The 72089-nt window shown below is 39.5% G+C and overlaps 3 protein-coding genes and 1 long non-coding RNA gene across 6 annotated transcripts; 2 read left to right on the forward strand and 2 right to left on the reverse strand.

Annotated features, from left to right (window-relative positions):
• The first annotated feature begins 9622 nt into the window (after positions 1-9622).
• On the forward strand, positions 9623-19967 carry LOC132123120 (myeloid leukemia factor 1-like). Of its 2 annotated transcripts, XM_059533658.1 has the most exons (7): positions 9624-9776; positions 10864-11010; positions 16879-16956; positions 17246-17374; positions 17457-17616; positions 19030-19167; positions 19883-19967. In XM_059533658.1, the coding sequence occupies exons 2-6, from the start codon at positions 10885-10887 to the stop codon at positions 19122-19124; spliced, it is 588 nt and encodes a 195-aa protein (XP_059389641.1). In that variant the 5' UTR covers positions 9624-9776; positions 10864-10884; the 3' UTR covers positions 19125-19167; positions 19883-19967. The 2 variants fall into 2 exon arrangements, with proteins under 2 accessions (XP_059389642.1, XP_059389641.1); XM_059533659.1 differs by lacking the exon at positions 16879-16956 and having other exon boundaries at positions 9623-9776.
• Positions 19968-21476: 1509 nt separating this feature from the next.
• On the forward strand, positions 21477-39369 carry gfm1 (G elongation factor, mitochondrial 1). Its single transcript, XM_059533661.1, has 18 exons — positions 21477-21617; positions 21754-21903; positions 22035-22167; positions 23139-23343; positions 25279-25395; positions 25503-25653; positions 25900-26054; positions 26580-26664; positions 26739-26876; positions 26948-27049; positions 28926-28982; positions 29061-29198; positions 29278-29360; positions 37029-37191; positions 37928-38072; positions 38150-38310; positions 39025-39078; positions 39231-39369. The coding sequence occupies exons 1-18, from the start codon at positions 21558-21560 to the stop codon at positions 39360-39362; spliced, it is 2229 nt and encodes a 742-aa protein (XP_059389644.1). The 5' UTR covers positions 21477-21557; the 3' UTR covers positions 39363-39369.
• On the reverse strand, positions 33216-46241 carry lxn (latexin). Its single transcript, XM_059533675.1, has 7 exons — positions 45972-46241; positions 36203-36355; positions 36055-36123; positions 33864-34044; positions 33628-33764; positions 33485-33547; positions 33216-33382 (listed from the first exon to the last, which is right to left on the reverse strand). Exons 1-7 carry the CDS (start codon positions 46092-46094, stop codon positions 33272-33274), a joined length of 837 nt encoding a protein of 278 aa, XP_059389658.1. The 5' UTR covers positions 46095-46241; the 3' UTR covers positions 33216-33271.
• On the reverse strand, positions 44152-45476 carry LOC132123448 (uncharacterized). 2 transcript variants are annotated; one of them, XR_009426513.1, is made up of 3 exons: positions 44864-45476; positions 44564-44766; positions 44152-44488 (listed from the first exon to the last, which is right to left on the reverse strand). It is a non-coding gene; the product is annotated as an uncharacterized LOC132123448 (long non-coding RNA). The 2 variants fall into 2 exon arrangements; XR_009426514.1 differs by having other exon boundaries at positions 44152-44520.
• Positions 46242-72089: the final 25848 nt, after the last annotated feature.

The following is a 72089-nucleotide window of genomic DNA, read 5'->3' on the forward strand; positions in this document are numbered from 1 at the left end:
AAAATAAATGCGTTGTTCCCAGAGATCGAGCTTTTACCAGAGCCATCTTGACCCAACAACTGGCTGTATCGCATGACTCAACGAACAAAGATTTCCATGATTGATTCCTTCTCATCGTGAACGAAAAGACAACCGTTACCGACAACAGCTATGTGAAACATACAGGATTACTTGTTGAACACACTGATGAATAAACTCCAGAGATTGCTACAAAATAGTACGGAACACTGTCCAACCCAAAATCAGAGTAAACCGTGCAAGGGTAGTTCGCCAGTAAACTTACTAAACATTGCTTTAGCTTGACTGCAATTCCTCCCCGCTTTCCTCTCCGTTGGCGGCGTTTCCTCCCAAGGAAATCCCATAGCGACTGGCGCAAGCAGGCAGGAATGGACGTTATAAAAGGTGGAGGTGGATAATTAAAATCAGATCCACTAAAAGCAGCGCTTGATGAAACTTCAACTGAGCTCCTTATATTAAGGAGCGTTTGACGGCCGTACACTAACAGTGCATGTACTGTATGAGTCAGAAAGGAACTTAAACACAGGACAAACAAAACATCTTTGTTCCTGTGGTACACCATGGTTACATAATACCTACACATCTAGTTACTATGTAAGTACACAGGTATTAGGGACAATATAAAGTGGGAACCAATTTAATAATGAAATATTTTCTATAATAAATAATATAATAATTTCTTAATTCAAAATAAAATGTATCATTTACATTTACATTTACATTTAATCATTTAGCAGACGCTTTTATCCAAAGCGACTTACAAATGAGAACAACAGAAGCAGTCAGGTCAACAAGAGAACAACAACAGTATACAAGTGCCATGACAAGTCTCAGTTAGTCTAGTATAGAACGCATAGGTAGGTTTTTTTTTTTTTTTTTTAATTAAAAGACAAGAAAAGGAAAAGTGCTAGTGTTAGTTGGTTAAGTGCAGGCGAAAAAGATGAGTCTTTAGCTGTTTCTTGAAAATGAGTAAAGACTCAGCTGTACGAATTGAGATTGGGAGGTCATTCCACCAGCTGGGGACAGTCCAGGAAAAGGTCCTTGAGAGTGATTTTGAACTTCTTTGGGATGGTACCACAAGGCGTCGATCACTTGCAGAGCGCAAACTTCTGGAGGGCACATAAGATTTAACCAATGAGTTTAGGTAAGTTGGTGCCGTGCCAGTGGTCGTCTTGTAGGCTAGCATCAGTACCTTGAATTTGATGCGAGCAGCTACTGGTAGCCAGTGTAACCTGATGAGGAGCGGAGTAACGTGAGCTTTCTTTGGCTCATTGAAGACAACCCTCGCTGCTGCATTCTGGATCAATTGCAGAGGCTTGACAGTACATGCAGGAAGGCCCGCCAGGAGAGCATTACAATAGTCCAGTCTGGAGAGAACAAGAGCTTGGACAAGAAGTTGGGTTGCTTGCTCTGACAGGAAGGGTCTAATCTTCCTAATGTTGTATAAGGCAAACCTGCAGGACCGGGTAGTTGTAGCAATGTGGTCTGTGAAGTTTAAATGATGATCCATCACAACTCCTAGGTTTCTAGCTGTCCTCGAAGGAGTAATGGTTGATGAGCCCAGCTGTATAGAGAAGTTGTGATGAAGCAATGGGTTAGCTGGAATCACCAGGAGTTCTGTCTTCGTAAGGTTAAGCTGAAGGTGATGGTCATTCATCCAGCTAGAGATGTCACTCAGACAGGCTGAAATGCGAGCAGCTACCGTCGGGTCATCTGGTTGGAATGAATACATCTCTGATAATCCCGGGTTGCTATGCTCATGCAGTTTTGTTTACGCATTAAACTTGTGGCCATGAGAAACATATGTGGTTCATTCAACATAAGAAGTCCTGGCCACGAGAAATGGATGTCGTTCCTCAACATGGCGTCTCGAGGCCACGACATAAGGATGTCGTTAACTACACTGTTAAAAATCGCTGTAAAAAAACGACCAAATTTCAACAGTAACATACTTTTTTTCATTAAAACAGTGATTTCTGGGTAATATTCATCATTTTCGAGAAGGTAGCCTGCTGCTATATATCGTAAATTAACAACGTTCAAAGTCGACACTCAGCGGCTGTGTTTCAAATCACACCCTACACCCTCATTCACTATTCCCTACATGAGTTTACTAATATATTCCACCTGACAGAGAGAATGAAAACTAATTAGTGTATTCAGACACTGATGAACAGCTGCTGTTAATGAGCAGAATCACTGAAGAAAAGAGAAACAAGACAAACACAAGAACTACAACTGACTTCAGCCACAGCTTTAGATGAAATCAACTGAAGATTTAAACAATCAACACACAACTTTACCAACTTCACTCATTACTAACCAGACTGACTTTATTTCTATCAGATCAGAGATCAGAGATCAAAAGATCTTACGGAGAATTACAGAGATTTAGATGATAATGTTAGTTATGTTTGACATCACCATTGTGGAGATCAGTGTTTGCTTTAGTTGGGCTCCTGACCCTTGACTTTTCTACATCTGATACAGCAATATTAATTTTGATGGTCAAATGATTATGGATGTTTCTACTAGACTGACTTAATGTGTTGCTATAGTAATCAAATATTAATTTGGTGTTGAAATATGTGATTTCTTCAATTTTATAAGATTGAACAGTAATGTGATAACCAGAAAACATGGTTTTAATGACAGTTTTAGTTTTAAATATTTTGGGCAGTGGTGTCTGCAACACTCAAAGACAGACATCAACAATCAGCATATGAATCTCAACAATGGTGACAATCAAAAGGTTCATGATACAATGCATGCTGGGTACCAGCACAGGATAAAACTCATCCATGACTCCCAGCATGCATTGCGGCATGAATAAATTATGCCCCTGCATTGTCCACTTATTTTCTTGAATTCTTATGTGCTTATAATTTTGCTTTTGTCTTAAGTTTTAGTAGCATGTTTTGTGATGTTCAGAACTTATCTGTTTATTTTTTTTGTGAATTGTCACCATTGTTGTGATTCATACACTGATTCTTGATGTTTCGTTCTAAATCTCAGCAAAAGTAATTTTCATAACAGTCTTTGATAACTTAAGGCTCAGCAGGGTTTCTTATTTTGCTGTAGTATCAATATTCAATAAGAGAAGGGACACAGGATTGGATCAGAAATAATAGAGTGTTTATTCTTGTCAGTCTATAAACAACAATACCAGTATTTTGTCTTCTGTTGACTTTTTTTTTTTTTTGGCTATAACAAGTTCCAAAGATACATTGTTACAGCATGTAAAAAAAAAACCTTAGTTGTTGAAAAGTCACGTTCAAGAGCCCAACTAAAGTAAACACTGATCTCCATCATGGTAGTGAAAAAAACACCTAAACCTATTTAACTCTCAATAAGATCTTCGGTATATATCTAAAAGAAATAAAGTCAGTCTGGTTATTATTGTGAATCTGGTGAAGCTGTTTTAGGAGTTGTTTAATCAGATCTTGAGAGATTTCATGAATTCTTTTATTTCAGTTGATTTCATCTAAGGCTGTGGCTGAAGTCATTTGTAGTTCTTGTGTTTCTCTTTCCTTTAGTGATTCTGTTTGTTAATAGCAGGTGTTCATCACTAATGCTCAATCATCAATTAATGACAGAATTATCTCATTAACTTCACTGATTCAGTGTTACTCTAACACTCTGTAGTGTGCACACATTATACGTGCTCATTTAAAACTGAGGATTTTGTTGTGGGGTTTAACCTGTTAGCCAGCACCCCCCATTATGGGACTCACAGCTGAAAGTGCTCTACCAAACTTATAATTGTAACAGTTTCCTACTTCAGTGTGTTACAAACATAATTTTGGTGTCTTTGGAAAGAAGACACATTGGGCTTTACTTTTTATCAACCAGATTTGATAATGCTCAAAAATATTAAAAGTTATAGACACTGAAGTGCCTTGAAATTTTTCTAGCAATCTAGAAAAGTAATGGGTTGAAAGCCACGTCTCATGAGTTTGTATTTCAAATCTGAATAAGATATCATGAAAAATGAGACTCCTGCAAATATTTTTCTGAGACTATGTCTACACCCCCCACCCCCCAAATATGAGAAAATATATTTCCCAATAGTATTGAAGGCTTCTACAAACTATTTAGTCAGTAAACATACCACTGCATAGTTTTTTCAATTATAAAACACTAGACAGAAACTTAGAAATCAAATAATAAGTGATTTATTTGAGCACTAGAAAAATACAATAAGAATAATTTGAGTAAGAAAAATAAGAATAATAAGAAAAATAAAAAAAGATTTACCTTTGTTTGCCAATTACAGAAAATCCTGAGATTGCTAGAAATGCATCATTTACAATGAATTACGATGCAAATAAGTGCTGATGGCCACTTATACAGATGGTAATAACACAAATGTGCCATATAGTAAATAATCCACTCTCTATTCACATAGACGTGTTCACTTTGATAGCCGTGATCATGCAGTAATAGCGAACTGATTTGAGCTGATTTGCACTCAAACAGATGGTAATCATGCAGATAGATTCACATTCAACATAAAACACACTCTCACATATATACAAACTGTTGAAAAATAAAATAAACAAAGATAAAGGCGATCACTATAAGTTCCGCCTCCATCAGCTGACAGGTGAGTCAGAGCGCGTCATGAGGGAGTCCCAAAATTCAAATAAACAATCTTTCGCCTATCTTTCATTCATTCTTTTTTGATGATTTTTGTGGATCGTCTCATTCTGTTTGTGACACTGTACGCTGCAAAACCATGCCGTTTTTTTACTACCAAGACGCAGTTTCCGACTGTGAGTTATTCCATAATGGACGCAAACAGTTCTGTCGCTGAAGAACTGAAACGTAAACAAAGGAATTATGATCCATATTACAATGTTATTGCTTCGTTGGACCAAACGTGCTTCATGAGATGTCGTTCAGTGGACCCTTATCTTTCTAACTAAACCGGGATTTACAGCTGTGGATGTGTTTATGACTCGTTATTACGACAGATCTGGTATGTATACAGCGTTTCTAATGTCCATGTTTTTTTATGTGTACTGCTTACACAAATGTAGCAAATACAGTCTTTATAAGCTTTCCATTGAAAAACAGTGATCTGTCGTCGATGCTTGAGGCTTAGATCTTTATAATGATACATAGTCTGTCAAGATTAAATTTGTCCCGTTTCATTTAATCTATACATAAACACTGACACGTGCGAGTTTAGGTGTTTTCAGGATGAGGGCGTCGGGGTGCTGGCTAAGAGGTTAAAGGGTTAAAGATTTAAGATGAAGAGAAAACAGCATGAAACATTATTTAACAGTAATAAACTGTAATTAATTTACAGTAAACAAACTGTAGAAAAACAGTTATTTACTGGCACCCCTGCTGCCACCCCTGCTGCCAGTAAATAACTGTTTTTATACAGTTTGTTGCCGTAAATTAATGGTTGCCAGCAAAAAAAGTGTTTTTCTACAGTTTGTTGCCGTTAGGTCAAGAAAAAACAGTAATATACTGTAAAATGTAAATGTCAGATTTACCAAATGAAAAAAAGTTAATTTAACTAACATATTTGTGAACATCCATAGAAAAAAATTTATGCAAAGTCATACACTGATAATCAGTGTAAATACTGAACTCGACTGTATTAATGTGTGTTTGCACAAGAGAGATCTGTTAGTTTAATGTAGTTTTGTTGTTCACCATTGTGCTGGTGAGTAGAGCCTGTGCTTCAGTCAATGATGAGCCACAACCATTGATCTTTTGCTGCTTTATATAAAGACAGTAAATGTGGAGTCACTGATACAGTGGTGATCTCTGTGTTAAGTACTTCAGCACATACATGTGTGCTATAGCTGACAATGAACTGCAGTGATTTGAGTAAAAGTCATGTATTTGGTTTCCCACGAGTTAATATGACGTTCCCACAACAAAACTAAATGAACCGACCATGTCACCTTAGGGACACTGTACAGAACAGTGCACAAATGCCTTCGTTTTGTACAAAAACTAGTCAAACATATTTGTTTCATATTAATATCAAATTTAAAACTAAATTGGAACATTCCTTCGATTAACACTGATGTTTTCCTATAGCTATTACTGATTATTGAGTCAGTACACACATAAAGGAATATCACCACAGTCTTTCACTGTTTTTTTACAGGTATATATGTGGGGAATATATATAGTATATATGTTATATATGTATATATAGTATATATGTTTTACGGTTTTGCATGTACAGTTCTCTCTCCACCTTCAATACCACGACTTAGGTGCCCATGAGCAAGGCATCGAACCCCCAACTGCTCCCCGGGCGCCGCAGCATAAATGGCTGCCCACTGCTCCGGGTGTGTGCTCACAGTGTGTGTGTGTGTGTGTGTGTGTGTGTGTGTGTGTGTGTTCACTGCTCTGTGTGTGTGCATTTCGGATGGGTTAAATGCAGAGCACAAATTCTGAGTATGGGTCACCATACTTGGCTGAATGTCACTTCACTTTCACTTTCATAATTACAGTCTAGATGGCCCCAGATGGCAGTCACTAGATGGCCCCGCTGGTCTGAACACAGTGAACATGCATGTGTTGAAGGTGCTAGAAAGTGCAGTATTTGCTAAAGTATTTGCTATTCTCATGTGTTACTGGGAGCAGAGTCTATCCAGCTCTATAAAGCCTATCTGCAATCACTCTATTAATCAACAGACCTATAAATAGAAAGATCATGCGGTTCACAGCGCTGGCATAGAATTACAGCACACAACATGAATGTGCCTTCAACACACTGAGGTATGCAGATCTGCATGTATGCAATCAAAACTATCAGCAAATCCTTCAGGGACCAGATCCCAGCTTGCTGCCCTTACCTTCAAAAATAACACATGCATGTTCAAACACACACACACATGAATGAAAGCTGCATGTTTAAGTGTAGATGTTTGATGGTGCATTGGCAGAAGTGCTCTGAGGGAGTGTGTGTGACAGATGCCGGGGTATTGGGTCTCTGCTGGATGTTTTTACACACACCTCCATCAGTGGACTGATAGCAGCTCTCCTCATGCACTGGAGAGACGGTATACTGGAGTCTCCACACAGATATAATGGTATAAAGTTACACATAAACTCATGGCCACTTTGTCTAGACGGTTACTTTACAATTCAGTTACAGCAAGTATTGTTACTAATTACTAGTAAGATTTCAGTAATAATAATACCATCCATCGCTCAGTGCATTAATTTTGATGCCTCAACCCCCACTGATTTGAAATCCAACAACTCCTAGATTTATCTTCATAATTTTCATGACTCGCACAGGCACATGAAGTCACAAGTGCATCAGGAAATCTTGGAATATGGAAAAGCGTACGTTCAGAGGAGGGAAATATATATATATATATATTGTTGTGTATAAGAAATAGTAACTAGTTACAGTTACTAGTTACTTCATTCAAAAAGTAACTCAATTACTTTGTTGATTACTTACACCAAAAAGTAATGCATCATTGTTAAAAGTAACTTTTTAGTTAACTTTCTTTAGAACGTTCTTTAATGTTCCCATTAATGCCCTTTTATGCATTATGATATATACAAACACAAAACTGACTTAAACAGAAAGTCATTTTTAAACACTATTTTGATTAAGTCAGACCAGCACAAACTGAATATTGTATATCACAAGGATTTCTGAAATAAATAACAAAACACCTGAATAATATATTCAGAATCAAAAACTAAAGTGGCTTCTGCATCATAAAAGCTGTTGTGCTGAGCCCTTAAAATGTTCCTTTCACAGCTTAAGTATGAAAACTATCAATAATGTACAACATAACACAAAACATTTAGAAATAAATAAATGAAAGCAATCTGAATTATTCAGAATCATTACCTTGGATTTGTAAACTCACGTCTTTGTGGCTCCGCCCCCACCGGCAGATTAATTTCTGTTTATTAAACATTATTTTTTCATAGTATCATATGAGACCATTATCAGCTTTTTAGTGTTATTTTACATTAATCACCAATAGGATAAGACACCGCCGCCTGTGTTTTATAGCCTAAAGTAAAAGCTAAAAAGAAGAAGAAAAATAGGTAAAAAGCAATACAAAACAAATAATGTGGCGGTTATGTTGTCATTTCTTTTCTAACTGAATGTAATGTTATAATAGGCTTAATTATTTAATAATAACATTAACAGTGAAGCATGCATCTAACTCTGTTTGGAGCTTAGAATAATAAAATCAACAAAATAAGTCTTAATGTTAAGAAAGAATAGTACACAAACATTACCAAAACTGTAAAAGGTAAAGAGAATCACTTAAGACACTGTGCTGTAAACTTATTCCACATAATAATATTCATTAAAACTGTATGTTAACACATAGGAGCTTGCTGCATGAATCCGTGAGTACAGTTTATAAATCCGAGGGAACGGATTGCGAAAGCATGCGCATGGATAATGAATTTGCGGGTACAGATTCAAAAACCGAGGGTACGGTTTACAAAATCTGAGCGCACGGGTTGTTAATCCGTGGGCACAATTTGTTAAACCGAGGGAACAGTTTATGAATTCGTGAGTACGGTTTATGAACTGAGAGGACGGATTGCAAAACCGTCGCCACGGAATGATTTTTTTTTCTCCTAAAGGTGACGTGCGGGGCTCCGTACATTCGAACCAGAAAGACACAGCTCACATTTGACTAAAATGTTTTTGTCTTTAAGTTCAACTAAAGTGAAATAGTGAGCATATGTCCACTTTGAGAAACTCGTGTTGCTCTCGCCTTGACTCGCCATGACTGCCGCACATACTTGAATAAACGGAGACACGCCCACAGTGCGTCTTCGTGTTTACAGTGGTTGGCGTCCACCAATCCTACAATGTGTTGCTGCAAACAGGTTAGGCTGCACTTCAGTCAAAATTAATTCATTTTTAAAAAAGTAACGGACAATGCACCATATGGTAACGGTAACGGAGTTAATTTATTTAAAAAGTAATGTGTTACAGTATTAGTTACTGTCAAAAGTAACTGCGTTACAGTAACACGTTACTGCCCAGCACTGGTCATTACACTGATTTTGTCAGCAGAGAAGCTGATCTGAACACAGATGTGTAAGTTGTGGCTTTGCTTAGTTTTTTTGTGCACACCCCTCTGATCCCGATATAAATTAAATTACTCTAAATAAACATGTTATGAACTTATGTGATTTCTTCTGATAAAATATTTCATGAAATATAATCTTACATGGGTAACAGAGGAATTATAGCTCCAGTTAGCTTCAAGTTACACATGACAATTAATGCAACACAATTTCTTAAAAGTCACCATCAATCACCACTGAGTGTTCGTAAAACTCCTGACTGCGACCCAGTGTAGATTTTGGTCAAATGAGGCAGAAATATACTGTTAGAAAGATTTTTGAATAATTTTATGGGGAAGACACTCTTGCAACTTTTGTGAGGCGTGAAGGAAATGTAACAATATTACTGTAATAAATGACATTTTTGTAGTAAGGAGCCCAACACTGTCTCATGATAGCCAAGGCACTACACGATTTGTGCGACTGAAAACAGAATGTGAGATAAATATGGCAGTTTCTAGATAATAAGAAGAGTTCCCACGACATCACTGCACACGGCGTTTGGAGAGGCGTGGCCAACGCGACGCGTCCTCGCGGTGTGGAGCGTCGATAAAGGCGCAGCGCGTCCCTCCGCGGAGCGTCAGTGCGGCGAGATGTTCAACAGCCTCCTGCAACAGCTCGACGACGAGCCCTTCTTCGCGTAAGTCTCACACACTTCTGTATTAGACAGTCGGGAAATATAAAAAACATATCAGTTTATGAGCTATTAGGCTCAGTGCGTCATATTTCAAAATGTTGACATCAAAACATAAGGATTTGTTTTTTTAGTTATTATTTTTAGTGCTAGTTAAGCCTGTTATGGTGTTTTTATTTAGTTATTTATTTATTTATATGTTTTTTTTTTCTGACTGAAATTTTTGAAGATTTTTGTGTGTGTATTATAACTAAAGTGTGTGTATAACTAAATAAAATGGCATATACAAATCTTCACATTAACATATGTAACTATACAAACTTTGCTGTGGTGATTTTATACAGTATATATTATAAACTCATATCTTTATCTACCTAGAGAATGTATGTATGAGTTATAGGTAACATATATGGCTATATTACTATATATAGATATAGAGCAATATATTTTTCTTATATTGCATTTCCGTATGCGATCGTATGCTTTGTTATTAGTGCAGTAAACCTTGATTTATCTTCAGCTGGTGTGTTTGAATCAGCTGGTACTGCACATGTCCATGCGTGTCTCATATAAAGCTGTTTCACACAGAGTGTCAGTCTTACAGTAATTTAGTTGACTCAGAGTCACTGTGTGATGAATGCACTGGACCCATTGTGCTGTCAGTTAGAAGTGTAATGAAGTTTCTTGTCTCTCTTCTTTCTATTGTTAAGTAGCTCGTCAAGGTAGGCTCATCACTTCTGTCCTCAATGCATGCAGAGCAGCGCTCCTCAAATCCACACAGCGACTTCTGTGTATCAGACAAAAGTACAAAGACGTCCTTTAAAGCAAACATTAAAGTCTGTAATATTAGCATGAACTGCATTGGCTCAACAGTCAGTAATTCACTGCACCACACACACAAATCATGTCTATCCTCACTGTGAATCTGTATTCAATGTAGTCCGGGTCATATTTTTTTTTAAATCATGGATATTGAGAATGAGGGCATGTCCACGTCGACATCCGAACTGAACAAGATCTATGATTGTCACACCTGTCCAGTTGAGCAATATTAGCATCACAATGATATTTTTATTAATTGCATACTTGGTCTGGTCTTCTTCAGCGACCAGTTCCAGGTGCATCATGAGCGCATGCGGCAGATGATGAGGGGTTTCCCTGACCCCTTCGGTCAGGGCTTCATGCCCAGCATCACAGACGAGATGGGTCTCAGCGCTGCGGCTCAACCCAACACCAGCCCAGGCGTCCTCAGTGACCGAGTGAGTGCCAGAGTTTGTCTTTCCTAATGCAAACTACTTATTCTTCCTTCAGACTGTGCTGTCTAATCTTTTTATATTTATACACTTTGCACTTCCCATTCATGATTATCACAGTATCAGAAGAATCTGAACAATAGTGTTGGGTTTAGGGTTTTCTGTGCCCGAGTTCCCCAGTTTATCTCCCTGGCTGTCAATCAGCTCCTCACCTGTTTCTGTTCTCCCTAATAATGTTCCTCTGATAATGTTATTTAAGCCCTGTGTTTTCCTCTGTTTCCTTGTCTTGTGTTACTTCGGATAATGTTAGATAACTCCTGTGTTCTCCAGCATTTCTTTGTAGAATCTCTTTTAAATACTTTATTGTTAGATTATACTCCTCTGTCGGGTGCTCAATCCCTACAAACTCGTTACAAATAGTACTAGTAGTGTTTTAATTAGCAAACACCAATAATACTATAAAAATGGCTTATTGATAAAGGGGGGAATTCTAGGAGGGCGAGTAATTTTCTTGTGTGACCCAGTGCAAATTAAGACCAAAAATATATATAAATAATATGAGCCAAAATATATCTTAAATGTATGTTAACAAGGAAACTTTTAAATGTATTTTAAAAAATGGCCAGAAATGTATTGGTAGAAATATATTTCTGTTGAAACATGTTGTGAAACAGGGTAGATGTGTTCAGAAGCGCTGTGCACGAGGTGCTTCTAGAAGCTGTTTGTCTGCTGTATGCTATCATTGGACGGCGTTTCACCGTTACGGAGCGTCACAATGACCAGCTCAGAACACTAAACTTAGTCTGTGACCCCCCCTCTCAGTACACTAATTCCTGGTAATGACTTTCATCTGATTCCAGCCTCTCTTTTTTAACCAGTGGCCTTCCCCGTGTAAACGCCAGGTGAGAGGCTGTAAACTTTCAGGAGTGATGATCATATTAAAACTGACATAGTGATAACCATAAGCAATGATGAGACAGAAAAAAATAATAAAAATAAAATAAATCTTAATGCAGTTAATTCTCAAAATAAAAGTCACATATATTTTCTTTAGTGAAAAAACTAAACAAAAAGGATTTGTGTAAAACGACAAACCTACGGCACACAAGACAGGAAATGAAACAGAGGTCCAAACAGACAGAGTACATGTAACATCTATGTAAACTTTTAAGACAGTCCTGAATCACATTATCTATAAATGTCATGAGACTAATGACTTTTCACTCATTTTCTCTGAAGTGTTATACAATAATTTAAGTGTTTTTGATCAGATTTTCTCATCAGTACTCATCAAAATAATGTAATGTTTGCAACAGGTTTAATTAAATTAATACATCAGAATATTTAACTTGCAACCATGCATTTATTTAAGTTGAAGTAATATTTGCCCTGAATTTCTTTTTGTAGTACCCCTAATATAGCACGACCCCCCGGTTATTGCCCTGTTGCAGGTCAGCAGACATGTTTGCGGGACAGGTGGAAGAGTGAGCTATTATTACACTATATAAACATTGATTTGTGTTAGATGGCCTGTTTGCAGTGACATTGGATGCTTCAAATTGCATTAAATATTGTGACTACTCGGTTCGCCAGGCTCGAGTGATATAACACAGGATCTTCTCAGTCCACATCGGCCCGGTTCCTTTGCTCCGTCCACACAGCCGTCATCAGCAAAAAACACCCTCTGGGTATTGGTTGGTTATTTTTCCCAATCAGGCTAACACAGTATTGATCTTTAAGCCCCGAAAATGACAGTTTAATTTATTGTGATATTGCAATTGTGGAGCTCTGCTTATGACAAAGGTTTCAGAGCTTGAATTTGAAACAGTTGACAATTTATCGTTTGCACAGTTTAAATATTCAAGCGATTTTAAACTATTCAAGTGCAAGAAGACGTGAAAGAGAACTCATAATACTGCCTCTCAGACAGTGTGTGAGTACAGAATTCAGCTCTTTGTTTATGGCTTATTGCGTGTAAATGATCTATGTCAGAATAACTGTCTTGGTGAGTGTTTATGTAAACAAAGTCGAATATGTCTTAAGTGTCCATAAACAGTTGAGAAAGAAACCGCACATGTGAGTATTTTCAGTGCAGGTCCTTCCAAAGTACACAAGTTGTGTAGGGCCCCAACCCACCAGCTCTAAAACATGATTTAATGACTAGGGCTGTGCAATTAATAGAATTTTAGATTTCATTTTTTGATTCCAACGATTATGAAAACAGGGTCCCACATAGCAAATGTCTTCTGGCCCAGATCCGGGCCACACTATGACTTTTCCCTCTACCCAAGAACCGCAAAGAAGAACGGCCCTGAAGTGGCCCAGAACTGGATTAAAGACTCGGGCCACACATGGGCCATAACCGGCCCGAATCTCAGCCAGTTAATCAACCTTAGCTGGCCCTGAACTGGGCCAAAACAGGTTTTATTATTGGGGCCAATTCTCAGCCTTAAGTAAACCAGAATCCCCGAATCTGAGCCACACCTGAGCCTTATATAGCTCAGACCCAACCCAGACAGCAAGCAGTGTCGGCCAACACTATATCGCTGTCTGGGAAATTTTATATTTCATATTATTACCATGTAGTTAACTCATTTTGTGACATGCTTTAATGTACACACAATCTATGCCAATAAAGTACATTAAACTGAATAGCAAATGAGACTTCAAACCCACACATCATGTAACTGTGAAATAAAAAAACACATATTGCATTGGTTTTTCCATTTATTTTTATAAAGAACAAATCAACCAATACAGACTGAGTGTATAAAGTATACCGTCTATAAGAGAAACGTAACAGATAGATACATGTAACTTAATCATAATAATTTATTACAGATGTGACAAAGAGCAGTACCACAGTTATCCAAATGACGATGCATTACAGTTGCAGTCCTCTCTGGCAGAATATAATAGTAGTGTGAGGAGCAGGGCATAATTTAAGTTGTTAATTGCTGAAAATACTATCCCGATCCACTCCGTCAAGGCGCGCATTTCTCATTCAAAAACAACCACCACCGGAAACACGGCATGTCGCAATCTCTGACGAAACCGATGAGAGCCAATGAGCGTTTGAAATCGCTGCCATAAAACTTGTTGTAAAACTTCTTAACAGCACATTTAATAGTTTCTATAGCTACAGAGGAAGGAGATACATATTGCCAATGAATGCGGTTTGAATTTGGATCTGTTCCTCACACCAAGCATCAAAGAGATCAGTGTGTGTCCCATAGTAAACCAAATAAATATCACATGATAACGGTAAAATACTCTCTCTCTTATTTGTAAAAAGAATAATAATATAAAATTTAATAAAATTATAATTAAGTGCAGTTTAATGCACTTGACTGATTTGCTTAATATTTAAATGATAATGTTTCATTCTGTTTTGACTTGCCATTTCAAAGACTACATTTTAACAATACTACACTTCATTAAAATGTCTGTGATCATTTAACCATTACCATGCAATATTGTATTTATCTTGTTTATCATGGGTCACATAATATGCTGCCGGATCTTGTGTCTGACGGAGGCCACACTCCTCCCATCAACAATCGGCCTCATGTTGTTTGTTAAAAAGAGTTAAAAGTGCACTGAGCTGCAAAACAGACACTGTTCCCCAGGTGCTTTCTGTGCACACCATACAAGAGCGAAGCACTGCAAACAAGAATAGCCTAGTTTGGGCTTCGGATGTGCGCTTAAACCACCAGTCAGTGTATTAAATCTTATTGTAAATCAAACAACAAAAGAAAATAAGAAAATCATTCTCCTCTCTTCACTGAAGAATTTCGATAACTTGAATAAGAATTAACCAAATGTATATTTGACCGGCACTGAGTATAATGCATCCATGCATTAGGTCTTAAAGTGACAGCAGCTTAATGCTTCTGTCTCTGTTCTTATTGTTAACTAAAAACCACTGACTGCTTTTGACAGAATAACTTCAGTAACTTTAATTGTAAGGATTTGTCTGTATTTATTTATACAGTAAAGACTATGCAGCGTTATTTTACATTTGATTACTTTATTCCATTTCTGTGCATAATTAGTAATTTTAGACCTGTAAAACTAACTGCTGCTATTCTCGTAATTTTTTATTAGTTTAGTTCTTATTTTATTACTTCATAAATTAAGTTACAGAGCACTGTCTTGAGTCATACGCTTTCATATAAAAGAGAAATCAACACCTACATTGTGAAAACACGAATACATTGGTTGAAGAAGCATTTAGGTCAGATGATTGCACCCTTCATTTTCCTAAACCAAATTCAGGCCCTGGCTTTGAGTTTGAGGACTGTCCTGCAGCTTATCAGAGTCACATGTGCATTTAGTAACTGAGTAACCTGAGAAATGTTTTCAATGTTAAGGCCACATCTGAAGCATCCTGATCATTCCCAGAACCGTCTCGTCTTCTGAGAGCTCTGCTGTGCGGCTCATTGGCTAAATCAAAAGTGTTTTTCCCAGTGGGTCTGTCGAATCATTCTTCTGCCCAGATGAGACCAGCACTGTGAAAGCATGCTGCATAAATGGGTCGTGACCTCAGGCCTGTGTCTTCCACACATAGCACACCTAAAATAGCGTCCGTGACCCGTCCTCAGGCGGGTTAAAAATACACTCCAGTGCAAGCAGATAGCCGAGCCGTGCTCTCCAGGGGCTTTATTAGCTTGAGGAGTGTAGATGGTTTTAAACGGCTCGACCGTAAGAAGCCGCTGAGGCAGTGCTGCTCGAAACCTTCAGAGAAACACGAGCTGCTTCTCCATTATTAGACGCCATGACCAGAGGTGACAGCTACCAGTTTTGGGAGTCCTCCAGAGCTCTCTGAGCTACCCAAGCATTCAAACTCAGACATGCTTTTGTCACAATTATATCCTGTTTAGTTTTCATCTTGTTCCCGTGTTTCTGTTCCTCTGTCTCCATGGTTTGTAATTAATTGCACACGTTCATTATTTAGTTCCCCGTGTTTGCCCTTGTGTATGTAGGCCTGTGTTTTCAGTGAGTGTTTGTCGTTCTCATTATCTGTTGTGTGATTAACTAAGTGTGATTGTCTGGCATGTTTTGTTTTGGTGTTCATTGTTACAGTTTTCACACATGGTTCTTCAGTCCATCCACATCGAATTGTCTTTTCACAGATTGTACCATTATATTCTCCATGTTCATACAGATGAGAATCTCATGAAAACCTTTATGAAATATCTGAATTAAAATACGAAATCAAAAGAAACTGAATTAACCGAGAACATCTGTTTGCAGTTATATTCTGTGACTGCTTAACATGTCACTTCTGCTACTCAGTTTACTGACTCCCACACATCTGGGGTCTGGATACTGTAAGGTCAGTGAACTCTGACCTGCGCTGTGACCTGTGACCTCCAGTGTGTCCTCACAGCTATATACAGTGTCCCTCTCACAGCCGTGTATTACTGATGTGTGCTGCATAGATCAATGCTTTATATAGTGTTTGTGTAGCAGCTGTCGCTCTCTGTTTGGGTTCTTCAGACCCAATCGTGTCATAGCATTGCTCATCAAAATGTCATAACTGTTTCACCTCTTCATCAAAGCTTGTGATGATAGAAACAATCAGAATAGAAGTCACATCAGTTCACAATGGAGAAAATAAAGTTCCTGTTTTGAAATCCATCACATGACAGAATGGGTCAAATGAGTTACAGATGCATTTCATGTCAACTCTGGCCAAAGAGCATCACAGCGTCACACAGTCTGCATTTAAGCTCTAAATATGAGAAAATGGTTTAATAAAAGAGAGTCTGGAGAAGAGTTAAGCTTGAATAACGCCTGTCTGCAGTATATATAGAGAAACCTCATGTCCCGTGAAGGAAGGTCATTAAATGTGTGTGATTCATGTTACAGGAGCTGGATTTCCCACGCAGTCCTTTCTCTATGATGGACAGCATGAGGAACAGGATGGAGGCGATGCATAGAAATTTAGTAAGTCTGACCTCTGACCTCTTTAACCCAGAGTCGGTGACCATCTTTCAAAAACTGACCTCATTCAAGGACGCTAAGACACGCTGTTCTTTTGAAATTGTTCTTTCGTTTTCTTAGTTATCAGCAGGGATGGCTGTTGTAAGCAATTCAGTGATTCTGATTCGTTAACGAAGAAGCCCCTATCACAAATAAACGAAAAGCGTGTCTTTCACCGCCAGTCAGTACAGAATTCAGCGCCCCAGAGAAGCATTCACAGTCTCTGAGATGTTTTTGTGATGGTTTCTTTCAGGAGAACTTGGCGTCAGACCCCAGCAGTCACTCGTACTCCTCTTCCTCCGTCATGACGTACTCGAAGATGGGAGAAGAGCCGCCCAAAGTGTTCCAGGCCTCGTCTCAGAAGCGCTGTGCTCCTGGAGGAGTGAGTCCTGCTCTCAAACACACACACACACACACACACCTCCTGCAGATCAGGGTCGTGATGCTGGCTTCTGTGTGTCCAGATCAAGGAGACCAGGAAGAGTCTGAAGGACTCTGAGAGCGGACTAGAGAAGATGTCCATCAGCCATCACATCCAGGACAGAGGCCACGTCATCGAGAGGAAGGAGAACAAGAAGACCGGGGAGAAGGAGCTCAAGCAGGACTTCCAGAACATGGACGAAAGTGAGGAAACACCTGTTTCTCTGCTGGTGTAAACACTTTGACTGCATGCTCTTTTACGGTTTTCTTTTTCACAAACAAGTATTATTTTTATTAGTTATATTTGCTCAGTAATCACTTCTCCACAAATTAAGGCCTAAAAGGGTCTGAAATCATGAATTCATGCATTAAATGTTGCATGCACTGGAAGAAAAAGTTTCTTTTAAGCTATTTTTGATTTCCAGTATACATATCTAAACATCCTTAAATCAAGATACATTTACCTGAGGTGCAGTTTGAAAATATAATATCTTATTTCCTGAGAAACTGAACAGAATAAAGTGAGTGATCACTTAAAAATATACAAATGTCTGCCAATAAGATCTTATTTTAAGTAATGTTGTAAATGTATCTTGTATTTAAGGATCTTTAGACATTTGCGCTGGAAAACAAGAATACTGAAGTTTTTTTTTTTTGCAGTGAGATCAGAAGTATAGTATTAGAGTTTGAGATCAGAGCTATTTAAGTCTTAAACATTGTTTTTTTTTTTCATTTTAATTAATAAAAAAAAATAATGGTGATTAGTAAGCAATAAAGTGCTTTAAGCAATTAAGTATTTTTACACTTTAAAGCATTCTAATGCAAGACATTTACATTTAGAGACCATATTTTATTACTATATAATACATTTTATAATTATTTTGTTATTATATATAAATATATATTATTTCAAATGTATAAATATTAATATACTTGTATTATTAATTTTATGATACCAATTTATTACCATATTATTACACACACACATATATATATATACTTATTGTTCCATTTAACTTATTCCTTTTTTTTTTTTATAAAAAGGTCTTTTAAAAAAGTCTTAATTTCGCCTTAATAAAACCTGCAGAAGCTATTTCTAATACTTAGCAGTTTGTTCATCAGTTTTGAATCCCTACTCCTATAAAGCCACAATGTGACGTTTTTAAGCAGTCAAACAACGGACAAACACATCCTTGCATTACATTAATGAGGCCAAACGCATGTTTTGATCCAGAAACACATATTAAGTTGCAATAATGGAGAAACAAAAATAATTCAAAACAGAAAAATACTCACCCCCCTCAGACAATCCCAACCAGACCTGAGACTCGAACCCACAACCTTCATCTTACAAGTCTGACTCTCTAACCATTAGGCCACAACCCCCCCTCAAAGGCAGTGAGATCAAAAGTCATAAGTTTCATGCATTTGATGCTGAGGATGTTTTCAAATGTCACTCACCAAGCACTGTGGCCCAAACAAACAAAGTGGATTTGTCAGCTGGAAATGAGTCCTGAGCGCAGACAGTAGATCACAGGGACCTGAGCTGAACTCCTTGATTAGAGACAGTAAGCAGCCGGTCCCAGCACTGCTCAGCTGCTGTGTTTGTGTTCCCAGCGGAGGCCCAGTCCTTCGACGACGAGTGGAAGCGCGAGGTGTCCAGGTTCAGGACGTCTACACCCATGTCCCTCCTGGAAGCACAGAGACACTGAGTGGTCCACGAGCGCCCATCACAGCCCCACAGGACACACGCAGGTCATACACAGAACATTAGCATGATTAGCATGAAAGCTAACATCGCTTTCAAAATATATTCACAGAAATAGTTTTTCTAACAATACATTTTCTTCTGTCCATTTTTATTTTGCATATTTTTCCAAGAACCTTTGAAGAAAAACTTTCTTGTCTATAATATGTGTGAACATCTAACACAGTTTGAATAAAACGAACGAATCCTAAAAGTAGGCTACTATTAGATATTAGAATATATTTATGTATATGAAGCATGAAACAAAATATTTTTTCTATTTCAAAAATATATTTCAACGAGCCCTTACTGTTTGCAACATATATTTAGCAAATATTTAAAATATATTTTGGCTAATTGTTATTGTTGTTGTTATTTATGCATGCATAAATAAATCAATTAATAAATGCTATGCATGCCAATTTGGAAAAACAATTTTTTCTAAATGAAATATTTGACATGGGTCCCATTAGATGTCAGTTTGTCCCTAAAGCTGTGAGAAATCGTGATTCATAGAAAGCTGATGCTACTTTACTTTACTCATGCAGTCGTGTCTTCTTCTTGATATTCTGTTGAGACATCATAAATGTAAAATATCTGCCATCCTGACACAGACAGAATATTTGCAGTCCATTTGAAAGAGCATCTAGATGTGCACTGAAATGAGATTTGTCCTGTTTAATATGATCATGTCTCAGTTTCTTTACGATTGTGTGTTCACAGAGAGGACAGCGAATCAAACCCAGCACAATGAACTCAACTTTAAAGGCTCTGACATGAAGAAGAAGAAGCACTAAAGCTCATTCACCTGTTTGAGGACACACACAAGATATCTGCTGGAGTACAGGACTCAGAAACTGAACGCTGTTCAATAAACCCTCTGCAAACCGTGCTCTGTAAACATTTGTATAATAAAAAATAAAATAAAATAAAATGCATGAAAGTAGACTTATTTTTATATTAATGTTTCTCCATTTGTGTTTGAGACACGACTGAGTGATGTTGTTGTCGAGCCACACTTCACTTTTTCACTTTTCAAGAGGAATATAAGACTTAGTGTCAGAATGAAATAACGTCACCGTGCAAACGTTTAATGTTGGAAATAATAAAGTTGTTGTTGACGTCTGGCCTGATTCAGTTTGATTCAGCTACATGAATGATCTGAAGAGCTCATGATATCAGGCGTGTCCAAACCTGATTTAAACACAGAAAGAGTTTGTCTGGGTCGCACAGAGAAACTGTAAAACACTGCATGTTTAACACAAAACACCATTTTATTGTTTTAGCCCTTAACATGACAGATAATCAACAAGAAATGCTTTAGTTTTTCCCCCAAAAATATGAATGTGACAAAGTGTGGCGGAGTTGAAGACTGAAACAGATCTGAAGGAATACATTGCCTTCGATTTCAATCTTCAGTGTTGTTTCTCTCTCATATTCTCCTCTTTTTTCTGTGTGAACACATCTGTGTCCAGCTCCGTCTGCTGCTGATGATGAGGATGATGTGAGAGCCATTTTTGATCTAGGATGCTTCACATTATATCAAATATTCTATTCATAACTAAAACATTTATACATTTACTGAAACCATGATATATATAAAGCGTAATGTTGTACTTTATATTGTGTTATGTTGTGGTAAACAGAGTAAGAGGCTCTTCTTTGGATGAGGACAGCGCCACCGTGTGCTCGGTGTGTGTCAGTGCTTTCTCGCACTGCTTCACACAGATGGAGTTACACGACATTAAGGTTTCATTATTAATATTTAAAGCAGATCTCAATTAAATGTGCACTGTCAATCTTTATATTATTTCCATGTTCAGGATAATCGAATATATACATAGGCTATTATATACTTTTGCCCTATAATGTTTTTATTTTGTGGAAAGCTTTATATTCATAAATTAAAGTGCCGTAAAACAAAGACTCTCTCTCTGCAAAAAAAAAAAAACCAACCGGTCCATTTCGAGTTATGATTAAAGTAGCAGAAACACTTGGAGGTGCCTTCGCTTCAAGAGTAACAGTACTTTATTAAATACAGTGAGGACTTACAATTTGAGAATGATTAATTATCCACTGTATTTTATAGAAAACGAAACCATTTTAAGGCGTCTGTTTCATACTAAAAAATAGTGCAATAATAATAAATATTTTTATTATTGTGTGTTTTTAGTTTCTAATGATAGAAAACTAAAATGTGCCATTTAATATGAAAAAATTGAGAAAGTGTAGGGAAATAATAGAGATGGGGGAAAAATAAAAGCGCAGGTTTCAGCCGCGTCACGCAAATCGTTTGGAAAATCGTTGGTCTGTTTTGTCCCTCTCGGCTCACCGTAGAACAGGAAGCTGTTTCACAAGCAGCCGGTCGGCGTGACTTTGACATCTACAGCAGCTCACAATGCGGCTTCTGAGAGCAGCATCAGCCTTAACTCAGCGACACCTGCACAAGAAGAGACAGGTGTGTGTGTGTGTGTGTGTGTGTGTGTGTGTGTGTGTGTGTGTGTGTGTGTGTGTTACTCGTGGCTCTCTGATGTCTCTGGTGTGTGTGTGTGTGTGTGTGTGTGTGTGTGTGTGTGTGTGTGTGTGTGTGTCAGGTGCTGGTCAGCTGTCGCTGCTGCTCGAATGGCTTCACACCGAACGAGCGGATCCGGAACATCGGCATCTCTGCGCACATCGACTCCGGGAAGACCACGCTGACGGAGAGAGTGCTGTACTACACCGGGAGGATCGCGGAGATGCACGAGGTGACTGCACACACACACACACACACACACACACACACACACACACACACGGCTCTCTCTCTCCGGCCTGGGCTCAGACCCGCGCTGTCAGCTCACCGCGGTGTGTGTGTGTGTGTGTGTGTGTGTCTCAGGTCAGAGGGAAGGATGGAGTGGGAGCGATCATGGACTCGATGGAGTTGGAGAGACAGAGAGGAATCACTATCCAGTCTGCTGCCACATACACCAGGTGGAGAGATCACAACATCAACATCATCGACACGCCAGGTACCTGCCACACACACGGAGAGACAGGGGGCATGCTGGGAGAAAACAGGGGCTAACACACGTCCAGCTAGCAGGGAGCCGGCTCCCGAAGGGTTAAACACAACACTCTTCCAGTGATGTGGAAGGACTCAGCACTGGATGCTCTGCAGTGAATGGGTGCCATCATCCACAGCACTCCAGTCCATCAGTTAACATCTGGAGAAGACAAAAGATGAAACAAATCCTGCATTAAGACGATTTTAACTTTAACCTGTTGCTATGAGTCTGCTCTTTAATAACATTAAACTCAAAACATTAGCACAAAAATATAATTGATACATTTTTCACGCTACACATTTTATCTTATCATTCTTCTTATCTATTTTATTTATAACATTGCTTCTTAATTTCAGAGGCATTCACACAATGATTAAATGGAGTGTTCCCTTAATGTTTTCTCTAATGTTCCTAAAACCAATTATTTTTTTATTAAAACTTTATAAAAACAAGGTTTTGAAACTATCAGAGAACAGTCAGAAATAATGTTCCCATTAAATAAAACAGAAAAATATTTAAAAAAACATTTTTTAGCTGAGCTACTGAATATGTGTGCGATTCAGTGACTCACCCATTTATTTTTTCAGTGTATAATTGTAAAAGATGACTGTGTTTGTGAGATGATAACTGAAGTGAATTCAGGAGTGTGATGGAGTCGTATAACATCATGCTTAGATTCACCTTATTTTGGGCTTTTGTAACTGAATTGTTAAGGGCTTAGGGTCTCATTTTCTTCCAGTTATTCTAACCTGAATGAAAACAGTTCTTCAGGCTGTTTGATATTGCTAACCAGTATTTATTGCTAATTCACAAATGCATTGTTTTACCATTTTCTGCACTTCTAGTAATTGACCTGACAGAAAACAGCGGTGATGTTGTGTAGCACACTCGTTTCATGTGCTAGGTCATATGTAGTATGTACTGCTGATATGCAGGTCACGTGGACTTCACCATCGAGGTGGAGCGGTCTCTGCGTGTGCTGGACGGAGCGGTGCTGGTGCTGTGTGCCGTCGGAGGAGTGCAGTGTCAGACCATGACCGTCAACCGGCAGATGAAGCGCTACGGTGTACCCTTCCTCTCCTTCATCAACAAACTGGACCGGCAGGGTGCCAACCCCAGCCGAGCACTGCAGCAGCTGAGGTGAGGACACACTGACCCAGACTGACCCAGACCGGACAGAGGTCATGATCCAGGAACACGCTTAACTGTGCACAGAGGTGTTTAGAGGAACCGTTTACCCTAAAACTCCCTCACTCACCCTCATGCCATTCAAACCCATGAGACATTGGGGAATCTTTGACATTTGAGGATATTAGAATGAACTCTGTGTTGCCTCTCTACTGAAAGTATTCTTAAAGAAATAAAACTCAAACATCATATCAATATAGTGGTTTAATTCAAGTCTAAAGAGACGCACGCGATTGCTTTAGTCCAGGGTTTTCAAACTTTTTTTTGTCAGCTGAACCCCTTTGATTTAATTGTGTACTTGAAGTACCCCCAGCGATTTTAAATACATATTTCAATTATTTAATGGCACATTTGCATGTTTTTTTAAAACTAATTTAAAAAATGTTTTTATAATGTTTTAGTAATATTTACATAGCTGTTGTTAGTTATTACACTTGACAAATTATAAAAATTAATATTACTGTTATTTACAATGTAATTACATTTTTTATAATATATATATATATATATAAAATCTTTTTTTTTTTTTTTTTTACTTTTTTTTTTTTTTTTACAGGGTTTCCCCAAAAGATAATTTTGTTCATACATTTAAGATTTTACATCACATTTGTATAAACCTGTAACGTTTTTTGCAAAAACTTTTTAACTATGCATTTGTTTTATTCATTTGTTAACTGTATTAACTCGCAGAGGTACCATGGGTACCAACTCACGAACCCCTGCAATACCCTCACGAACCACCAGGGGTTCACGAACCCCACTTTGGGAAACCCTGCTTTAGATGATGAACAAATACAATGGAGGCTTTTATTCACATATAAACAATGATGGACACAATCATAGAGCGAATAAGATATGGCCAACAGAAGCTTTAATGTGCTTGCTTGATACACAAAAACAAACCTCACTGGTTTCATTGAAATATCTTGATTTGGGTTTTAAAAATGAACAAAAACACTATTGACTTTTGACTTGGTAGGAGATGAGTATCGGAGACCCATCAACTGACATAGTGAAAGGATGAGTTTTGGAGAGTGTAACTTTTTAACCATCCAATGAGGAGAAACTCACTTCTATTTTCAGTTGACATCCGATTGCTGATGGCTTGTAGACAGGAAGTGAGGGCAGAGGGAGGAAGAGGATTGTGTTTGGTTTTGAGGAAAGGTAAAGTTGTGTATCATTGGTGTAGCAGTGAAAATTGATCCCAAAATAACAGAGAATATTGCCAAGAGGTAATATGTAGATGATAAAAAGCAATGGTCCCAGCACTGAACCCTGAGGAACACCATGAGTGACTGGCAATTTTTGATGCCACATTTTTCACTGACTGAAATATTTTGTAGATACAACTGAAAAAAAAAAAACTAGTGCATTATTAGTGATCCCATTGGCAGCCAAACATTCGTAAATAATTGAGTGGGAGATGGTGTCAAAGTCTGTGGTAAGGTCGAGAAGGATCAGGATGTAAGAGATCGTTAGAGATTTTTACCTGGGCTGTTTCAGTGCTATGATTCTGGTGAAAACCAAACTGAAAAGGTTCATAGAGGTTATTGTTATGAAGATGAGCTGTTGTAATATTTCGTTCTAATAGTTCAGTAATGAATGGGAGGTTGGAGATGGGACGGTAATTATTTGCTTCATTAGGATCCAAACCAGGTTTAACAGAAACAATCCTGAGAGATGCAGGGACAGTGGCAGTAAGTATGGAGGAGTTAATTATGGATGTTATAATGTGTGACAGAAGGCAAACAGGTGTTAACCTGAACAGTAGGGAGTTCTTGGACTTAGAAATGAGTCTAGTGATTTCTTTTCGAGCAGATATGTGCAGAGACATTTATATTACTTATTGATTAATATTTTAAAATGTGTGTATATATTTTTTTCAAGGACTAAACTGAATCATAATGCAGCGTTCATCAACATTCCCATCGGACTGGAAGGAAATCTGCGAGGGATCATTGATCTGATCGAGGAGCGCAGCGTCTTCTTCGAGGGCCCTTTCGGGTAGAGCGTGTGCTTGATGCTTGACTTTCTTTAGCGGTTTATACCTTGAGACATGCTGTAAATCACAGCCTCTCTCATCTCCCTGTCTGTTTAATTTCTCTCTGAAGTCAGAGCATTCGTTTCGACGAGATCCCGTCAGAGATGCGCGCCGAGGCAGCGGACCGCAGACAGGAGCTGGTGGAGTGTGTGGCTAACGCCGATGAGACGCTGGGAGAGATGTTTCTGGAGGAGAAAGTTCCCACAGTGGATGATATCAAGGTTTTACTGATACTGTTCAATAATCTGAAGCTCTGTTTCAGTCCCTAGTGAGACTGTTTGCTTTCTTCATAGACAGCAAGTACATGCAATGTGTAACAAGGACACTGTAGCACTGCAGAGCATCCATTGATGACACACTGATGCAGTTCTGCATTTCTCAGTTCTGCATCTCTTCACAAACTCTCTCTCTCTCACTGTTATGAGTTTATTTGATCTCTTTCCTGAAGTGTTTCTCGGTGGTTTCAGGCTGCTGTGCGCAGGGCGACTATCCAGCGGGTGTTCACCCCGGTCCTGGTGGGCAGTGCCCTGAAGAATAAAGGAGTTCAGCCGCTGCTGGACGCTGCGCTGGAGTATCTGCCCAATCCCACCGAGGTCAAGAACTACGCCATCCTGAACGAGGAGTGAGTTTGCAGTGTTTTCCTCTCGCTTCCCCCAGCGTCCTCAGGAGATGTTTAGTGAATCTCTTCCTCAGCGTTTCTGTCTCGTTTCCCAGTACAAATATAAAAACATCCTTAATTCAAGATGCATTTACTGGAGATACAAACTGAGTTTATTCTTAAAAAAAGGACAGGTATCAGTCAATGGGGAATGAAAACTGGTTTTCCCTTTCAATCTGGTTGGTTTTCAGACAGAAAGCAAGACTAAAAGTTACAATTATTTTGATTAAAGAGTTTTTAGAAAGAAATACTGAGGAATAACAGCACTTTATTAGGATGTAATCAGAAGGTACAGTAAACCTTATTTTGTAAATGAATGCAAAAGTAATGGAGATGGGTAGGAGTTCATATCTTCAAACTTTGAAGTGTTGCTTTACATTTCGAGAGCGTGTTGACGTCTTGTGTTTCTAACATTTTCTGTACTTAGTCTTAAAAAGTTCTTGACCCTGCACTACTGCAATGAGTCTGAAATCTGTGTCCACGTTTCAGGGCGTCTAGTGACGGCTCCAAGATCCTGATGGACCCCACGAGAGACGACACGCATCCGTTCGTCGGCCTGGCCTTCAAGCTGGAGGTGAAGCTGGACCCCAGGAAGGTTTTCTCAGTTCTCAGAGTTTGAGCTGTGTTTGATTAGCATCATGTCTGCAGGCGGGGCGCTTCGGGCAGCTGACGTACGTGCGCGTGTATCAGGGCTGTCTGAGGAAGACGGAGTACATCCACAACACCCGCACGGGGAAGAGGGTGAGGGTGCAGAGACTGGTGCGGCTCCACGCTGATCAGATGGAGGTGAGGCACGTCTGCTGCTGGAGTCACCGCTCCTGCCAGCCCTGAGTCTGAGACTGAGTTTCTGTCTCCAGGACGTGGAGGAGGTGTATGCTGGAGATATCTGCGCTCTGTTCGGCATCGACTGTGCCAGTGGAGACACCTTCACGGCCCGCACCAATGCCAACCTCTCCATGGTATGTGATGAAGAGCTGACATCCTCACCTCTGAACCACACATGAAGCACATTTTGAGGATTATTAATGTTCTGCATTTCTGTGATGCTCCGCTGTATTTTCAGCATCATTCCTCCAGTCTTCAGTGTCACATGATCTTCAGAAATCATGAAAATATGATGATTTACTGCTCGAGAAACATTTCTGATTATTATCAGTGTTGAACACATTTTTGTCGAAACTGTGATGCATTTTATCTTTCAGGATTCACAGGTGAATAGTGAGTTGATCAGAATGAATAAATGTCTAGTTTGATACGTTTAATGCATTATTGTGGGGTAAACATATTAATTTCGTAATAAGTATATATATTCACAATCATAGAGCGAATAAGATATGGCCAACAGAAGCTTTAATGTGCTTGCTTGATACACAAAAACAAACCTCACTGGTTTCATTGAAATATCTTGATTTGGGTTTTAAAAATGAACAAAAACACTATTGACTTTTGACTTGGTAGGAGATGAGTATCGGAGACCCATCAACTGACATAGTGAAAGGATGAGTTTTGGAGAGTGTAACTTTTTAACCATCCAATGAGGAGAAACTCACTTCTATTTTCAGTTGACATCCGATTGCTGATGGCTTGTAGACAGGAAGTGAGGGCAGAGGGAGGAAGAGGATTGTGTTTGGTTTTGAGGAAAGGTAAAGTTGTGTATCATTGGTGTAGCAGTGAAAATTGATCCCAAAATAACAGAGAATATTGCCAAGAGGTAATATGTAGATGATAAAAAGCAATGGTCCCAGCACTGAACCCTGAGGAACACCATGAGTGACTGGCAATTTTTGATGCCACATTTTTCACTGACTGAAATATTTTGTAGATACAACTGAAAAAAAAAAAACTAGTGCATTATTAGTGATCCCATTGGCAGCCAAACATTCGTAAATAATTGAGTGGGAGATGGTGTCAAAGTCTGTGGTAAGGTCGAGAAGGATCAGGATGTAAGAGATCGTTAGAGAATTTTACCTGGGCTGTTTCAGTGCTATGATTCTGGTGAAAACCAAACTGAAAAGGTTCATAGAGGTTATTGTTATGAAGATGAGCTGTTGTAATATTTCGTTCTAATAGTTCAGTAATGAATGGGAGGTTGGAGATGGGACGGTAATTATTTGCTTCATTAGGATCCAAAATGATTAGGATCATTTTATCTTTCAGGATTCACAGGTGAATAGTGAGTTGATCAGAATGAATAAATGTCTAGTTTGATACGTTTAATGCATTATTGTGGGGTAAACATATTAATTTCGTAATAAGTATATATAAAAAAAGAGATAAATAACAAAAGTCATACCGGACCCAAACATCTGAGTAGTATATATTTCCTAAACGAGTCAGAATTGTTCGAATTATGATTGATTTAGTGTTGATTTTCACAGTTTTGTCTGAAATGGTGCAGTTAAAAAAATAATTCTGTCACAGGAAAGATTAAATCTAAAATCTAAATCTAAGAGAATATAAGTAGTGAAATTTTTATATTGTTGCAATATTATCATGATTTTTATTAATGTTTTGAATCTGTTTCTAATTTCATATTATATATATTTTTTATGATGTATATAGTTTTTATTGCAGTTTGACTTATTTTAGTTTGTCAAGTGAACCTAAAGAGATAAATGTAGCCTAGCAAGTGGCTGAAATAGTTTATATTTTTTTTCCAATTGAATTTTTTATTATTATTAATTTTTGTAATGTTTTTTATTTTCTTTCTTACCTGTAATAACCCTGAGTGAGAGCGATCATCATGCTAATACTGATGTAAATCAGAGCCCAGCTGTCTGTGTTACAGTATTACAGTATGTGTGTAGTAATCCTGATGATAACGTGTATTCGCAGGAATCCATTCACATTCCTGATCCTGTGATCTCCATGGCCATAAGAGCCTCCAACAAGGTATCAGCATCACACTGACCCGCTCTCTCACAGCTGACCCTTCAGGAACACACTAATGCAGCGTCTTCTGTCCTCCAGAACGACATGGACAAGTTCTCCAAGGGAATCAATCGCTTCACCAGAGAAGACCCCACGTTTAGAGTCCACTTTGACACGGAGAGTAAGGAGACCATCATCTCGGGCATGGGAGAGCTGCATCTGGAGATCTACTCGCAGGTACTGACCGCATGCACCTGTGTGAGCCGCTGTGTGTGTGAGCACACACCCCTGATCCTCAGGAGTCTGTGTGTTACAGAGGATGGAGAGGGAATACAACTGTCCCTGTGTGATGGGCAAACCCAAAGTGGCCTTCAGAGAGACGGTGACCAGCGCTGTGCCGTAAGTCCTGCATTTACACACGTCACACACATTCATAGCTGCTGGTCGGATAAAGATCTCGTCCTAAACTAAAACTAAAACCTGAAACAGTTCATGCAGTGCAGTGTGATCTTTGATCTGTACTGGCTGCAGACTGAAGCTGCGTCCCAAATGATGCGCTCTACACTATGCCCTTAAACACTGTGTACTTGTGCACAACATACTCAACCGTATAGTGTATGAATTTTACAGTGAGTTGTCATTCATAATCAGAGTCCTCTTCACGTAATTAACAAAGAAACAAAATGAATTGGTTTCAATATAAAAAGGATGTTTTATAAAAAATGGATATTTTTGTACCTTTTGTCACAGTCTTGGGCATGTCAAAGATTAGTAAAAACATTTGCTTGGAATGCATTGTTAGTTTTTGTGCAGCATTTGATTTACATTTTTTCTCCCTGCTTTGCCCCTTTGACTTCCATTATAACTACATCTTGATTGCAAAGCCATGACACCATATAATCATCCATTCTTGATGGTTGGTGGTTTTCCCTGTTGGGAAGAGGTCAAATTTGTAATTAAAGTGTGTGTGTGTGTGTGTGAGAGAGAGCTCTTTGCCTTGATGTATTTGAGAAAATCTAAATGTACACCTCCGCTCTCAGAACTACATGGAGTACACACTAACAAAGTAAGAGTATTTATGCACCTGCTGCCTTTTGATGGTGAGAAGTACAGACGGCCTATGTGTGAAATTCTTGTATTTTCTTAATGCTAAAGCCAGTTTAAAACCTTTAAATCCTTCACTTTTCGATTTTTCTGTAAAAAAAAATCTACTTTGCATCAGATTTATGAACATAATTCACAAACCTGATTCCAAAAAAGTTGGGACACTGTACAAATTGTGAATAAAAACAGAATGTAATGATGTGAAAGTTTCAAATTTCAATATTTTAATCAGAATACAACATAGAGTACATTTACATTTATTCATTTAGCAGACGCTTTTATCCAAAGCGACTTACAGATGAGGACAGTGGAAGCAATCAAAAACAACAAAAAGAGCAATGATATATAAGAGCTATAACAAGTCTCAGTTAGGTTAATACAGTACTCGTAGCATGGGATTTTAAATAATATAATATAAAGAAAACAGATAGAGCAAATAAAAGAATAGAGCAAGCTAGTGTTAGAGGTCTTTACACACACACACACACACACACACACACACATACAATTGCATAATTAATGAAAAGAAAATAGAATATAAAAAGATTAGAACGGTAGTTAGACGTGTATTCTTTTTGGCTCATTAAAAATTAATCTTGCTGCCGCGTTCTGGATTAATTGTAAAGGTTTGATAGAACTGGCTGGAAGACCTGCCAAGAGGGCATTGCAATAGTCCAGCCTGGACAGAGCAAGAGCTTGAACAAGGAGTTGTGCAGCATGTTCCCAAAGAAAGGGCTTGATCTTCTTGATGTTGAATAAAGCAAATCTGCAGGATCGGACAGTTTTAGCAATGTGGTCTGAGAAAGTCAGCTGATCATCAATCATAACTCCAAGGCTTCTAGCTGTTTTTGAAGGAGTTATGGTTGATGTGCCTAACTTGATGGTGAAATTGTGATGAAACGATGGGTTTGCTGGAATCACAAGCAGTTCTGTCTTGGCAAGGTTGAGTTGAAAGTGATGGTCCATCATCCAGGAAGAAAAGTCTGTTAGACAAGCTGAGATGCGAATAGCAACCGTGGGATCATCAGGATGAAATGAGAGGTAGAGTTGAGTGTCATCAGCATAGCAGTGGTATGAAATGCCATGTTTCTGGATGACAGAACCTAATGATGCCATGTAGACAAAGAAGAGAAGTGGTCCAAGAACTGAGCCCTGAGGCACCCCAGTAGTTAGATGTTGTGACTTGGACACCTCACCTCTCCAAGATACTTTGAAGGACCTATCTGATAGGTAAGACTCAAACCATTGAAGTGTGGTTCCTGAGATGCCTTTTGCCAGTAGGGTTGATAGGAGGATCTGGTGGTTAACCGTGTCAAAAGCAGCGGACAGATCAAGCAGGATAAGTACTGAAGATTTGGATTCTGCTCTTGCCAGTCTTAGAGCTTCAACAACTGAGAGCAAGGCAGTCTCAGTTGAATGTCCACTTCTGAAGCCAGATTGGTTGCTGTCAAGGAGGTTGTTGTGTGTGAGAAATGTAGAGACTTTGAACACAGCTCGTTCAAGTGTTTTTGCAATGAAGGGAAACTGGTCTGTAGTTCTCTAAAAGAGATGGATTGAGGTTGGGTTGTTTAAGTAGTGGAGTTATACGTGCCTCTCTAAATGATGAGGGAAAAACACCAGTGTGGAGAGATGTGTTGATGATTTGAGTGAGTGCAGACATATAAAATGTTTAAACTGAGAAAATGGATAATTTTAAGAGAAAAATAAGTTAAATTTTAAATTTCATGGCATCAACACATCCCAAAAAAGTTGGGACAAGGCCATGTTTACCAGTGTGTGGCATCCCCTCTTCTTTTTATAACAGTCTGCAAACGTCTGGGGACTGAGGAGACAAGCTGCTCAAGTTTAGGAATAGGAATGTTGTCCCATTCTTGTCTTTGGTCTTCTTTGTCGCATCTTCCTCTTTATGATGCACCAAATGTTTTCTATGGGTGAGAGATCTGGACTGCAGCCTGGCCATTTCAGTACCCGGACCCTTCTACGCAACCATAATGTTGTAATTGATGCAGTATGTGGTCTGGCATTGTCATGTTGGATAATGCCAGACCAAAATGTCTCACTTTCAACATTTGATATCTTATCTATATTCTGTTGTGAATAAGTTTATGAGATTTGTAAATTATTCCATTCCTTTTTACTCACAATCTGTACAGTGTCCCAACTTTTTTGTAATTGGGTTTGTATTATGAACCAAAATACAACAACAACTTCAAATAAGCCGCAGCTCGCTGGAGGGTTCAAGCTGCAGAATCATTTCTAAAACGTTGGTACAAGTCAAGCCCTTTCTCGTGTCGCTTGCTGCTCTTCTCATCAGTAAATGACCAGCAGGAGGGCATGCAAGTGTTAAATACACTTGTTTTTGTTTGGTCTGTACTTCTCACCATCAAAAGGCAGCAGGTGCATAAACACACTTATTTTGTTAGTGTTTACTCCATGTAGTTCTGAGAGCTGAGGTGTTTTAGATTTTCTCAAATACATCAAGGCAAGTGCACAAAGGTCTCTCTCTCTCTCTCTCTCTCTCTCTCTCTGTATCTATCACACACACACAATATAATATGCTGTTATACTAGTGATCAACTGTAAAAGTAATAAATTTGACCTCTTCCCAACAGGGAAAACCACCAACCATCAAGAATGGATGATTATATGGCGTCATGGCTTTGCAATAAAGATGTAGTTATAATGGAAGTCAAAGGGGCAAAAACAGCCACGAACAGTAAATGAGGGAGAAAAAATTAATCTAATACTAACAATGCATCCAAGCAAATGTTGTTACTAATCTTTGACATGCCCAAGACTGTGATAAAAGGTACAAAATATCCAGTTCACAATCACTTTTTATATTGAAACCAAGTCATTTCGTGTGATATTTTTACAGTAGTTTAATTTAGTGGATGTTTTCTTCCCGAACATAACGAAAGGGTAGTGAATTTGAACAATGCACAAGGGTTAAATCTAATATATTCATACCAACAGCAAAATAAAAATCTATTTTGATTTCAGGGGAACTTTTGTGGGAGTAAGATTATAAAACAATGTTAGTTGTTATTATTTAATTATAATTCCTCTTTTTCATTTAGTTTATTCTGATGTGCTAAAATACCTAAAACAAAAGAAACTAAAATGTCTGTGATGAACACACACTGCAGCCGCTGTATAGTTCTGTGTTTATTGGTCTGGATGACTGGCACACATGCAGCTCGGGGTCAGTTCGGTGGTTTGGTGGCGTGAGGGCATCTGGGCTGCCACTCGGTCTGCAGGACCCTGACGCCTCTGTCTGGAGACCAGGACGCCAGCAGCTTCCACTGAATGATCTCCTTCAGAACACACACACACACACACACACACCGTCAACACACACCCACACGGCCTCTGTGTCCATCAGTGTCCACAGACGATGAGTAGTGTTTCTGTGTTACCTGTGAGGGGAAGTCATGAAGAAGAACCACAAACTCCAACATCAGCTGCTCCTCGCGCGACCCCTGAGACACACACAGTGTTTGTGTTTCAGTAAAATAAATCCCATAATCACACAGTCTGAGCGGGGGGCGTCTGCACTCACCTGCTGGGTGACGCTGGCCACCTGAGCCATGTTGAACTCTGTGTTCTCACTGGACTCTCGGAGCATGATGAAGGACGCGGCCACACGAGCCAAACGCCAGAACGGCTGCATCTCCTCGCTCACGTTACCATAGCTGTCTGCACACACCACACACACACAGAGAGAGAGAGAGGGGCACTGCAGTGCACTGTGGGACTGCCGTGTCAGATGCAGGATTGTTCAGGTGTTGTTCACACCTGGTATGTCGCGTGCAGAGATGGCGCTCTCAGGCGAGATGTATCTCTGGTAGAAAGCGTGCTCCTCCTGTGCGGTGCGGTTGAGCTGCTGCAGGGCCTCACAGTGCAGCTGCACCTCAGGACCACTGTGCCGCTCCGCCTGGGGGAACAACACGTCCGCCGAGCACCGCAGCGCTGGGCCCTACACACAAACAACACACATCACCCATCAGAGGCAGTAAATCAACATACTAGAATGACTTCTGATATGATTTCTCTCATTTAAAAAATCTTACTGAGCTCACACTTTTGTGTACCGAGAGTTAATCGACCCTACTGTTCTCTATCAGCTCGAAAAGATGCACGTGTGAAGGTGCAAAAGGTCAGATGCTGATCATGTTATACTGCAGTGTGGTTGAGTTCAGACTGTGTGACAAAGCATCAAATTAATGTCCAGATTTAGGGATGAAAATATGCATCATCAGAAAATAAATATTCAATGCATTGACATTAAGGAGCGTAATAATAGTTCAGCAATTTAAAGTTATATAATTAAGTAACAGCACCTAGTGAATAAGACACATCTCTCATCAAGTCCATCAGAGCAAAGTAGGTTCATTATTGTTCTCTTCACCAAATGCTACAAATTAAATTTATATTCTGGAATATTTGGAGAACCTTCTGAATGAGTCTACTGGGGAAGTCGTGGCCTAATGGTTAGAGAGTCGGACTCCCAATCGAAAGGTTGTGAGTTCGAGTCCCGGGCCGGCAGGAATTGTGGGTGGGGGGAGTGCATGTACAGTTCTCTCTCCACCTTCAATACCACGACTTAGGTGCCCTTGAGCAAGGCATCGAACCCCCAACTGCTCCCCGGGCGCCGCAGCATAAAATGGCTGCCCACTGCTCTGGGTGTGTGCTCACAGTGTGTGTGTGTGTGTTCACTGCTCTGTGTGTGTGCATTTCGGATGGGTTAAATGCAGAGCACAAATTCTGAGTATGGGTCACCATACTTGGCTGAATGTCACTTCACTTTCACTTTTCTCACTTTTTTTACTGTGATTAAAGTATTTTAAGTTTGAGGAACCGTTGCTCAAAAAGACTGAAACAAGCCATATTAAATCATAAAGATGCACTACAAGTAATCTTTATCCATCAGTTAGACCGAATGAGCTTGACATTTACGCTCATGCTCTTATTTTTCTTTAAAAAATTTGTCAGGATATATTAATGTAACACTTCTTATTTAAATTTGGTGTCACAAGAATATCTGTATTTTCAGTAATGTTTCTAAAGCTGGGAAAAGTACATTGTTTAAATGATGAGAAGCACTTAGTTAATGATGGAATATTTTGGACTAATGCAACATGTACGTTACTCAACAGGCTTGCATAAATTACTACTGTGATATTTAACTGTTGTATTGCTGAAGACTCATCTGAGCTTTTATTGATTGGTCTCCTGATAGTAATTAGCTAGTTTATGTTTCCTTTGAGGAGTGAGGAGAATAATATCAGCTCATTTACAGAGTAAAACATTTAAAATGATTTACTGAAAGTATGGCAACTTTGGCAAGCCATCTCAACATTGAATAGTATTTGTTTTAGTGCTACTAGTACTATTTTTAGCTACTAGTTTCTATCCCACTTATTAATTAGCTACTATTGCTTGTTCTTTATCTACTAGTAACTTAAATATACTAGTACTTATTTCAGTAGACAAGTAACTATTCTACTGTTACTAGAAACACATGCCAGTTTTTGCCATTGACTCCTACGGGGATCTGCCATTCAGACGTCAACTATTCACTCACTTTTTTTTTTAAATCAAAAAAATATTACTTTTCATTTGCTATTAGTGCCTTTTTAATAGATTAGTAGTTATTCATTAGACACTGGTGCATAATTATTATACACTAGTATCTTTTGTAACAGTAGAATAGTTACTAGTCACTACTGAAACACAGTAGTATCTATTTGAGAAGTAGTATTATCTTTTAAAGCAGTACAATTATATTAATCATAAGCACTAGTAGCTAATGAACAAGTACTGGTACATAGATGCTAGTAGCTGGAAAATGAGTGCTGGTAGTGTGAAAATAGACAGTAGTTTTAAGGATTAAATGTTAAAATGGCTTGCCATGCATGCTGTATGATCTGTGCTCAGTAAACTAGAGCTGGTTAGTGGTTCTGGACACGTTAGTAATGAAGTGTACCTCGCTGCCACTGGCCCAGTCTGTCACGGAGAAATCCAGCTTGTACTTCCTGCCTCCTGCTGCCACATCCTGTCAACACCAGAGTTAGCCAGCGTTAGCAAACACTGTGATCCAAGGACACACTTCACAGGTGTCATGAGTGCCTCACCTCCGCGCTGGCCTTGTGCACCTGCTGCAGTCCGAACACCCTGAAGGGCGAGCCGTGGTGTGTGTTCAGGTAATGCAGGGCCACCGTAGCCGCCCGCCGCGCTGGGTAGTGTGTGGGCTCCAGATCTCCGGTGCTGGCCATGTCCTCGGCCGTCTGAGAGAGTCAGAGCACAAACAAACACCTGAGAGGCTGTGTGGGGCGAGGCACTGGACTCTCACCCTTTATCACTGACTGTTGCGTAACAGACCGAGTACATGTGATCACTGTCAAAATGAAGGATGAAGAAATGTTCAGTTGAACAAACAAAAGATGAAGAAATGTAGGGATCTCCAGCTGAAGCTGCCTGTAACAGTTACTGCTGGGAGAGGCTTTAACTTCCGGTTTTGTGCACTAGCCCCGCCCCCTCTTAAAGAGACACTGCAGCTAGATTAAAACAGTTGACTGCTGAAGCACTACACAGTTTGTGATGCATTTAGGAATGGATTATAAAGATAAATATGAAGGTCAATCAGAGTAAACGTCATTGCAACCAAACTGATTTGCCACATACATAATATTTAATACAGTAAGTAAAATACTGTACAATCCATTTAAAGTGAATCAAGGCTTTTATCTAATTTGTCTGTCTATTTATCACTACATAATACATTTTTAATTAGTCGACTTACGTTTTTTAAATAAAAAGTGAACATTGTTGAGTGAGGATAGAAATGCAGTGTATCTGTGTATGTGTATATATTTACATCTCCCCGACCAGAGATGGATAGTGAATATGTGATGTGTGTAGGCCAGCACTAATGCGGATGGGTGGTGTTTTATGCTGCAGGTTTGACTTCACTCATAAGAAGCAGTCTGGAGGCTCGGGTCAGTACGGTAAGGTCATTGGTGTCCTGGAGCCGCTGGACCCCGAGAATTACACGAAGCTGGAGTTCAGTGACGAGACCGTCGGTACCAACATCCCCAAACAGTTTGTGCCCGCTGTAGAGAAGGTGACCGCCCGCATCTCTCACACATCCACACTCAGGAGACCTCAGTACTTCAGATCTGTAGAAATGTAGCACTGCATCAGTGTCTCATCAATGGATGCTCTGCAGTGAATGGGTGCCGTCAAAATGAGAGTCTGATAAAAACATCACAATAATCCACAGCACTCCAGTCCATCAGTGAACATCTGGAGAAGACAAAAGATGAAACACATCCAGCATTAAGATGATTTTAACCCAAATAATCCATAATAACACTTCCTCCAGTGAACAAGTGTTCTGGTCTGAATCAGGAGAGAAATCTGCACAGATCAAGCAGCGTTTAAACAGATCTAAACTAATATGTGAGAGACAACAGCAGATGCACTTTTTCACTGGAGGAAGTGTTATTATGGATTATAGACTATGTGTTTGTGATGTTTTTATCAGACTCTCATTCTGACGGCACCCATTCACTGCAGAGCATCCACTGATGAGACACCGATGCAATGCTACATTTCTACAAACCTGATGAAGACACAAACTCATCCTGATCTCCGATGATCTGAAAGGGTATATTCCTTCAAAACTAAAATACAGAAATTATGACTTTCAAAATGTTACGGTCTCTCAGCCTCACGTCGTCCCAAACTGGTTTCTTCTGTGGAGCGCATCGGTTTCGGTTTGATCATTTCCGTCTGATCTCTGGCTTTAGGCTGAGTGTTTCTATCTCTGATGACGTGTGTGTGGTGTCTGTCCTCAGGGCTTCAGGGAAGCGTGTGAGAAGGGTCCTCTGACGGGACACAAGATATCTGGAGTGCGTTTCATCCTGGAGGACGGAGCTCATCACATGGTGGACTCTAACGAGATCTCCTTCATCCGGGCAGGAGAGGGCGCTGTAAAACAGGGTATGATGGTCAGATCAGATCAGATCTCTCTCTCTGACGTCTGAGCAGAGCTTCACGTGAGTGTCCTGTGTCTCCAGCCCTTGAGAAGTCCAGCGTGGTGATTCTGGAGCCGGTCATGTCTGTGGAGATCGTGGCCCCGAATGAGTTCCAGGGGGCCGTTATTGCAGGGGTCAACCGTCGTCACGGGGTCATCACGGGACAGGACGGGGCCGAGGGCTACTTCACACTCTACGCTGATGTGAGTCCCTTCAGTCACACGGACTGAACACAACCAGATCTCACCGGTCACGTCTTTATAAGCCCAAAATCTCACACAGACTCGAGTCGTTTCTACAAGAAAACTGAGTGTAAAACCAGAAAACAAAGAATATATTGAAATAGATTAGGTTAATATTATAAGAGGGGTTGGTGAGGACCGTAATTACATTTATGAAATTAAACAACTCAATAATTACTTAAAAATAAAGATGCAAAGTGCTATAAAAGAGTATAAACTGCTAATACATCCATACATACAAGAAATAACCAAACTAAATAAAAACTATAGGGTCCTAGAAATGCAGTCCTGAGCCTGCAGCCTCCGGCTCTTCTCCAGTGACAAAATATCTCAATATTTCATTGACTGTCAAGCAAAAACAAAAACAAAGTATTTATACTATGGTATTATTATTAGTTGTTTGTTTACAGTTATAGAATATAACAAATAGCATAAATGAATTAATAAATAAAACCCTCAAATAATAATATAATGTTTTTTTGTGTGTGTATATAGTTCCCATCCAGCACACAGCAGACTTCTGGAGTGAAATATGACTCCGATTTACTGTGATGAGATCTGCTACTGTGTTTTATGTTCAAGTCCTACAGTTCTGTGTGAGAGAGAGAAATCTGATTATGATCATACTGGCATAATGGACGACTAATCTCTGTTGACCTGCTGTTTTCTGTCCAGATCCCGTTGAACGACATGTTCGGATACTCGACCGAGCTGCGCTCCTGCACCGAGGTACAGATGAGGACACACTGTGAACAAACAAGACAACAACTGCCTTCGTAATCGCTCTTCAAAGTGCAGAAGTTCCCTGTGAAGGAACAAAACCACGTGCTGATGGTTGTGACCAGTGTTTCATATTGACGCGTGTGTGTGTGTGTGTTCAGGGTAAAGGCGAGTACACCATGGAGTACAGCAGATATCAGCCCTGTCTGCCCTCCGTACAGGAAGATCTGGTCAACAAACACCTGGAGGCCACGGGACAGCTGCCCGCCAAGAAGAGCAAGTGGAAGAACTGAAGCCCTGCACACGGTCCAGATCTGTGGAGGGATACCGCTGATTCAAACTCTGCAGAGATCCGCTTGGGTCATGCACTGTAAATGTATTTGTACAGCGAATGATTGCAAATGTAGTAAAATCATGATCCGTTTAAACTCATCCCGTGTACACCATTTCAGTTTTCCTCTGAGGTTTTCAATAGGTCGGACAGATTCACACATTATGATGAAGCTCATTCTGGGATTTTAAAGCACTATTAGAACATGAAGCAATGCTTTTCATGGAAAGCGCTTTCCATCCACCTGTTTTAAGGAGAATTTTGGGATATTTGCATAAAAAAACCTGCATGGGAACACCAGAATGTGCATTAATGTGTGCTGAGGTGAGGTAGATAACTTGATCAAGATTTAGTTTGGGGTCAGATCCTCACTATAAATATGACTTTATGGCGTTATTTCCCTGTCAAATGTCGAGAGCGCATAATTGTAGAGCGAAAGTACATTAATATAATATATGTTATATATTATCTCTCTATATATTAATCTCTCTGCTCGCGCGCGGGAACTGGGCGCGCGCTCTCAGATACACGTTGCTCTTGTAAGAATGTTCTCTGGGCTCGCTCAGAGAGTATGCCTGCACTTAAAACGTGTTCAGTGCGATCGCGAATCTCTCCTCTTCACTTAAAGTAAGCGTGTACGTGCTTAGACTGCGTCCTGTGCGTTCGCGCATGGCTAAGTAAGTACTCTTCTCTTCGATTTCTTTCTCTTTGCTCTTGGCATAAACGCTGTCAAAACGGCAACAACCAATCAGAAATAGGCTTCAATGACTGACCAATGAAAACGCGACATCGTACATGGAATCTTATTGGTTGATATTGAACCGCACATGGAACATTACATTTACATTTATTCATTTAGCAGACGCTTTTATCCAAAGCGACTTACAGATGAGGACAGTGGAAGCAATCAAAAACAACAAAAAGAGCAATGATATATAAGAGCTATAACAAGTCTCAGTTAGGTTAATACAGTACACGTAGCATGGGATTTTAAATAATATAATAAATAAAAATAAAACAGATAGAATAAAAAAAAGAATACAGCAAGCTGTGTTATAGGTTTTTACACACACACACACACACATATATATATATACAGTACAGACCAAAAGTTTGGAAACATTACTATTTATGTTTTTGAAAGAAGTTTCTTCTGCTCATCAAACCTGCATTTATTTGATCAAAAATACAGAAAAAAGGTGTAATATTGTGAAACATTATTACAATTTCAAATAATTGTTTTTAAATGTATTATACTTTAAATTATCATTTATTTTTGTGAAGCAAAGCTGAATTTTTAGGATCATTATCACATGATCCTTTAGAAATCATTCTAATATGACGATTCATTATATATATATTTTTTTTTACAGAACATGTGATACTTTTTTAGGATACTTTAATGAATAAAAAGTAAAAACACAAACAAAAAAAACATATATACACACACACACACACACACATATACATATATTTACATATATACACATACATACACACACAATTGCATAATAAATGAAAAGAAAATAAATACAAAATGTTAGAGGGTCAAATAAAGATGGAAGAGATGTGTTTTAAGCCGATTCTTGAAGATGGCTAAGGACTCAGCTGCTCGGATTGAGTTGGGGGGGGGGGGGGGGTCAGTCCACCAGGAGGAACATTTAATTTAAAAGTCCGTAAAAGTGACTTTGTGCTTCTTTGGGATGAACAATCAAGCGACGTTCACTTGCAGAACGCAAGCTTCTAGAGGGCACATAAGTCTGAAGTAACAAATTTAGGTAAATGGGTGCAGAGCCAGTGGTAGTTTTGTAGGCAAACATCAATGCCTTGAATTTTATACGAGCTATTGGAAGCCAGTGCAAATTGATAAACAGAGGTGTGACGGGTATTCTTTTTGGCTCATTAAAAATTAATCTTGCTGCCGTGTTCTGGATTAATTGTAAAGGTTTGATAGAACTGGCTGGAAGACCTGCCAAGAGAGCATTGCAATAGTCCAGCCTGGACAGAACAAGAGCTTGAACAAGGAGTTGTGCAGCATGTTCCCAAAGAAAGGGCTTGATCTTCTTGATGATGAATAAAGTAAATCTGCAGGATCAGACAGTTTTAGCAATGTGGTCTGAGAAAGTCAGCTAATCATCAATCATAACATGGAATAAATTCACTGACGTTCAATCAAGACGAGCAGAGATGGATCCGGCGAATCGACGATCTCAGGTAACCAGTTTTATTTGTTTTGATGTTAAATATGTCAAATGTATCGTCTTGATTGAACTTCAGTGAACTTATTCCATGTGTTCCATGTGCGGTTCAATATCAACCAATAAGATTCCATGTACGATGTCGCATTTTCATTGGTCAGTCATTGAAGCCTATTTCTGATTGGTTGTTGCCGTTTTGACAGCGTTTATGCCAAGAGCAAAGAGAAAGAAATCGAAGAGAAGAGTACTTACTTAGCCATGCGCGAACGCACAGGACGCAGTCTAAGCACGTACACGCTTACTTTAAGTGAAGAGGAGAGATTCGCGATCGCACTGAACACGTTTTAAGTGCAGGCATACTCTCTGAGCGAGCCCAGAGAACATTCTTACAAGAGCAACGTGTATCTGAGAGCGCGATTCGCGCTCCGCACATTATATTCCGCGCGCGAGCAGAGAGATTAATATATAGAGGGTTTGCACCTACGTCACGATTTGGTCAGTTACCCGGATGCGCGGTCATATTGGAGGTACTCGGATGTAAACAACGGCATGGATTGCACTGTTTATGTACTACTGAACACATTGTTACACTAATTTCTGATGTCTAAACCACGGGAACAACACATGGAAGCTGCAAAATCATATAGAGAAGGACTTAAAGCAGGAAAGAGCTCAACATTTTGACAAACTTAAGGTAATATGTGGTAAAGATCTGAACGAGCTAGCTTCTCTAACTAGTCCTTACTTTTATTTCATATCCCGACATTGACTAACTTACGTTCAGATTGTCAGTCCAAAAAAAAGCACATGAAATCCATTTCAAGCTATACATCCATATGTGGTTTAATATCCTATTCAAATCACATATCAGGAAATCCACCAGTCTGAACGCTCTTTCGCGTGGTTTATGTGACTTTCTCACGCCACGTAAAATGTAAACATCAGACATTGTTATAGGGAACATGCTGAAAGTCGCTGCCGAAACAAGGCTGTGTTGTTGCAAAGTGCCGGACGAGCAGAAAATTATTATTTTTGAAAAGTATTTTGAAACCGGCGCGGAAAAAGAGTTGTGCAAACAGTAACTTACCAGCCTCCCACAGTTCTGCAGCTCGAGACGCAGTAACTTAGTCCAGCGCGGCCAGAGCCGCCTTAACCACTGTCCGTGTGTTGAAAAAAAACTTAGATTAAACACAATTGCAACAGACACACCCCAAAGCGGAGACGTTACAGCGATGCCATGCGCACTGAGCGGACTTTTGCCACTGTAGTGGACAGGACACGCACTGAAAGGTGCGTTCAGACCGGACGCGAATAGCGCGTCAGGCGCGAGTGATTTCAATGTTAAGTCAATGCAAAGACGCGTCAAATTTAAATAAGAAAACATTTATATTGCAAATGCAATACCCCTCCATCAACGCAACATCATTGCCGTGTTGTCAAAGAGCTGCGTGGACACACAAATCGGACCTGAACAGTTGCAATACAGCGTGGACATCATTTTAGATAATATTCCAAACGGATACAAAGATAATCGGATTGACAGTGTGTATGTACCCATAGTTAACTATTTTACGTCAAAAATGTAGCCATAGATAATGCTTAATTTAAACATGTGGCTGATGCTGTGCCTCTCTCTACCTCAAACGCCATCTTTCATCAGTTTTTTGCACTCTTCTCTTTAACTTTCAGCAGTCTATAGAACTAGAAATGTTTTTTCTCGGTGCGACCAATGAGTACAGACCAAAACTTGACCATTTTTCAGAAGCAATAATCAGCCAAATTTGCGAGTCCATTCAGTTCAATGGCACTGTTTACGTTCAGTGCCTCCAAAATGGCTGACTTCCGGGTTGATGACGCGTCGTGAAAACCCTCTATAGAGAGATAATATATAACATATATTATATTAATGTACTTTCGCTCTACAATTATGCGCTCTCGACATTTGACAGGGAAATAACGCCATATGACTTTTGCCTCAAACTCCTAATCTGCTGCGTGTTAATAGTAAGATAGTAGTTCGGTTTAGGAGTAAGAGATCATGCAGAATAAGACATTAAGTATTAATAAACAGTCAATGTGCTAGTGATGTGCATGATACTCAGCAACTAGTCAATAGTGAGAACTGGTCCTTAAAATAAAAGTGATACCGTTCATTTTTTTATCCGATATGAAGACATGTGCATAAAATAAAGGTTATTTTAACCATTCTGAAATGATTTGGTATAATTTCCTCTCATAACTGTCTCACAGGATTGTGTTCCCAAACATCGGGCATCTGAAAGCAGGAGAGTACAACAGGCTTGTTACTGCGGTCATCATTATATATGGAACAAAGCCTAGCAGTTGGTTCTCATATTGCAGCAACTTCCATTTTTCATAGTGATATTTGGTGTCAGTTTATCAGGAATTGGTGATTTTGTTAAATGGTGGTTTATTTGCAAATGTTTTATGCAATATTCCAATTTTGCACATAAGTTAAATTCACAACTTGGGATGGAAACAGCTGTTGAAGATCTACATCATTTTTATACATTTTTTTCTTTCATTTAATGTATTTCTATAATAACAATACAAATGTGACTCGTCTGACTTTAAAACAAATGTGAAAGCAAAATGGCTAAACAAAAAAATGCACTTTTTTTTTGTCTAATTTCAGAGCCAGCTTTACTGACCAGATGCGCATTAAATAAAATTGCATGCGGTTTATGGTGCAGCCCTACTTAAGACTAAAACTTGACTTTGAGGGATGAAACTCTGAAGGGGTTTGTATGAATGTAAGTTAACCTGCTTTTTGGAATAACCAACTGATGATCAGCAAACCAGAGATCAAGAAACCACTCCCAACACCCTAACAACCACCCAAAAGAATGTGGTAACCACTTAGCAACACCTTAACAACCACACAAAAGAATGTGGTAACCACTTAGCAACACCCTAACAACCACCCAAAACCACTTAGCAACACCCTAACAACCACCCAAAAGAATGTGGTAACTACTTAGCAACATCCTAACAACCACCCAAAAGAATGTGGTAACCACTTAGCAACACCCTTACCACGACCCAAAAGAATGTGTAAACCACTTAGCAACACCCTAACAACCCCACAAAAAATGTGTTAACCACTTAGCAACACCCTAACAACCACACAAAAGAATGTGGTAACCACTTAGCAACACTCTGACAACCACAAAAAAGAATGTTGTAACCACTTAGCAACAACCTAACCACCACACAAAAGAATGAGGTAACCACTTAGCAACACCCTAACAACCACCCAAAAGAATGTGGTAACCACTTAGCAACACCCTAACAACCACCCAAAAGAATGTGGTAACCACTTAGCAACACCTTGGCAACCACTTAAAAGAACATGGTAGCCAATTGGTAACACCCTAACAAATAGGGCTGCGCAGGCGATTCATTGCCGATTTTGAAACTGATTTTGTGTAGCTTGTCAGTGAACTACGGCTCTGCTTAGTGAATGTCGCTCCACCTGAACCAGTGTTGCCAAGTCCGCGGTTGTTTTTCATGTCAGCAGGTTGAAACAACGCCAATCCCAATATCGTGATATTTAGCCCCTAAAATGTGAATTCTACCAAGACAACACTGCCAAATAAATTTTTATTTTATCCCCGGGATGCAATTTTTATCGGGGAACCCCCTGTAAATGTGATTGGACTATTTTTGAGAAGCAACTGGCAGGCTTTGTTGTGAAAACCTGGCAACCCTGATCTGAACACACATGCTGGAGATACACTAATCACAAAAGCGCCTTTACTGATGATATGCGCATGAAAATCACATTCAATTTTTTGCACAGCCCTACCCTAACAACCATCCAAAAGAATGTGGTAGCCACGTAGCAACACCCTGACACTTTAGCAAGACCCTAACAACCATCTAAAAAGAACACACTAACCACTTAGCAACACCACAAAACTTTAGCCACTTAACATCACCGTAACAACCACCTATAATAACACAGTAACCACTTAACAACACCCCAACACTTTAGCCACTTAGCAAGACCCTAACAACCACCTATAATAACACAGTAACCACTTAGCAACACCCTAACAGCCACCTATAATAACAGTGACCACTTAGCAACACCATAACACTTTAGCCACTTAGCAACGCCCTAACAACCACCTAAAAGAACACAGTAACCACTTAGCAACACCCCAATACTTTGGCCACTTAACATCACCCTAACAACCACCTAAAAGAACCCGGTAGCCACTTAACAACACTCAAACAGCACACAGTAACGCTCAGTGAACCAGTCAAACACTGCGGTGAGTTCTGCAGGAAACACGTTGTTCTTCATCAAATGTTTAGCTGTAGTTCACGGTTTCATAGCGTGTTACCTCGGACTGCGGCGCGTGACCCGGGGCTCCTGTGCACGCGAGCGGGGGCTCCTGAGACACGGGTGGAGCCGGACTGAGCTCAACCAGAGAGAGAAGCAGCCAAACTGAGCAGAAGGTCTTCATGATCCGCTCCAGAGGAGAGCTCAGACGCTGCTGCTGTTTATAAAGAGGAGCCTGTTGCGTAACACGAGCGTGAGCTGACGCTGTCCAGATGACCGCGGACGGATAACACTCAGCATCTGAACAAACAGATCTGACCGTCCTCTGGGATCACGAGAGAACAAACCGAGTTAGTCTCCAGAACAGACACTGTTTTAGATAGCGTGACATATCTGTGCTGCTGTGTTCCCTCCGTGATGACGTCACGGGGACTATTTCCTCCAAACCTTTATATGTCTGTCTTTATATACTGTTTCAATTTTTTTTTAAGTTGTACTTCTTTACTTTCAGTCAAGTACTGTATGTTTTTGACCAGATACTTGTACTTATTTTACTCAGTATCTGCATTTTAACCATAGACTGTATAAAAACAGATTTGAACTAAAGCATCGCTGCATCAAATGAGATCCAGTGCTTCTGGGTCTCTGGTTCCAGAAGTGCGTCACACTTTCTCTCTAAACATGCCTTCTGTAGCACTTCTGCTTTCCACAACCTTTTGTAAGGCGAGGAAGTGTAGTATTATTCCTTAATCAGCAAAAACACACCACAAACACATGCTTCCTGCCTTCATCGGAGCCAGATTAGCGTTACAAAAATTTAGTCAATTCTTGACATTTCTGATTTGAAAGTTATGCCATCCAGATGCTCTGGGGTTTTTACTGCATTCACAGTCTTTGTACATTGTAAAAGTTATACATTTTGAATACTTATGTCCTCGGTGAAACTTTGGTCATTTCGATGAGTGATACACACTGAGACTGATCTGTTTTGAATGTTACCTTACAACAGAGCCAGTGAGTGAAGCGAATCAAACAGTCGACTCTCTCTCTCTCTCTCTCTCTCTCTCTCTCTCTCTCTCTCTCTCTCTCTCTCTCTCGTGCAGCGCTGATAAATCCTAAATTCAACCGGTTCGTCTTAAAAAGCCCTCTTTCCTCCACAATTAGCTTCGAAATTCTTTACGATTCTTTCTAGTGAATCGGTTCGTCCTAAGCGACTCGCTCTCTCACATTAATAGCTTTAGAAAGATTCAATCTAGCGAATCGGTTATGTGATTCATTCAAGTGAATCGCGCAGAGCTGTCACATGACATGACTGTGAGCATGGCAGACGGAGACGAGTATGAGCATAGACATAAAGACTTATAAAGTGTGAGGATCTGCTGGAGAATGAGTCACAAGACATCTCAGTGATTCACTATTATATCCTTGTAACATTCTGAGTGTACATCACAAAGCTGTTACCATGATTTCGTGAGTTTGGCTCAGTGGTGTCAGATTTCACGTTTTTACATGTTCACTCATTATTCTGCTTTTTTTTTTTACTTTCATTTCCTAATGTTTTTTTAGGCAGTTAATTTTGTTATGACAGCCCCACAGCTCTTCAGACTCGAGTCATGAGGTGTGTGTTCCTGTCCTGACATTAGTTTACTGCAGTAAATAAGCTCTGTGACCAGCTTTATGATCCTTACATCTTTTGTTCTTGATGTTGATTGTCACAAATCAGCACAACTTTTATGAATTGTACCTAACTGTGGACTAAGTGATTGGGGTCCTAAGCAAATGTCAGAAATAACTATGTGCTCTTTTACACTTTGTAGCTTCCTGCTTAAGCTACACACTTAAACCTCACTGTCTGTCTCATAGTCAGGCCATCCTTAAAAATATTCTTGTTTGCCGTAACCCGACCGACCCTGTCAATTTAGGACCGACTCAATTATTATTATTTATTTTTTTTGCTTTTAGTCCGACCGACTTGCCGATTGTAAATTTGCGTTAAGACCGAGCATTTTTTTTTTTTTACTCTTCAAACTACTAATGCAAAAGCAATAAAATTATATTAATTATATTTAAGTAAGTATTGTAAATATATAAATTTTCTAGGCCTACATACAAACGAAGGCTATCTTCCTTAAATAAAAAAAACCTGTGACGTCTATAACGGATGTCACACTGTGGCCTGTGCGTTCGCTTCGTCTCCTTCACTGTCAGAGTCAACGGTTCGCGCTTGGTAATGATGGCTGCGGCTGCAGTAAAGCATTAGAATACATGACTGTGAAAAAACAACATAATATTTAAAATAATGTTTATGAACCAGTTATTATTAATTAAGTTGCTATAAAGAACTATAAATAAGAACTATAAAAAAAACAGCGTCATGTATGCATGCATTGTTAAATAAAAAGGGCGGAAAACCAGTCACACAATAATTTTTTTTAATTTAAAAACATGAGATGCAGTGGGATGGGGAACAAAAAATAAAAATATTTTTAGAAAATTAAATTAAATACATTAATTTTACATGTCTTTCTAAACATGCAGCTCTCTTGTGCGAGACGCGAGTCCAACGGTGTCCCTCTAGAAAATGCGCGAAATATGCGTTCTGTGTGAACGGCTTGGTTTCAGTGTTCTTCTCCACATTGATGTTCTCTTTTTTTTGTTGTTGTTTCTTTTCTTTTTTTTGTAGTGGTTTCAACTGGATAGGCTAACATAACCTTATAATGCAATGCCACATACATCGTCATCGCATGCGCCACTGATAAAGATCAAGTATACTTCGGCCGTCCACACACTGTCTGCATTATGTCCTTTTCATCATCCGCGTGCGGGCATTTTTTGAGACTGTGGACGGTGCGCGTACACGAGGTGAAAGATGAGACAGCAGATACTGTGTGTCGAGCTCGTCCGCCTCTGAGAGTTGTGTAACACGGCTGTGCGCGCGGCGAGATGGACTGGAACACGGACTGTGAAGTACCGGGGCTCATAAGGCAGCTTCCTTATATTACCTATATTTGGTGTTATTTGCTGTATAAAATGCATCTAGACATGCAAAATCGATTTTACAATCGATTCAATGAACACTTGTCCCTTTAAATCAAACAGGATTTTTTTTTCACAAAAGTGACAACCCAAGAAAGCGAAGTAAACGGTCTCTCATTTGTAGGTTGCATTGATACCTAGCGTTGGATGCAAGTAAAACAGTAAAACAGTACCTCATTTTTTTTTCTTCTCACCTGAAATTCATGCAATAACATGTGATGCGCCCGAAGGCACGGGTTGAAGACCCAGTCAGTGACGTCACGATATGCTAATTTGTTTAAATTCGTACCTACGTCATCACCATCACCAAAAATTTCCTTTTTTTTTTTACATTGAAACTGAAAAAAAATATAGACCGACCTACCGACCCTTTTTTTTTTTTTTTTAATTACTGTTACTGCAAACCAAAGTATTTTTAAGGATGGCCTCCGTGGTGGTTCTAGGATTTTTCTGTAACGGGCCATTAAGGTGCCACATGTTACATTCAGGGGCCAAGTACAGGGTACATTCAAGTACACAAAATAATTTATTCAGTACGGTGCACATACATTTCGGCAGTCATTCCTTTTTCAAATGCTCTAATAAAAAATTATGAGCCATTAAAGTTATTAATTTTTTTTTTCATTTATTTATACTGTGCATAAAGGACACAATGCATCACACACAGACACAAAAATTTCATTTTGAATGTTCTTTCCGGGCTTATTTTGAATTCCCATGTGCATTCATGCGTTTCTCAATTAATGAATCGTGCTGTGCAATTGCATCCAAGATGGCTAAGAACCCTGTGTCCATGCTGAGAAATGTTTTGAACAGTTGTTAAGAGTTGTTAACACAGCACTTCTGTGATGTTCTGATTTGCAATGATCTCTAGGGCCACCATTTATGCACAGTGCTTTTTTCTAATTAGGGAACCCTGATTCTGACCTGAATATAGACATTGGGGCATTTGGGAGCGACAAGTGGCGACAAGGGTAGCAAAAAACAGAGTCTCTAGAGACAGAAAGAATGTACCGCCTTATTGTTTCCATGGCGACGCGTCGTGCTTGTCATGTGACACAACACAGCCGCAATAGATCTGTATGACACATGGATCGCTTTTATTTCGTTTTTCCTGTTTTATTCAAAATATTTGCAAACATACTCACTATATTATGAAATATCTGATATTCCGATTCTGAAATATGTGCAAGTAAATATATTTGGTAGTTTAAACACTTTTATATCGACCGTGTTAGTTGATCTATACCGGGTGATGGGTGCCGCCATGTTGGTTCGCGCTGAATCCGAGCTGTGGGATTTACAACACGCACATCCATCCTCTCCTCCCGAAACACGTTGAAGTAGGTCTCCGGTAAACTTGGAGAAGGGCAGAGTAAACTTTAGTTACCTGCACAATCTGTATATGATATTAATAAAAACATGAAGTCAGATTATATTTGTAAGGATCATTATTGCCGTTTCCATAGACACCAGCGTGTATTTTACAAACTGTAAATGTGGTTTTGCTGGTAATTGTGTATGTAAATGTCTTAAACCTTAAATAAGCATTATATGTTTGAAAACACTGAATTTTTGTGATAATATGACCAGTGTTCACCGCATCCGATCTGGCTCAGCGCCAGTCAAAGCGCGAAAGCGGCCCCCCCAATTTCCGTCCCCAGTTGCAAAGTCGTGTGTTTATGGTTTATGTGCTTTTGTTGCTGAGGTGTTTTTCCTGTTCTCACACTGTACTCCCAAAAGGAGCATAGTATGGGTGTTGGTTTTTTTCTCCTCACTTTCCTAATGTTATGCTGTATTTCTTCTTTCTGTTCTGTCTACCCCATTGTATATATGTATGTATGGACAGGTTGATGGCTAATTTCGATGGTACTTGTGACTAGTGACAATAAAGGGCTACTACTACTACTACTACTACTACTAAATTCAGCAGTTGATGACATGAAGCACTGAAAGTTCTAATCACACCGGTGTGATCGTACGTCAAAGGGTTAACAAGTTTATTGGTTTACTTCGACAGTGCTTCCACTGCTCCCTCCACTAGTTAACAAACCTAAAATAAGTGAGAGGAGCCGCTAAATATCCTTTCACATTTTAATGACAACCAACACGAGGATTTGTGACTCACCAAGAATTGTCTTCAAGTTGGATAGATAGATGGATTCTTTCTCCCGCCTACTGGCATAACGTCAGAGACTGTTCTGGTATCGCTCAAGCCAAAGCCATTCACAGTCAACCAAATATAATCTAAAGCCAAGACCTCTGCTTCTTCTCCCAAGTTGCATCGACACATTACTACCGCGAGTGCCGCCAATTGTTTGGGGGTGGAATTGCATCTGTGATCGTTGTGAAGAATTCTCCGGTTGCTCTTCTCGTCGACGACTGATGGAACGGAGGCCAATCAGGGGCCAATCAGATTTCAGCAGGGGTCCCACCTCTAGAACCGCCCCTGCTCATAGTTTATACTTTATTTACATCTCTACAACTGAAGTAAATAATTAGTCAACCTGATGCTGTTCTAAACCCATTATTAGACTTATTTTATTTATTTATTTATTTTTGGATCACAAAAGAAAAAATGCTTGCACTTGTCCCTTTAATGAATTGTAACCTTCTTCAATCTTTTTACGATAAGGATTCAGATGTCGTGAAATTATCCCGTGCAACTTATTCCAAAGAAACAACCTGAAAATGTAATATATTATTAACTGCACCAATCTCCAGTCATCACATTCGTGCATTTGTATGAGGAGGTCACACGTAGGAAAACACACAATGAGTGATTTCGAAACATCAAGACAAATAAAATCAGGACGTGAAACACAATACTTTCTTCTCTGAGGTTCTCAGATGGTCAGACAGGATTGTACAGCTTCTCTATAATCACTAAAAGCTGTCGCTCACTTCAGTTCATGATGATCTCATTCATTAATAAAGCTGTGAGCACTGCACAATCAGTCTCTTATTTACAAGTTCATTATGTGGAGTGTGTTGAAATGTAATTGATTCACATGAGCTCACTCCGTGTGTCTCTGTGTCTCAGGATCGTTCATGCAGCTGTATGCGTGGTACTCATGGCCTAATGTTTTCTGATCCAGTCTGAGTGCTGGTGAAGCTCCAAGTGCAAAACTGACATGTACTCAACATGTTTTTGCTTAAATAATTTATGACCTAATCGATAAAACAACAAGACCTAAACACACCCGTACAGGATGCATGACAGGCGAGAGAATGTGCATCTAAACATTCAATTATACTACAAGTCAAAACTTTAAGGGTCAGTAAAGCTTTTTTGTTTTTAATACTTTTATTCAGCAAGGACATGTTAAATTGATCAACGTGAAAAAGATTTCTGTTTCAAATAAATGCTGTTCTTTTTAACTTTCTATTCATCTGTGAATCCTGAAAAATAAAACATATCGTAGTTTCCACAGAAATATTGTGCAGAAGAACTGTTTTCAACACTGATAATAATGTTGAAATGTGTCTTGAGCAGTAAATCATCATATTATTCTGATTTATAAAGATCATGTGACACTGAAGACTGGAGTAATGATGCTGAAAATACAGCGGAGCATCACAGAAATAAATACAAAAATTTAATTAAATTAAATTTATGCATTTAGCAGGCACTTTTATCCAAAGCGACTTACAGTGCATTCAGGTTATCAATTTTTACCTATCATGTGTAAAATGACATTTTAAATAAATAAATGACATTTTAACACATATTCACATAGAAAACAGCAATTTGTACAGTATTTTTGATCAAATAAATGCAGCTTTGGTGAGCAACTTCTTTCAAAAACATTTAAAAAATCTTATCGACCCCAAACTTTTGAGCACTAGTGCATGTTACGTGATCTTGAATGCTCCCCAGTGAGAGTGCATGCATTAAAAGTGCACATTAGTGGCTGACTGCGGGTGTCGCTGTTGGACAGTGTTTTCTCTGCTTCCTGCTTGTCTTGCTGCAGCTGATCGTAGCTCCGTGTAGCTGTTTTTTCTCTAGAATCTTTATCTTACTATCACTCTTTCACTTTATTTTAAATCTGTGAGTGCAGTGCACCTCATTGCATTAGCACTCGTTAGCTTGTCATTAGCCATTCGAACCTCTCGCTGTTTTCTTTTCTTTTCTCCTCTCCTCTCTCTCGCTCCAGTTTTTCACAAGTTCATCAAACAACCGCAGTAAGAATATTTCATCAAGCACGGTGAGTAATGGCTTCTCCTGCTATTGTTATTTGCACCTTTTGCCACATGTACAGTTTATCTATCTCTGTCGCAGATGAGGGATTCACATGTGATAAATGCAGGGAAATAGTTAGGCTGACAGAGAAGATTTCAGAATTAGAGACACGCATCCAAACTTTAATTGAGGACAGTAAGAATGTTAGGGCTCTAGATACGGCTTTGGATGCGTCTAGCTCAGGGATTCCTGTACATTGTTCGGTTCCGGAAACAGAGCCCCAGCAGCAGGGCAACTGGGTGACAGTGAGGCAGCGTAGTCGTGGGTCAAAACACCGCTCTTCTGTTCCGATCAAAACATTAAACAGGTTCTCCCCACTCAGTGATGCACCCACTGAGAAACCTGATGAAAGTGCTCTAGTTATTGGTGATTCTATTGTACAGAACGTGAATATAGAGACACCAGCCACCATAGTCAAATGTTTACCGGGAGCCAGAGCGCCTGACATCTTGGCAAATTTAAAAGTGCTGGCTAATGCTAAACGTAAATACAGTAAGATTGTTATTCATGCCGGCGCTAATGATGTTCGACTTCGCCAGTCGGAGATCACTAAAAATAACATTAAAGAGGTGTGTGAACTTGCAAGCACGATGTCAGACACTGTAATATGCTCTGGTCCCCTCCCTGCTTACCGTGGTGATGAGATGCATAGCAGATTGTCATCACTCAATGGCTGGATGTCTAAGTCAAAAAAATTCTTTGTCACACAAACATCAAGATTCAGTGAAATTGGTAATATCTTTTTTTGGAGTTATTTACGCTGGAGTTTGATATCAAACAAAGGTTGGGTTTTCACTTTCAACCAACATTTGACTTCTGAGCCCCATCTAGTGTGATGGACTCTCTCTTTTTGTAGCATTTTAAATACAGTTGCTCCTTTACACTTAAGGAAGGTTGAGGAAAACAGTTTGACACCATGCTATAATGAGCATACTCGCACCCTAAAGAGAGCAGCCCGAAAAATGGAAAGCAGCTGGAGGAAAACAAAACTAGAGGTATTTCGTATTGCTTGGCGGGAAAGTAACCTATTCTACAGAAAAGCATTAAAACTGCTAGGTCCGATTACTTTTCTTCTCTTTTAGAAGAAAACAAACACAATCCCAGGTGTTTATTTAATACAGTGGCTAAATTAACGAAAAATAAAGCCTCAACAAGTGTTGACATTTCCCAACATCACAGCATCAGACAGTGCACTATAGACCCCCTGAGGAACAGTTCCACTCATTCTCTACTATAGGAGAGGAAGAATTGTATAAACTTGTTAAATCATCTAAACCAACAACATGTATGTTAGACCCTATACCATCTAAGCTCCTAAAAGAGGTGCTTCCAGAAGTCATAGATCCTCTTCTGACTATTATTAATTCATCATTGTCATTAGGATATGTCCCCAAAACCTTCAAACTTGCTATATTAAGCCTCTCACTAAAAAAAACACAATTTGACCCCAAAGAAACTAGTTAATTATAGACCGATCTCGAATCTCCCTTTTCTGTCCAAGATACTAGAAAAGGTAGTATCCTCACAATTATGTTCCTTCTTAGAGAAAAATGGTATATGTGAGGATTTCCAGTCAGGATTTAGACCGTATCATAGTACTGAGACTGCTCTCCTTAGAGTTACAAATGATCTGCTCTTATCATCTGATCATGGGTGTATCTCTCTATTAGTTTTATTGGATCTTAGTGCTGCGTTTGACACTATTGACCACAACATTCTTTTGCATAGACTTGAACACTTTGTTGGCATTAATGGAAGTGCATTAGCATGGTTTAAATCATACTTATATGACCGCCATCAATTTGTAGCAGTGAATGAAGAGGTATCATATCGATCACAAGTGCAGTATGGAGTACCTCAAGGCTCAGTACTAGGACCGCTACTCTTCATGCTTTACATGTTACCCTTGGGAGATATCATCAGGAAACATGGTGTTAGCTTTCACTGTTATGCTGATGATACTCAGCTCTATATTTCTTCGCGGCCCAGTGAAACACACCAATTTGAAAAACTAATGGAATGTATAGTCGATATAAAAAACTGGATTACGAGTAATTTCTTACTGCTAAATTCTGAAAAAACAGAGGTGTTAATTATAGGACCCAAAAAACTCTGCATGTAATAACCTAGAACACTGTCTAAGACTTGATGGCTGCTCTGTCAATTCTTTGTCATCAGTTAGGAACCTAGGTGTGCTATTTGATAGCAATCTTTCCTTAGAAAGCCATATTTCTACACACACACATTTCTCAGGAAGAGTGAATCTCACACAGGAACGCCTGCAGATTATTTTTCAAGATTATGCCGTCTTGATTTATCAGCACAGTGTTCATATCTTGTCCTTCGGTGAAGCCTACAAACTATTTAAAGGGGTCATGAAATGGGAAATGTTCTGAATAACTACTCTAGGCTACTCTACAATAAAAAATGCTGCAAGTTTCAGAGGTCAGAATGAACTCTCCAGTTTAAATATTATATTATTTATTGCTTTCTACCCTCCTGAAACAACCGGATTAGAATTAAAGAAACATAATGTCACGATTTCTCCTCGATATGCCCTTTAACATGCGTCATCATTGTATGTAATCAATCACTCACAAGAGGCATACCGCTGTTCATAAAGATTTCAAGTAAGCGCATCAAATTCAGTGGATGTAAAGAAACTGAAAATACTGGAAAATATAGCTGCAAGCAGCAATTACGGGGCCAAACACTCCAGCTGCAAAATTGGAAGTTAAGCATGGCATGGAGCATCACACCAAATGCAACAATGAGTAATAAAAGCAATTTTAGGATGATTGTAATTTAAATGGCTGAAAATCATAAATTCAACCTCTAGTAGCTTATCACTTTTGACCAACAGTTGGCGCTTTAATCAAATCATCTTGGTGTGTTCTGTGTGAGGTGACAATGGCACACACAAAGTTTGTTTTCATTACGTCAAAGCTTCGCAAAGATATAAACTCAGACTAATTTTGGCACCATGTCTAAAATTTGTAACGGTTCTGTACGAAAATGATTTTGTCAATCGACACGAAATGCATAACTTTTTGTCAGCACAGTTTGAAGATTATCTGACTCGATTTTGGTGGAAATCGGACCAACAGTTGAGGAGAAGTTAGAAAATTTGGTTTTTAACATAAATCAAAATGGCGGACAGGGAGTTCACTAAATAATGGTATGTCTGTTGTCAGCATGACCCAAGGAATATTTTGAGAACAGTTTCATTACAGCAGCCCAATGCATTCAAAAGTTATTAGCATTTTTGGAAATTTCATATTTAAAGGTTAATGAATGGTTTATTACTCTTGGCCAATAGGTGGCACTGTTACCAAATTGATGAAGCATGGTCAGTGTGAGGTGATAATAGCACATACAAAGTTTGGTGTAAATATGTCAAACCTTTGCAGAGATACAGCCTTCAGATGTAGTTTGTCATAAAATTTGTTCATGCGCTAAACAAAAACCGTTTTGTGTATCTTTTTGCCAGCTAGGTCTGAAGATGATCCAAGCAAAATTTGCTGAAAATTAAACCAACGATCTAGGAGGAGTTCGAAAAAGTAGGTTTTCAACATGAATCAAAATGGCAGACAAGAAGTTCAGTCAATTATGGAAAAATTGGTATCGATGTTTGTTGAGCTGAGCTACAGACCACACCCTTTCTGTCTTGGTGTTTTTGGCGCTGGGTGTGGCGCCCAGCTGCAGATAGTTAATTAGTCACCAGGTGGGAAGGATCTAGTGATTTAAGGGAATCGGAGTCATTCACAGGATGGAAAGCAGGTTGGCAAGATGTGTGGAGAAACTGGGCCTGGAAAGTGATACTGCAGGACTAAAGCTTGTTTGAACAAGGAAGGAGTCGGTGAGCAATTGTTTGTGCAGTGTGGTGGATTTTAACATTTAAATAAGTCATGTAACTACACAGCAAAAAAATCTGAGTGAAATTAACTCTGCTGGGAGTGCATGTGAGGCTCAAGAGTGCATGTTTCATGAATCTGCATGTTAACATCAGGTCTCGTCAATAATAGTCAATCATCCCTCAATTAATCACTTAATTATCTCATCAACTTTAACTCAGCTTCAGTGTTAATTTAACACTCCTATTTTAACACTTTCACACTCTTGAGTGTGGTCTCACATGTACTCCCAGCAGAGTTAATTTCACTCAGATTTTTTTGCTGTGTATACTTAAGGAAAAATGTATGTATAAATGTTATGATTGATCATGTTTGAATTGTAAACTAAAGTGTTATACATTTAACATCATGAAGGTATAGTTAAAAGCAATGTATTGTAAAGATTTTAAGGAAGCTGGAAGTGTGGAATTGTGGTTTTATAGGTTAAAGCTGTTAGAGTTTAAGGGTAAAATCATTTGAGTAGTGCTTTAAAAGTGTCTTCAATTTATTTGGGGGTTCTAGAAATGGGGTTTCTCTTTCCATTTATTTTCAAGACAAATTTCTTGTTTAAATTTAAGTATTTGATCCTGGGTTATGATGCTTTATTATGGTAACTTGGGCTTATTGTATTTTTTCTTGATCTACTTGCGCTTGTGTTTAAGGTTTTTTACCTGTTTTTTTTGCCATGGCAACTTTCAAATAAAAGAAAGAAAAGAAAGAATTTTTTCTGGGTCATTGAGTCAAATCTAGTCCAAACCTTCAAGAGCAAGCATACCCTTTCAAGTGGGGGAAACTGCAGGGTTGAACTTCACTAGAGTGAGGGAATGTGACAGTAAAAAAACGCTGTGAAGACTGGAACAGAGAATCCTGCACAGCAACCAGCCAGGCCTGATAAAACGGGAAATCCTCTCACCCAATCCTGTTGAAAAGAAGATGGCTGACTCAAATACACTGGAGCAGCTAAAAGGCAATAAGACATCCGCAAAGCAACAATTCTCACAGCTGGCTAACAACGTAGTCCAAATGCATGCCATCACACCTGAAGAGGAGCTCAGGCACAGTTTCAAAAAGCTCATAATTGAGGCCCACAAGGTCATGGAAGCCAATGATGACGTAGGGGCCCAGTACCTTGTAGAAGCCGAGCTGGATACAGATTCCGAAGGAGTTCCCAGGTTGAATGAGCAGCAAAAGGCCGATATTGGGAAAACTGAAAGTGAGTGCGAGATGAGACTGAACGAGCTCAAAGAGCTTATCCAAAAGACACTCTGGGCCAACTTCGGAGAAGAGGAACTGACAATGGCAGTGAAGGCTGTGGAGGAGGAAGTAAAGAGTCTGGTGTCCTTTGGACCTGGTGGGAGTAAAGAGGTTTTTTACTTCATGTTTGATTACATGGAAAAACTGGTTAAGAGGGCAAAAGAGCTGCACGCACGGTGGAAGTTTTGGGTTTCTCCTGCTGAACGGAAAGATTTCCAGCTGCGGGTCAGAGGTCTTGAGCAGATCATCCCCAAGTTAATGTCAAGAAAAGCAGAGTTCATTCAAGTAAAAGCAAAAGAAGACGCCGAAAGAGTTGTGCAGCTTCTATCAGCTATCCAACAGCAGCCGTTCGACTGAAGCCTACTTCCCTCCCCAAGTTTACTGGAATCAGGCGAGACTTTCATTGCTGGAAAAGGGACTGGGAGGCCCTCCAGAGGCAAGGAGAACCCACTGGTTCAAAAGAAGTCAAAAAGTTTCAGCTTCTTGACAGCTTGGATGAGAAAGTAATGAGAGATCTTCCATTGAAGACCTATAACACAGCAGATGACATTTTTCGTGTCCTAGAGAATCGGTTTGGAAGCCAAACAGCGATTGCTATTGAAATAGTAGAGGAGCTCCAGAGACTTCCAGCTGCAAAATGTCACCAGCCCAAGAAAATTGTTGAGCTCATCCAAGCCGTGGAGGACTTGAGTGACCTGGGTGACACTGGTGCTTTAAGGAATCCTCTGGTGACAAAGTCAATTGAAAGCAAACTTCCAGATGCACTGAAGAAAGAGTGGCTTCTTTATGCAGCTGAGAGAAGCAGTATTGACCCAGAGAAGCGGTTCGACTATCTTCTGGCCTTTCTCAAGAGTCAAGAGAGCATCTATGAACAGCTGGATCAATTGAGGAATGAAGAGCCACTGAGGAAAGAAAACCGACCTGAGCAAAGGCAGGCTAGGACCAGAGCATCAATCCAGTCAAGTAGCAACCTCTCAGGATGTGTAGTCTGTGGGGAAATCAAGCATAAGAAGAAACTGTACTTCTGCAAAAGGTTCTGTGTGCTCAAGCTCACAGAGAAAAAGGATGCGGTGCGGAAGCTGGGAGCCTGCTGGAAATGTCTGGAGGTCCATGACGAGGGTAATCACTGCAAAACTTTGTTTCTGTGCAGAAGTCCTGATTGTAGAGAGCAGAGAGTTGCAGACCATCACTACTACCTGTGTCCCAATGCTGAGGTATCCAGAGACAGTATGGCTCAGAGGAGGAGAAAAACCACAGTGGGAGGTGAGATCTGGAGGAATTACACCACGTCCCAAGAAGAATTCTTCAGAAAACTCTCACCTGAATTAGCCCAACAATGTTGGGCTACGCATTCTGTAACACAGCCCTAGAGCCTTGACACAAGTACGTGTGTCAGCTGAGCCTGATGCAATTACCTTTTCTGATGGGAGCAATCATGCCTATGGTGCCATCCTGTATCTGCGGTGGGACTGTGATCAGGGTCCGACAGTGAGGCTGGTGGAGTCTAAAGCTAAACTTGCTCCCCTAGACCACAAGGGGGAAGCAGTCAAGGCAGAGCTATGTGGAGCAGTATTCGCCGCCCGGTTAAAGAGGTACTTTGGGCAACATGGCCGAATTCAAGTTAAGCAGTGGTATCACTTTGTTGATAGCCAAACCATACTTTGCTCAATTCAACGTGAGAGCTATGGCTTTCAAACCTTTTTTGGCAACAGGATTGGAAAAATCCAAACCAGCACACAACTTCAGGATTGGTGGTGGATTTCTAGATCTCTGAACATCGCTGACATCATTACTCGTGGGGCTGGCCCAAAAGAGTTGGCTGAAAATTCACCATGGCAGCAAGGACCAAAGTTCCTGAGTCTACCAGTTGAGGAGTGGCCGATTAAGTCTGCTAAGGATGTATCAGTAATTGCCAGAGAGAGTGTTGGAAGGATGCAGAAGAAATCATTTGCCGGCACTCACAAGAGCTAAGGTGAAGGAGCCACCAAACCTGGAGCATCGAAGGCCACCTACTGGAGATGCTGTCCGAAACCTGGTGGATGAAGGACAGTTCAGCAACCTGACTCGTCTGGTTAAGACAACTGCCTGGGTCTGGAGGGCAGCAAAATGCTTTGCAGCTAAAAGTAAGATTCTGGGAGCTCCAAAGTGGGAGGCGGTCTCATCAGCCAGGATCATCACCACAATAGAGTGCCAAGATGCTTTAAGGGATCTTTTTCTTGCCACACAAGAGGGGGTGACCTTTCCAGCAACCACAATAGACCGGCTGGTAGTCTTCAAAGAGGATGAAACTGGGTTACTGGTTTGTGGTGGGTGAGTCCAAGCCTTTATTTACACTTTTTGTAAATAATATGATCACTGATCATAACCTAGATGTGCTATGTTTGACAGATAGTAATGACCTAGAACACTGTCTAAGACTTGATGGTTGCTCTGTCAATTCTTCGTCATCTGTTAGGAACCTAGGTGTGCTATTTGATCGCAATCTTTCCTTAGAAAGCCACGTTTCTAGCATTTGTAAAACTGCATTTTTCCATCTCAAAAATATATCTAAATTACGGCCTATGCTCTCAATGTCAAATGCAGAAATGTTAATCCATGCATTTATGACCTTAAGGTTAGATTATTGTAATGCTTTATTGGGTGGTTGTTCTGCACGCTTAGTAAACAAACTACAGCTAGTCAAAAAATGCAGCAGCAAGAGTTCTTACTAGAACCAGGAAGTATGACCATATTAGCCTGGTCCTGTCAACACTGCACTGGCTCCCTATCAAACATCGTATAGATTTTAAAATATTGCTTATTACTTATAAAGCCCTGAATGGTTTAACACCTCAGTATTTGAATGAGCTCCTTTTACATTATAATCCTCTACGTCCGCTACATTCTCAAACTCAGGCAATTTGATAATACCTAAAATATCAAAATCAACTGCGGGCGGCAGATCCTTTTCCTATTTGGCGCCTAAACTCTGGAATAACCTACCTAACATTGTTCGGGAGGCAGACACACTCTTGCAGTTTAAATCTAGAATAAAGACCCGTCTCTTAAACCTGGCGTACACATAACATACTAATATGCTTTTAATATCCAAATCCGTTAAAGGATTTTTAGGCTGCATTAATTAGGTAAACCGGAACCGGGAACACTTCCCATAACACCCGATGTACTTGCTAAATCATTAGAAGAAAGGCATCTACGCTAATATTTGTCTTTTTCTTTCTTATTCCGATGTCACCGTAGCCACCAGATCCAGTCTGTATCCAGATCAGAGGGTCACTGCAGTCACCCGGATCCAGTACGTATCCAGACCAGATGGTGGGTCAGCACCTAGAAAGGACATCTGCTGCCCTAAAAGACAGCGGAGACCAGAACAACTGGAGCCCCAGATACAGATCCCCTGTAAAGACCTCCTCTCAGAGGACCACCAGGACAAGACCACAGGAAACGGATGATTCTTCTGCACAATCTGACTTTGCTGCAGCCTGGAATTGAACTACTGGTTTCATCTGGTCCGAGGAGAACTGGCCCCCCAACTGAGCCTGGTTTCTCCCAAGGTTTTTTTCTCCATTCTGTCACCGATGGAGTTTCGGTTCCTTGCCGCTGTCGCCTCTGGCGTGCTTAGCTGGGGTCACTTCATCTACAACGATATCGTTGACTTGATTGCAAATAAATGCACATACACTATTTAACTGAACAGAGATGACATCACTGAATTCAATGATGAACTGCCTTTAACTATCATTTTGCATTATTGACACACTGTTTTCCTAATGAATGTTGTTCAGTTGCTTTGACGCAATGTATTTTGTTTAAAGCGCTATATAAATAAAGGTGACGTGACTTGACTTGACTTGACTTTAATGAAGACCGAGTTGGTGTCCCTCTCTTACCTTGCAGCACCTGGGTCTCAACATTACTTGTTCAGGAAGCTCACAGCAAGGGTCACGAGGGTGTGGCTGCCACTCTATTGAAGGTGAGAAAGAGAGCATGGGTCATCAAGGGACGAATAATTGGTCTGCAAGAAAGCCAGAGTGAGAAGATGTCAGCAAGTGATGGGTGATCTGCCTCAAGAGAGAACCAGGCCAGCATCTCCATTTGAGTGCACAGCAGTTGACCTGTTTGGACCCTATCAGGTCAAAGATGAAGTTAGGAAAAGAGTCAAAATGAAAGTCTGGGGAGTTGTATTTTGCTGTATGGTCAGCAGAGCAATCCATACGGCGCTCGCCAACACAATGTCAACTGAAAGCTTCCTGATGGCTTATCAGAGGTTCACAGCAATTAGAGGCCACCCTAAGACGATATGGTCCGATCCGGGGACTAATTTCGTTGGTGCCAAGTCTGTTCTGAAGGAGTTGTATCAGTTCCTGGACAGCCTGGATAGGTCTGCTGTGGAGGATACTTCAGCTCAAAATGGAACTGACTGTCATTGGAAAATCCTGCCAGCTGATTCACCTCATTGGAATGGCTCTGCGAAAGCAGCTGTTCGGATTGGGAAGAAGGCATTCCAGAGTCTGGGAAGAGAGTCAGGGCTCTGTTTCAGTGAGCTTCAGATGACGCTTCAGCTTGCCGCTAATCTGGCAAATGAGCGGCCCATTGATGCCAGGGTGCAGAGCCTTGAAGATACAGTGAAGAACATCACGCCCAATACACTCCTGCTGGGACGAGCATCATCAAGTGGTGACTGGAAAACATTTGACTTTACAAGCTATCCCTATAAGAGACTCCAGGAAATGCAGCATCAGGTCAACAAATTCTGGAGATTCTGGAGCCAACTTGCTGGTCCTAAACTTTTTGTGAGGAGCAAGTGGCACACTATACAGAGGAATGTCGCAATTGGAGATATTGTCTGGCTCTGTGATCAGAATGCATTGAAGGGCCACTTTAAGCTTGGAAGAGTCATCAGCGTCAAGCCGGACTCCAGAAACATTGTACGGGACCACATATGGTCAACAATCATTCTTTTATAAGGCCGCGAACCTTTGGAATATTCTTCCAAACGAAATTATCTCATGCACAAACTATAGTACATTTACAGGCCTGACCAAACAGTGGTTATTATTAAAGCAAACCTGTACGCACTGAATTGACTGTGATATGAACGATGTGAATTCTGAGTGAGTGAGTGAGTGAGTGATAGATTCCTGAAGTGGAGTGTGTTTTTATGATGTGAGTGAAGTAATGATTTTATGTATTATTCTGTATATATTTTATGAACTTTTGTACGTAGGGCCTATAATATCTACCTGTCCAGGGACTGTGGGTGGAAATTAGCGTTTTTTGCTATAACCTGGCACATGACATATCTTCTTTTTTAGACTAATGTTTTTTGTTTGTGCATTGTCCCTGATCAAAAAAAATAAATAAAAAAAAAATAATATTAGAGTTGTGGCAAGCTCCTGTATTCCGGAGGTGAGGCCTGTAACATCAGCATCCAAATATCCTGCATCCCAGCATCACGTCTCCAGCATTCAGAGGGACCTTCAGTCCACAATTCTTCACCGGGATGTCCGAATGTTGGTGGTCCTACTGCCAGTGGAGGAGCAGGCAGGGAGCCCAGGAGGAAATCTCTGACTACTAGTTTACTGTGTGCGATCTTTCCAGCAGTTTCCGTGGGAAAATCGAGTGGGAGGTGTTGAGCTGAGCTGCAGACCACACCCTTTCTGCCTGGGTGTTTTTGGTGCTGGGTGTTGCTCCCAGCTGCAGATAGTTAATTAGTCACCAGGTGGGAAGGATCTAGTGATTTAAGGGAATCGGAGTCACTCACAGGATGGAAAGCAGGTTGGCAAGATGTGTGGAGAAACTGGGCCTGGAAAGTGATACTGCAGGACTAAAGCTTGTTTGAACAAGGAAGGAGTTGGTGAGCAATTGTTTCTGCAGTGTGGTGGATTTTAACATTTAAATAAATCTTGTAACTATACTTAAGGAAAAATGTATATATGTTATGAAAATCATGTTTGAATTGTAAACTAAAGTGTTTACAATTCAACATCATTTATTTATTCATTTATTTAGACTCCCCATGTTAAACTGCCCAACTTTACAGCAGAAAAAAACATGTTTACAGCCTGGTGCAAAAAAATGATTTGGGTCTATGTAGCTAATTTTTTTTTATAACTCATCCGTTTAAATTATATTAAGACACAGTTCTACATAATTAAGGGCGTGGCAACTTGAGTAACCGGTTCGATTGCCACCGCCGTCAAGCTAGGTGGGCGTGGCTTCAGCAACCAGCTCCCGCCTTTTTGCCCATTTTCGATTGTCTGGGAGAGTCGCGCGGTGACGCTCGCTTTACACACTTTAGGCTTCAAAAACACACTTCAGGAGTCTACGGGTGACGTCACGAACACTATGTCCATGTTTTTATACAGTCTATGGTTATAACACACACCAATTTTGGTCTCAATAGGCCAAACCATTGTGGAGATAAAGCGTCACGTCCACTTTTGCATGCTTTTCATAGAATTTGTTCACGTGCTATTCAGAAACCGTATTACTATTCAATTCAAGTTTATTTGTATAGCGCTTTTTACAATACAAATCGTTACAAAGCAACTTTACAGAAAATTATGTTTCTACAATATTTAGTAATAGCTTATAAGTGGTGACTATCAGTTTGTGCACATATGACAGGATTTTTTGAAAAATTAATACAAGACGTAGTCAGCCAGACAATGAACATTATTAATATTATTATATGATGCAGTCACACTTGTAGCAATAATTGTTAGTTCTGTTTGTTGATTCAGGGTTAGCATCATCTGGGGTCCTCTGAGGGGTCAGCATCATTCTGGATCCAGACTAGAGCTTGTGTAAATCCTAGTTACCACGGGATGTAAATCCCATGGCAAAATATTGAAACAAATAGAGAAATCATTAGCATAGCTGCTGATCCAACAAAGTAAAATTAATTAGTTTAACCCAAGCTCAAGAATAAAAATGTGCATTTGATCAGATGCAACTACACTCAAAATTTAAGATACATTATTCAAATGCTTTGCGAAAGAGATGCGTTTTTAATCTAGATTTAAACAGGGAGAGAGTGTCTGAACCCCGAACATTATCAGGAAGGCTATTCCAGAGTTTGGGAGCCAAATGTGAAAAAGCTCTACCTCCTTTAGTGGACTTTGCTATCCTAGGAACTACCAAAAGTCCAGCGTTTTGTGACCTTGGGGAGCGTGATGGATTGTAACGTGGTAGAAGACTAGTTAGGTACGCAGAAGCTAAACCATTTAGGGCCTTATAGGTAAGTAATGATAATTTGTAACTGATACGGAACTTAATAGGTAGCCAGTGCAGAGACTGTAAAATATTTTCTTGACCTGGTAAGGACTCTATTTTGGACTAACTGTAGCTTGTTTATTGAAGAAGCAGGACAACCACCTAGAAGTGCATTACAATAGTCCAGTCTAGAGGTCATAAATGCATGAACTAGCTTTTCTGCATCAGAAACAGATAACATGTTTCATAGCTTGGCAATGTTTCTAAGATGGAAAAATGCAGTTTTTGTAACATGGGAAATATGATTTTCAAAAGACAAGTTGCTGTCTAATATAACACCCAGATTATTGACTGTAGAGGAAGTAACAGTACATCCGTCTAGTTGCTGATTGTAATCTACAAGATTCTGTGTAGTGTTATTTGGTCCAATAATTAATATCTCTGTCTTATCCGAATTTAATTGGAGAAAATTATTTGTCATCCAATCTTTTCCATTTTTAACACACTCTGTTAGCTTAGATAATTTAGAGGTTTCATCTGGTCTCGTTGAGATATATAGCTGAGTATCATCAGCATAACAGTGGAAGCTAATTCCGTATTTTCTAATAATATTACCAAGGGGCAACATGTATATTGAAAATAGAAGGGGACCTAGGACGGATCCTTGTGGCTATCCATATTTTACTGATGATAAATGAGATGACTCCCCATTTAAGTAAACAAAATGGTAGCGATCGGACAGGTAGGATCTAAACCATCTTAGAGCCTGCCCTTGAATACCTGTATAGTTTTGTAATCGATCTATGAGTATGTCATGATCTATGGTGTCGAACGCAGCACTAAAATCAAATAAGTCTAGAAATGAGATGCAGCCTTGATCTGACGCAAGAAGCAGGTCATTTGTAATTTTAACAAGTGCAGTTTCTGTGCTATGGTGGGGCCTGAAACCTGACTGAAATTCTTCATACAGATCATTTTTATGCAGGAAGGTGCTCAATTGAGCAGACACAACTTTTTCTAAAATTTTAGACATAAATGAAAGATTTGAAATAGGCCTATAATTTGCCAGTACACTAGGATCTAGTTTTGGTTTCTTAATAAGAGGCTTAATAACCGCCAGCTTGAATGGTTTTGGGACGTGACCTAAAGATAACGACGAGTTAATAATATTGAAAAGCGGTTCTTCGGCTACAGGTAACAACTCTTTCAGTAATTTAGTGGGTACAGGATCTAATAAACATGTTGTTGGTTTAGATACAGTGATAAGTTTATTTAGCTCTTCCTGTCCTATAGTTGTAAAGCACTGCAGTTTATCTTTGGGTGCGATGGATGAAACTGAAGTGTTAGACGCTGTAGAATCTACGTTCACTATTGTATTTCTAATGTTATCTATTTTATCAGTGAAGAAATTCATAAAGTCATTACTATTAAACGTTGGTGAAATATTTGAATCGGGTGGCGTCTGGTAATTTGTTAATTTAGCCACTGCTAAATAAAAACCTTGGATTGTTTTTTATTTTATTTTTTATTTTATTTATCCTTTATTTAACCAGGTAAAACTCATTGAGATTAAAATCTCTTTTACAAGAGAGACCTGGCCAAGATGCAGCAAAAAAAAAAAAAAAAATTCAAACATAAGGAACAGTTTCCAACATATAAAAAACCCACATCAAATCTAATATGGGAAGAAAAGTGGCCATCACCAGGTATTCTCTAGCGCGAATGGATAAGCATGATTTTGATCTGTAGAGATGGCCAAGCTTTATCTTAAGCTTAGAAACCTGGGCCCGTATTCATAAAGATTCTAAGAATCCTCTCAGAAAACTCTTAATTTTAGCTTAAAAACTTTTACGTAGGAGTCTTAGCTTAAGAGCGATTCGGGACCGATATGAGAGCAACTCCGACTAAGGAAAAGACAAAAACTTTCATCTTAGTGAGGAGGCGGGGTTAACCCTGTTGCTATGTATGACACAATCTTTTTAAGACTGTGATTGGTTGGCTGTCCAAGAAGGAAAAAAAGAGTGATTTTAAGTATAGGGTCTATTCTAATTCTCACTTTAAATTTACATGCGTCATTTTTCCAATTTGACCATTCTCTCTCTCTCTCTCTCTCTCTCTCTCTCTCACACACACACATTATATGTGTGTATATAAATCCTTTTTTTATTTACCATGCTTTTAATTTCCTATAAGGTATTTGATTGGCTTAGAATGATAAAAATTGTTCCACTCTTTCCAATTACAGTGATTGCTGTCCTATTTAAGTGGCGGTTTGAATGTTGGTTTTAATGTATCAAACATGGAATCAAAACCAAGAAGGGCGAGAAAGCCAGACTGGACAGAGGAACAGTGTTTACTGTTAGCCCAGTTAGTGGCTGAACACAAGGCCATTCTTAAAGGAAAATTCGGGCCGGGTGTCACAGCAAGGGACAATAAGCAGACATGGGAACGTACAGTACAAACTATTAACGGCTCATTCCCCCTGCTTGTGCACACCTATATGCCTGCTATATTCATAAATGCAGTTTTTTGAGCCTGCAAGGTGGGAATGTCCAGTGGAAACTAAATGAACTGCGACACAATAAGATGTTCTGAAAGTGCTGTAATTGTTTGTGTGATCACTCTGCTTACAGAAGGTTGTGACAGACCCAAATCATCACTATTGCATTGTTGCATTTTCCCAGTTGCCAAATATAGTAATGCAGTGACTACTTTCATTTCTGGCGCTATGGCATTTCTGCGCTGTGTCGTAGATGTTAGCACGTCTCTAATAAGATAAGTCACAAACATGATCCCTGCATGATCTAATCTATAGCGTCTTATTAACTCACTGTCATCCATTGTCTGCGACACATTTCTTCTGCCTCTTCATTTTTCTGCCATTTTCTCCTCTGCTAAAGAAACTCTTAAGCCTCTTAAAAGTCCTCGTCTGTGCTCCTAACAAGTTTGACCTTAAGACCTCTTTTAAGGGTTAAGATGCTTTCTGAATTACTTTTTTCTTTACTAATTTTTTCTTTAATTTTAAGAGTAAATGCCCATATTTCTAAGAATTTTCTTAGAATTTTGTCACTAGGAGCTACTTTTTGCATTAAGATTCTTTATGAATACGGTCCCAGATTGCTAACATGGGTTCTGAAACATAGCTTAAAATCAATGATTATACCCAAATATGTAAAACTTTTAACTAATTCAATTTCATTTCCTTCAAAAGTTGAGATGCTTGAAGAAGAAACTGGAAGTTGTCTTGAGTTTGTGAATACCATTATTTTTGACTTTTGTACATTTAAGACCATCTTAAGCTGTTTTAAACGGTTCTGAACACTATTAAATGCAGACTGCAAAAGCTCAAGGGCTTGTGCAGTAGATGATGAAGTACAGTAAATAACATTGTCATCAGCATAAAAGTGATACATAGCATTCGATAGATTTTCACAAAGTTTGTTTATATAAATTGAAAATAATATGGGCCCTAATACTGAGCCTTGAGGAACCCCCTTGGAAATAGGCAAAAATGAAGACACAGAACCAGCCATCCGAACACTTGGATTCTACCTGACAAATAATTTGCAAACCAATCAACCGAATGCTTAGACAAACCAATGCTCACTAGACTGTTCACAAGAATGGCGTGATCAACTGTATCAAAAGCCTTCGAAAGATCTATAAACAACGCAGCACATATTTTCCTATTATCCAATGCCCCAGCAATATCATTTATCACCTTCAATGCTGCAGATATGGCGCTATGTTGTTTCCTAAACCCTGATTGAAAAGGTGATAAGATATCATTTATATTTAAAAATTCCTTTAATTGCTCACCTACCAGGCGCTCAGGGAGTTTAGCTAAAATATACAGCTTAGAAATAGGCCTATAGTTATTCAAAATAGATGGATCGCCCCCTTTTAGTAATGGTGTAACATGGGCTGACTTCCATACTTTAGGGATGTCGTTTTCGACAATTGTTAAGTTAAAAATATAACATAAAGGCTCCGCAACGAAGTCAGCTGTTAGCTTAAGGAAGAAGGGATCTAAATTATCAGGACCAGCAGACTTTTTGTGTCTAATTCCTGAAGGGCTTTATGGACTTAATTGATAAAGGAGAAATATAAAAAAAAATTTCTAAAGGTAAACATGGGTCAGAGGGGTTCTCCTGTATAAAGGAACCAGAAGAATCAGGACATAAGGATTCAAATAGGGATCCTGAAGAAATAAAGTGCTCATTAAAGCAAGCTAACATTGTTTGTTTATCAGTCACCTTGCCTGAATCAGCCATAACATGAGGGGGTAGTTCACTACAGCTAATATTTCCAAAATAGGCTTTAATAATTTTCCAGAACTTGCTTGGATTATTTAATTTTTTTGTAGTTTCATTAATGAAATACTCTGATTTTGACTTTTTAATAAGAGATGTAAGTCTATTTCTCAATTGCCGAAAATAAACCCAGTCCATATCGCTCTTTGATTTCCTGGCCCTTGACCAGGCAGCATTCCTATCCTTGAGAAGGCATGAAATCTCAGGAGAAAACCAGGGATTATTTCGGCCTTTAACTTTGAATTTACGCACAGGGGCATGCTTATCTATGATCCTAAGAAAACCATCATAAAAATTGTTCCAGGCCAATTCTACTTTATCTATAAGATAGATTTTGTTCCAGTCAAATTGAAACAGATCATGTAGAAAGGCTTGTTCACAGAAATGCTTCATATCCCTTTTAAAAATAATCTGTGGTCTCGGTTTCATGATTTTAGCATTCCTAACTGCCGTAATTGTACAATGATCACTCAGGTCATTTGCAAACACACCTATATCTGAGAATTTGTGTGGAGCATTAGTTAAAAACAAGTCAAGTAAAGAGGACTTTTCAGGGCATTTGAGGTTTGGGCGAGTTGGACTATAAATCAACTGTGTAAGATTAAAAGAGTCACAGACCGATTTAAAATTATCTGAAATAGAGGTCAACCAATCCAAGTTAAAATCCCCAGCTAAAAGGACCTCTCCAAATTCAAAACATCGATAGATGATGATTTAAAGAGCATAGAGCCTCAGTACTTGCTGAGGGTGGTCTATAGCAACCTATCACCATCAATGTTTGCCCCAATGTAAACTCCATCTTTAGGGCTAAAAGCTCTAGCTGCTTACTAATGGATACTGAATACACAATGTTACAAGGAAAACGATTTTTTATATAAATGGCAATGCCACCACCCTTCCTAGGGCGGTCACAACGGTAGACGTTGTAGCCCTTAATTGCTATATCCCTATCTAAAATAGATTTACTAAGCCATGTTTCTGAGATTATAATAATGTCAGCATCTTTTGAGTGGGCCCAAGTTTTTATAAAATCGAGTTTCGGGAGAAGACTTCGGGCATTAATATGAATAAAACCTAGTCCGGCTCTAGTTTTGAATTCTTCCAGAGTATTTAAATTATTTGGTACTGGACCAGGGTTTGGATAAACACTCCCAGAGAGTATAAGAAGGAGAACAACTATACATTTTCTTTTTATATTGTAACTAGGCAGTGCTACTTTTCTATAAAAACAGTAATCTGGTCTGAAAGGAAGATAAAAACATTTAAACCAATCATGTAGACCAAATAACTTAACTAAATCAGATAAATATAGAATTCACCAATAGTCTGTGGATTCCAGCTGAGTTTGATGTCCATAGAGCCAAAATCCCAGATAGTGCCCAGATATCTTTGGGACTGTGGAGAGAGCTCATCATATTCATAATTTCTATGAATCACCTCACTGGTAATAGCCAAAGATAAAATTAGGACTAATGATAAAAGCATCATATTAATAGCACACCAACTGTAACTCGAGTCTATTGACGGAATCAATCCAAGCCAGATTCTCCCGGTCAAATCCAACCGTGGTGGTGAATGACGTCACGGTGTAAACAGGAAGTGTTCTCCGGGGTTTTGCAAACTAGCACAGCACAGAGACAGGACACCCTACCACAGGGAAGCCAACAAATCGGCCCCGATGAGCGACCTCTTTACTGGAGACCAGCTGGAAAAGCCGTCACAAGACGACCAAGGATTCACCCGCAGTTTTAGGAAAACTCCATAGAATTGTTAATCCAATAGCAAGCCGACCAAGGATTCGCCCGCAGTTCCAGGAAAATCCAACGACTCGGACTCCAACTCCAACGAACCAGTAAAAGTAATAAAATCACATCCAGGAGAAACAGCATCAAAATCTAAAATTTTGAAAAAGCATTGCTTGGCCCCTAATTAATCAGTTTAGCAAGAAACACTTTAAAGGGGTAGTTCAACCAAAAATGAAAATTATCCCTTGATTTACTATCCCTCAAGCCATCCTAGCTGTGTATGACTTCAGAGTTATATAAAAAAATGTCCTGGCTCTTCCAAGTTTTATAATGGCAGTGAATACCCCAGTATACCCCATTTCTGAGTGAACTATCGCTTTAACTAATGTTGAGAAACTAAATATAAAAATCTGGAACTGCATTTCTGTCAGGATATAAACAGGAGACAGAGGTAGGTGAATTCAGTACAGTGTCTTT

Source organism: Carassius carassius, chromosome 41 (genome assembly GCF_963082965.1).
Source record: "Carassius carassius chromosome 41, fCarCar2.1, whole genome shotgun sequence".
Classification (NCBI taxonomy): domain Eukaryota; kingdom Metazoa; phylum Chordata; class Actinopteri; order Cypriniformes; family Cyprinidae; genus Carassius; species Carassius carassius.

Bases quoted from the DNA above. Each gene is read 5' to 3' on its own strand.
- LOC132123120 (XM_059533658.1), top strand. From the start codon at position 10,885: ATGCGGCAGATGATGAGGGGTTTCCCTGACCCCTTCGGTCAGGGCTTC. The intron at 16,957-17,245 runs GTAAGTCTGACC...GGTTTCTTTCAG, and splicing joins AGGCGATGCATAGAAATTTA to GAGAACTTGGCGTCAGACCC. The intron at 17,375-17,456 runs GTGAGTCCTGCT...CTGTGTGTCCAG, and splicing joins AGCGCTGTGCTCCTGGAGGA to ATCAAGGAGACCAGGAAGAG.
- gfm1 (XM_059533661.1), top strand. From the start codon at position 21,558: ATGCGGCTTCTGAGAGCAGCATCAGCCTTAACTCAGCGACACCTGCAC. The intron at 28,983-29,060 runs GTATCAGCATCA...TCTGTCCTCCAG, and splicing joins CCATAAGAGCCTCCAACAAG to AACGACATGGACAAGTTCTC. The intron at 29,199-29,277 runs GTACTGACCGCA...TGTGTGTTACAG, and splicing joins ATCTGGAGATCTACTCGCAG to AGGATGGAGAGGGAATACAA.
- lxn (XM_059533675.1), bottom strand. From the start codon at position 46,094: ATGAAGACCTTCTGCTCAGTTTGGCTGCTTCTCTCTCTGGTTGAGCTC. The intron at 34,045-36,054 runs GTACACTTCATT...GTTTGTGTGTAG, and splicing joins ACTGGGCCAGTGGCAGCGAG to GGCCCAGCGCTGCGGTGCTC. The intron at 33,383-33,484 runs GTAACACAGAAA...TGTGTTCTGAAG, and splicing joins TTCATGACTTCCCCTCACAG to GAGATCATTCAGTGGAAGCT.